The 72089-nt window shown below is 45.2% G+C and overlaps 1 protein-coding gene across 1 annotated transcript; it reads left to right on the top strand.

Moving 5' to 3' along the window:
- The first annotated feature begins 42658 nt into the window (after positions 1 to 42658).
- On the top strand, positions 42659 to 43503 carry LOC125547220 (protein MAIN-LIKE 1-like). The gene is made up of 3 exons (XM_048711184.1): positions 42659 to 42676; positions 42767 to 43387; positions 43474 to 43503. Exons 1-3 carry the CDS (start codon positions 42659 to 42661, stop codon positions 43501 to 43503), a joined length of 669 nt encoding a protein of 222 aa, XP_048567141.1.
- The last annotated feature ends 28586 nt before the right edge of the window (positions 43504 to 72089 follow it).

The following is a 72089-nucleotide window of genomic DNA, read 5'->3' as shown; positions in this document are numbered from 1 at the left end:
CCTTGCGGCCCAGCAAGTGAAAACCAATCTTGACGAAGGTACTCACGCGCAAAACAATTTTCACGAAGAGAAATCGCAACACAGAGGTTCTCTAAAGATCCCTCTAAAACTTGATACGGGTTTCTACCCTGAAAAACACATCGTGTCTATTTCATAAAAAATAACCTGACCTCTTTACAACGACGCACACCTAGGCTTTATAGAAGAGCCAACTTGAAACACACACACACCTAACAGGTTTCCAAACGACACACGTACACATATTTCCTAATCTGCAGACTCTTTCTTAGTTTAAACTAACTCTAGGATCGGCAAGCTTGGTGGGCCTCATCCAATCTCCTTTAAACATGTAAAAATCCACGTGAGTAACTTGCTGATGCTCGTGATCTTTTCTGGTGGTCGACCCCAACAGAAGTAGTAGCAATTTCGATCTCTATTTTTACCAACCGATGCAATCATTGATTTCCTTCTGATTAATATATATGTGTTTGCTTCCCAAATTTCTTGATGCAACATCTGTGCTGGTGCTCTCGGGATCTCAGAAAAAGAATTAGCTTTATCACTTAATGATTCATACTTGTAGGAGTCCCGTGTATATTGCCTCCCTAGTAATTTGTTTCCCTGACAAACTGGCATGCATGCATGAAGCCGCCCTTTCTTTGTTTGATCCGTACCATGCAACCAATTAGAATGCATGCACATGCAGTGGCGGAGCTTGGAAGAAAAACCTGAGCGGGCCAACTCAAAAGAAAGCACAACTATATATCTAGTCTGCAATTATCCATGAGTTTATCATTGTTGCTTTTCTGTAAGGTCTTTTGCCTGCGCGCGTGATCATCGTCTTTGCTTCTACTTGAACCCTAGCAAGTGACACAGTAGATGACTCTGGCACTTTGATTATTTTCTACTGAACAAGAAGGCGGCTCGCCGCTGCAATTTATAGAATGTAAAGTATAGTTGAGCGAAAAAATCATGCTATGATCGGAGTTAGTGAACTCAGAATTTGCGGGAAGAAATTAGATTAATTATGTTGTATAGACTCGCAATTGCAAGGGAATTTAAGATGGAGTGCTCGATTGCTGGTTGCCTTGGCCGCCGGCTGGACGCTGCTTGCTGTGAGGCTGCTCCTGCATGGTTATTGAAACTATGGCGGCTGCTCCCTATTGTGTGCCGGTACTAAACCAATAAGAGCAGAAGTAGACGCATCTCGTTGCAGGTAGAGGACGCTGGCCACCGGCCACACTGCTGGCTTTTGCATCGACAAGCAGTAGCCTCAATAGATGTTGCATAGTTACTGGGCTGAGCTACAAAAGTATAGGTATTAATATTTTTTGTCAAAATCTTGGGCGGGCCATGGCCCAGGTCTGCCCCAACTGAGCTCCGCCCCTGTGCACATGGCTTCAACTAGGGCTGCAACCTTCTCCTAGTAGTTCTCATCAAAACTATTGTATTTTGGTACGTATAAATTTCTGCGCTCTAGTTCATTGACCTGTGGAAAATTTTTATAAACATCGAGAACACTAACATTAGTCGTGACCGCATCACAACGCCTAACACTCAGGCGCCACACCTGTGCAGCGCCCGATAGCTAGACGTTGCACTACACAGTGCAGCGCCTAACTCTAAAGACTTGCACAGTAGAGTGCGGCGCCTAGCTGCCGGGCTCTGCACAAAAGGTTCAGCAGTTTGAATTTTTTTCAAAAACAATTTAGTTTATGAAATACTTTCACTATGAGGTTAAATTTGTCAATTTTGCCCTAGACGTGCTACGATACATATGTTTCCGTACAATAACGTGGGGGCACACGAAACGCTCCTCGTACTCTCATATACGCATGCATCTCGCTTTACCATACGCAGTAATGGGCCCATATACTACTGGAACTGTACCATTCCATACGTACGGCAAATATTTTAGTAGAGTAGATTGAGTGCGGTGCGCAGCTAGCAGTTTGATACTATATTTTGGAACATATGGAGTAGTGTATACATAATCGAGCTAGCTAGCTCATTAACCGCGCACTGTTGGTACCGGACGAAATGATCGCGGCAGTAATTCGGCCGTGCATGCTCGATCGGTCGATCGCCATCAGATCGAATCCAGGACGCGCGATCCGATAACCAGTCGATCGTTTCATGCGTATACAGTACGTACCTAAGATACTACAACAGCCTTCTATGGCTCAACCTACGGTAGATTAAATTTTACGCGTACGGCTCTATATTTGGCTATCCGGAGGGGTGTGTCCTGTGTCCACCGTTGTGTGGATCAAGCACGCACCAGGCTTCGGTCGTACGTATCCGGCTTGGTTAGACCTCTTCCAATGCAAAGGTGCTTACATGTAGTGTTAAGTGCATTAAATAGCTTAGCAACTCAACTTCCCAATGCATAGATGCTTAACTTGTTGTTGCTAAGCCCACTTTATTAAATGATTTAGCACCTAAACTCTTTCATGCATTGGTTAACTTCTTTCATTTAAGTGGTTTGCCTAAGTTAACGCGCTTGGCATTGGTTCTTTCTGGGATCACCAAAGAGCTCTCTCTCCTCTTTAATTGATGTGCCATGTCATTTTTTAGCTTATGTGACATGCTTAGCACCTGTCTAACATGGAGCACTGGGAAGGACCTTATTGCATGGGAATTGAAGTTGCTGCTCAAAAAATGAAATCTACGGCTCAATTCATCTCTGATTGGACAGTTCGTGCGTGCTGTTACTGCGCCATGCACGCACGTAGAGAAACACGTGTCTATGGTGCAATTAACCGCCGGTCGTTTCGTGCTAGTTAGATCCACACGTCATTGTCAGCCGGGCGTCGGTGGGCGATGTGTACGTGCCTACGCAAAGACGATCTCTGGCTGCCCATGCAGTGATGCAGGCCGTATGCACTTGCGTACGGTACTAGGTAGACGCAATGAAAGAAGTCGTCGATGTAGGTCGATCCATCTTCCAGCTGCCACGCCCGCCTTATATGCGCGCCGGCCGGCCGGCCGTACGTAAGTACGACATACGTGTATGGATGGATGCATAGGCACCGACCCATACGTGTATACTCACACTCGACGGCGATGCCAGATCGATCGGTCGATCTACTAGTTTGCACGTGTATGTACGGCTACCGACGGTAGTTAATTAGTGTACTATTCGGGTAGAGTACTGTTCATAATGGTCCGTGCTAGCTTTAGCATAGAGGTGAGAGCTAGCTACGTACTACTGAAGTTACATATAGCTACTAGTACGTGCAGACGTAGGTGGTAATTACATTCCATTACCCCGTGAGCATACGCTGGCTTAATTAATGTCACGTTACTACACCCTCCGTTTCTAAATATTTGTCTTTCTAGAAATTTCAAATGGTCACCACATACGGATGTATATGGATATATTTTAGAGTGTAGATTCATTCATTTTGTTTCGTATGTAGTCATCATTTAAAATCTTTAAAAAGATAAATATTTAGAAACGGAGGGAGTAGTGTACATGGTGTACATGGCTCGATCGAGAGGAGAGGACGACGGCAAAGATCCGTTGTATGAGTTTTGTGCGTGTCCCCGGACCCCAAGCTAAAAGAGGCCGTCTACACACATAGACATAGGCCGGTGTCGACCCTCTCCATCACGCTACAGCCTGCATGGATGCATGCATGTAGGCGCCACTGTAGCACACCAGCCTTTTTTCTCATGCATTGTATGGGTGGTGGGCCACTAGTGTAACCAAGCCCCTGGTTCTAGGAAGAATTTAACAAGTTAATTGAATTTTCACAATCTTTCCCGAAATACAGTTTTTTTTTGAAAACCCACCCATATACTAACCAGGCAAACCAAGATTCTTACAATCATTCATTACAAAGGTAGTCACGCAGGGTGGAACACTATTACATAAGACACCCTCAGACCTGATATTAAAACAAAGTTTAGCAATCTCATGCACGACCCTATTAGCCCGCCTATCAATCTTCGCAACCTTGAAATCCTTTATGAGCTTTGAGACGTTCATCGCCTCCCTTTTCAGATCAACAATAGGAGACCTGTCAATGGATTCTTTCTCTAGAGAGGCTGCAACATACGCACAATCAGTTTCTAAAATAACCGGTGTGTGAAGAGTAATACCCATGTATAACCCGGCGAGAGCCGCCCGAAGTTCCGCTTCGTCCTCGCAGGTGCAGGACTGAATAAAATCCCATGAAGAAATCAAGACTTCTCCGAGATGATTCCTAACAATAATCCCGACACTAGCTGCTCTCATGCTCTCCACAAAACTAGCATCAACCTTTATCTTAATATACCCTTCGTCAGGGGGTTCCCAATCATGACGAAGATTCACATTTGGGGTAACATACCTTCAATTATGTGTCACCCCCTTGCCTTTGATGCTGAAATCAACTTGCGCATAGTTTTTTCCTTTAGAGAAAGATTTCCAGTAATTTTCCACAAATGTAACAGAGGCAGATAATGATTCATTCCCTTCTCCAAAGATCAAGTCATTCCTCATATGGCACGCTCTCAAAAGCATGAATAATACTTGATCGCGTTCCAACGACCCCAATTGATCAAGTAGAATCAATATCCAGTCGGCCCCCGTAAGTCTGAATAGTTCCTCGCTAGGAATATTCCACACTTCTCACTGCGAAATGGAAGGCGCGCGCCTTTGGACAAGACACAAGGGCATGGAAAGTACTCTCATCCTCCACCCAACATATAGTGCACCTACCTGACACCGTTTGGTGGTGAGTAACTCTGTTTACCTGGGTAGCCAAACTGTTGGATGCAGATCGCCAAACAAAAATTCTTACTTTTTGAGGAACATTGGCCTTCCAAATAACATCCCATGCACTCCTTTCCTTGCCAGCGGCGGTGCTGGACATTCCAGTCTCACCCTTGCCATCCTGCAGATTTAATGCTAGTCTATACGCACTTTTAACAGAGAACATGCCATTTTTTTCATAGTGCCAAGCAATTATATCACCCTCACCTCCAGTCTGAATACGTAAATTTAGGATCTCATCAGCATCATGCCTATAGAACAAGTGCCTTATTAAGTTTTCATCCCATCTTCTTGTTCCACTCATAAATAATTCAGAGACCCATTTCAGTCTAGTGCGGTTCTTTTTGACCAAAATTCTGAGGCCGAAATTTCTAGGTAGCCAGTCATCTCTCCAAACATTAACATTTTTTCCATCTACCACTCTCCAGATCACCCCTTTTTTTAGCAGATCCAGTCCATGCATAATGCCCTGCCAATTCACGAAAGTAGCTTGCGGAATGCAGTATCCAAGATGTGACCATTGGGATAGTATTTGGCCCGCAAAACCTTAGCACATAATGAATCTGGACTCACCAGTAACCTCCACGCCTGCTTAGCCAAAAGAGCTTGATTAAACAACCTAAGATCTCGGAAGCCCATGCCTCCCTCTCTTTTTGGTTTAGTGAGTTTATCCTACGCTAGCCAATGTGTTTTCCTTCTGTCTTCTTCATCTCCCCACCAATAATTTCTTATAATCTGAGCCAAATCATCACATAAGGAAGCTGGGAATTTAAAGATACCCATGGCATACACTGGTAGCGCTTGCAACACTGCCTTGATTTGATTTTCTTTTATACCACTTGAGACATATTTTTCAATCCGATCTGAAGCTCTTTTTAATGCCTTATCTTTTGTTGATTGGAACTTGCCCACCTTCATTCTACCCTCAGGTACCGATAAGCCAAGGTACTTATCTTCAAAACCTTCTGCAGTAATATTAAGAATAATCATAGTGGCCACCTGATCCTGCATACTACATTTTTTGCCAAAGTTGATGGAACATTTATCGGGGCTCAGAAGCTGACCCGTTCCCACCTCATAGCCCGACCAAGGCTACATATATTAAATAGAGTGCAAAAGTACTTCCTCCATTTTATATTAGTTGTTGCTTAAAGGGCTATAGCTCCATGTATTTCAGTGGTAGATACATTTATTTGAGCGACAACTAATATAAAACGGGGAAAGTACATGAAAATTACACCCCTCTCCCTCCAAAAGTACATGGAAAATTTTCAAAGGAAAATGTTACACTAGTAGAAAAAGGGTCAAATTTGAAGCACATTAGTGCCGATTTGAATTTGAGTCGGCACTAATGTGACCATTAGTGCCGATTCGAACGGCTAGGCGGGCGGGCATCATTAGTACCGGTTCGTGGGTAACCTTTAGTACCGGTTCATGCCACAAACCGGTACTAATGAGGCTGTGTCAGGCTATGGTCAGTCTGGGGCCCCACGAAGACCTTTAGTACCGGTTCATGCCATGAACCGGTACTAGAGTTTCTTTGTAAGCTGATTTTTAGTCCCACCTCGCCAAGAGAGAGGCAGTATGAGCAGTTTATAAGCCGTGAGTGCACAGACAATGACGAAGAGTTGCAATGCTTACCTACATGTTGATTAGCTTCAAGCCTTGCGGAATAGCATAGATTGCACTGAGCTATGTGCAGTGCAGTCTACACTATTCCGAATGGTTGAAGCAAATTAAACAGTATTGCACCTCTTTTTTATTTTTAATAACTTATTTGAACTCCGGACTTATTTTGTGTTTAGTATGTAGCATTCAAAGCGACGTCATCAATTTCCAACATGTTCTGACATCATTTGTTGTTTTTCGGTCATTTACCTAATTGTTTAGAGAGCTAAATGACCGTGAAATTGAAAATCACTACAAAATGAATCCTGAAAATGTTGAAACTTGGCATGGTATCATCATATCACCTGCATAGTATGCGCGAAAGAGTAGAGAGGGTCACGGCAAAAACTAGACGCACTTCGTGTACAAACTTGACATACTCTTTCAGAGTATCAGGGTTTCGGATGAGAACTCATCTGTTACATGGCCACTTCAATGTTTTTTAAACTTATTTGAACTCCGGACTTCTTGTGTTCAGTATGCAGCATTCAAAGCGACGTCATCAATTTCCAACATGTTCTGATATCATTTGTTGTTTTTCGGTCATTTACCTAATTGTTTAGAGAGCTAAATGACCGTGAAATTGAAAATCACTACAAAATGAATCCTGAAAATGTTAAAACTTGGCATGGTATCATCATATCTCCCGCATAGCATGCGCGAAAGAGTAGAGAGGGTCACGGCAAAAACTGGACGCACTTCGTGTACAAACTGGACATACTCTTTCGGAGTATCAGGGTTTCGGACGAGAACCCATCTGTTACACGGCCACTTCAATGTTTTTTAAACTTATTTGAACTCCGGACTTCTTTTGTGTTCAGTATGCAGCATTCAAAGCGACGTCATCAATTTCCAACATGTTCTGACATCATTTGTTGTTTTTCGGTCATTTACCTAATTGTTCAGTATGCAGCATTCAATTTCCAGAAGAAAATAAATAGAAGAAAAGAAATAATGCAGCAAAGAAAAAAAACTATACCAAAAAATTACTCAAAAATAAATAGAAGAAAATAAATAATGCAGAAAAGAAAAAACTATATAAAAAACTACTCAAAAATAAATAAAAGAAAATAAATAATGCAGAAAAGAAAAAACTATATAAAAAATTTGTTGGCGCGCTGCCCAGTGGGCCTGCCAGACCTAGGGTGTGCAAATGCAGGCCCAGAAAGGCCAGCAGGCTCACAGGGCAGCGCGCCCTAATTAATTAGGCCCAGAAGCCTGCTATATAGAGGAGTTCGAAGAGGTAGCCGCGGCTGGGTTTATAAACCAGTACGGCTGCACTTCGCCCGGCGAAGTGGGACTAAACTTTGTGGTGGCAGCGCGAGGCCTTTAGTACCAGTTGGTGGCTCCAACCGGTACCAAAGACCACCCTTTAGTACCGGTTGGAACCACCAACCGGTACTAAAGGCCTGCTCTTCCCGCCTCTTGGCCTGGCCAAAGTTGGCCTTTAGTACCGGTTGGTGGCTCCAACCGGTACTAAAGGCCTCTCCTATATATACAACACTTACGAAAATTCTGTTAGATCTCCCACTTCTTTCGTCTGCAACCTCTCGCGCGCCGCTCGAACCCGTCCTTGCCGCCCGTCGCCCGTCGTCCGTCGTCGTCGTCGCTGTCCCCGCCGCCGCCCGTCGTCGTCGCCGTCTCGCGCCGCCGCCCTGAACGCCGCGCGCCGCCGTCCGTCGTCGTCCCGCCGCGGTCCCGTACGTCTCTCGCTCCCGCGTTTACCCGCCGCGCCGCCGTCCGTCGTCGTCGCACTCGGCCCGTATGGCGGCGCCCCCGCCCGTACGTACGCCGCCGCCCCCGCCCCGTACGCCGGCGCCCCCGCTCGTACGTACGGGGCGGCGGTGTACGGGGCCGCACACATACACACATACACACACATGCATATATACGTACACACTACACACACACACATACACACACACACATTTTTTTTACTTATTTTCTGTTTTTTAGAAAAGTTAATTAGATGATCGAATGTTTGATTAATGTCGAATGTTAGATGAATTAGCTAGATAGAAAATTGTCGAACTAGAGATTTGAACTAGTTGAATAATTAATATAACTAGTTTATTTTTAGTAAGAAAATTATCGAACTAGTTTATTTAGGTATATGAAATTTGAACTAGTTGAATAATTAATATAACTAGTTTATTTTTCGTAAGAAAATTGTCGAACTAGTTTATTTAGGTATATGAGATTTGAACTAGTTCAATAATTAATATAACTAGTTTATTTAGGTGTATGAGATTTGAACTAGTTCAATAATTAATATAACTAGTTTTTTAGTAAGAAAATTTAGGTATCTGAGATTTGATGATCTAATTAAAATATTATTTGTTAATGAGTTTTTCTGTTTATTTAATTTTTTATATATTTTGAGTTTATATAAATGTTAGATTAGTGTCGAATGTTAGATGAATTAGATAGAAAAGTTAAATATATAGTAATGTCAATTGTTAGAGATGAATATAGTTAGATATATTAATGTCAAATGTTAGATGAATATATATTTGGCTAGATATTAATTAATGTTAGATAGTAATAGGTGTTTAATATTTCACCTATATGAACATAGGAAATGTCATCTGACGACGAAAAAGATTTCATTATGTGCGAACACTGTGAAGACCAGCGCGGCCTGTGCGACAGAAATTTCCTTGTTGATGGTAGGCGCTTCAGCATCAAGCTGGATGAGACATTCGAAGTTGATACAGTAAGTCACTTTGTCAATTATTATTTGAATGCAAAACTTATGCTTCATTTGCTTCAACTTATAATTTTAAATTTTCACTATTCTACTAGCGCATCCCCTGCCATGCAAGAATTTTTGTCTTGGATAAGATAGGTTTTAGTGCTATAGATGATATGGAGGTAAAGAGAGTTTACTTGAAGACGGAGCATGGGTATACTTTTAACGTCAAATTATATAATGGAGACGCATACATCCATTTTGAATGCAAAACTTGGCAAGCGCTATGCAAGGCTTATGCATTTGAGCCTGGTATGGTTGTCACCTTTGATATTCGTCCGGAAGATGATATTGAAGGTAATATAGACATCTGGGTCGATGTGCAAACGCCTCCAGTTCTACCATTATGTGAGTTTTTCTCAACCATGCATGCATATGTTTATGTCTTTGATAAAGTTTATTCAAAAATAGTTGACAACTAATTTGTATTGTCAGCTTATTTCGGTTCAAGCAAACATGTCCGGCGCTTGGTAGACAGGACCTACTACTGCCCCAGGGCTCAACTAAACTGCGAGGCGATAAGTCATTATGTTTCATGGCTTGAGGATCTTAATACTGTCAAGACAATTTTTTTTCCTGAACTTAGAAATGTTAGTACTCAAAACGTGCGACCAATGGTGATCGTATTGAACTACAGTCACATCTATAATCGAAAGATGGTAAGATTTTAACTATTTGTCCTTAATTAGTGCATCTTTTGCATACATTATTTTTGAAGCTAAACTTTCATTGCTTAGTATATTAATTACTATACGATGTTCTTCAACAGGGACTTCCGATGACAGTTGTGCCTCAATGGATCGAGACTAAAGGTGACATGTCAATGGTTAACTTACGGCCAAGATATCCTACATTGCACATGAGTGCATTCAGGATTTCTGAAAGCGAAGAATGCTTAATAGTGAAAGATTGGAGCAAAATTGTTAGTGATCGTAGAGAAGTACTAGGGGGCAGCAAGGAGAAGCGCAACCCAAGATTAGGAGACAGATTCATCTGCATGCTCTAGTATGATGAATCAGGAGAGCTATACATGTTCTATGCTATTCTACCTGAGAGGGAGCAGCACTAGTTCATGCTCTTAATTAGTGTCTCATGTCCGTGTCCTGAACTTCGATGTTGGTGATGATTATGTTGAACTCGATGATATCTTTGCTTCTGTTACAAAGTGAATGTTTCCTCTTTAAGCTAGCCAATGTTGGTGATGATTAGATAGCTAGCGGTAATGACTATGATGATTAAATAGTGGTAATTAGACGAACGATGATTTTTAGCTAGCTAGAGTTTATTTATTTATTAATATGCGATGATGATGATGGTGATGATGACGACTACAACTTATTATAACGTAAAACAATCCTAAATTAAATTGATAACACAAATTTAATTGAAAAATACAAAATAAAACAAACACCCACAAACATTTAGTACCGGTTGGTGTTACCAACCGGTACTAAAGTGCTCCCGGCCCCCGGAGCTAGCTCGTGCCATGTGATTTCCCTTTAGCAACGGTTCATGCTGAACCGGTACTAAATGGGAGGGGGGGCCTTTAGTGACCACACTTTAGTGCCGATTATGGAACCGGCACTAAAGGGCCTTACGAACCGGTGCTATTGCCCGGTTCTGCACTAGTGTTATAAAGCGAACGCACTCTCGGAATGCTTTATGATGCGTCAGATTCTACACGTGAATCTCAATGCGGTGACACTTACCAAACCCGATGGGCGTGCCGTTCACTCGTTTGAGCCTCCTAGAGAGAATGGCGCAAATGTTCGTTGCATCCACCCCATAGAGCGAACGAGACTTGCATCCCTGAACTCAGAGCATGGCAATTATGAAAAAAATATGGCAACTTCGTATAGCATATCATTTTTTTTCTGCTGTAGCCTGTCAAGTCCTAGACATGGATGACAACTTTTTTCTGCTTTACCATGACAAACCTCTTTGTGATAACATGACAATATATTTTCTATACACATGGCAATTATTGAACATGTGGGCAATTTCTCTCTTAAATGACAAGGCAATTCTCTCCGCTATAACATGACAATTCCAACAGGGCAATCCATGATCATGTGGCAAAATTCTACGATGTAGCATGGTCAATCCTAAATACGGGGCAACTCTCCTTTGTATATCATCACAATTTTCTACACCACCATGTGGCAAACTCATAACACATGGCAAGTTTCTCTGCTGCAGCATGCCAATTCTCTCTTTATAACATGGTGCAACATGTCAATTCTCCCTCACGGCATGGCAATCCTCTAGCGGCGTGTGAGCTAGGGGCACATGATGTTGTTTGCTGGCTAGAGCCTCCCAGAGCTAGCGGCTTCGTTCACTTGTTTGAGCCTCCTGGAGCGAACGATCATTCGTGATATGAGCATCAGAGAGAGGATGTTCTCTGCCTATCTATAAAAAAGTTGAGTATTAAATACAGAAAATGGTTCAAATTTACCATGATTTCTGGGAATAAAGCATTGAATTGTGCGAAGGATGAAATTGACTACTGCATAAAACATACTTCCTCTGGTCGGGTTTCTTGGCCCCCCTCACATTTTGCGCTAAAGTTTGATCATACATTTGTGTAACAAAATATAATTTATATGTAGTAAATGTAGCACAAATGAAAGAATTTTCCGGGTACGAATCAGTAATATAATTTTTTATGTTACGAAATATGTATATGGCAACCGTGTGGCAGATTGCGAAACTGCCACAGGCATCCAACGTCATCAATTCTTTCCCGATTTCCTTCCTTTTCCGCACGACCTCTCGATTTCTTTCCTTTTCCTCAAGTCCTCCTCCGATTTCTTTCCTTTCCCGCACGTCATCCCCGATTTTATCGGGCACACCCGCTTGTGCCTTCCTAATTTTCGTAATCGTCATCTATGGCCCCACATGCCTTCTCGATTTTCAGCAAAAATAATGCTTAGACTAGGATTTGATCTCTGGTCTGCAGGTAATTAACAGAGGGAGCTAACCACCTCACCTATGATACTCATTGTTGAACATTCTAAGGGTAATACTGTTTTTGACATGTTTTTGCCTTTAATATGTTAGCACTGAAAAACTTTTTGTTTCAAGCATCATGGTAACTTTAATCATTGGAAATAAATTTGTTGAACCCGCCCCCTGGTAATTTCTGTAAATAGTACGATAACATTCACGCCATAGACCTGATAATTTAGATACAAACATCGTGGTAACTTTAACCATTGGGGAAAACAAATGTGAAAAGATACCTGATAATTTATGTGTAAATAGATGGTAATATACGCATCGCACATCTGATAACTGAGGTAGAAGCACCATGGTAACTTTGACCGTAGGGAATTTTTTTTAAAGATACTCCGGTAACTTCTGTGTAAAGAGCACGGTAGTATACCTCCCTCCCCTGGCATTTTTATGTGTAAATAGTATGAAAACATATGCACTGTGATAACTAAACACCATGATAAATTTTTGACCCGTGTGGGGGGGGGGGAGATTTGTTGCTGAAACATATCCCTGATAAATTTTATGTAAATTGCATGATATTTTAAGCACTACGGGTTTGATAGGTTACCTAGAATCACCATGATAACTTTTTACCCCGGGAAAAAGTTGTTCAAAACATCCCCAATAATTTTTGTGTAAATAACATGATAATATAAGCACCGCATAACCGATAACTTGCAATATAAACATGATGTTAACTTTTTTACCAAAGGAAAATATATAAGTTGTTAAAAACATACACTCGCCTCGCGCGTGAGCCTCTTGGATGAACATAACACATGGCGTGCCACGGGAAAGTCACATAATGTTTAGTGTCATGAGGGGCACACGTGCTATAGGCGTGATAAGTTACGCAAAAACATCATGGTAATTTTTGACCTATGAGAAAAGCTATCGAAACACACCCAGATTTTTAGGTGCAAGTACCATGATAATATACGAACCGTAGACCCGGTAACTCATGTACAATCCCCCATGGTAACTTTGACCGGGGGGAGGTTGATGTACATATACCCTGATAACTTATGTGTAAGTACCACGGTATTTTACACATCGAAGACCTTATAACTTGTGTACAAAACACAGTGGTAACTTTGAAAGGGTGTAGTTGTTGAAGCATAGTACCTGATACGTTCTATGTAAATAGTACGGTAAGTTATGCAACACAAGCCTGATAACTTGCATATGAATATCATGGTAACTTTGTCCTGAGGAGAAATCATGTGGTAGACATGAAGAAGTGGCAGTTTTTTCGGAGGTGAGCACCCGAGATGTGCGGGAGAAGCAGGTTTCTCAGGCGAGCCTGCGGGGTCATTTGGGAAGAGGCGAGGTCAAAGAACGAGGGATCGTATGGTACTTTAAAATAAAAAAAAGGTGTGGCAGTTTTGCTTAAATGTCACACGTGTACCAAATATCATAGTCCTAAACCCGGACCGAAGAAGTAGAACATATTATTCTGATGAATAATTTGCAGTACAAGTGGACACACAGAACGATTTAGTAGTTGCGTGTTATCGCCAAAAAAACTACTCCCTCCATTTCCTAATATAATTCTGATTGGTGTGTTCCCTTTTAGCTTTTTTTTTAATTCGTATAAAAGGGACGGCTCCATCGATCGGCCGGGTACGTAGTACGTACTTGTACAATATGTGGTGTGATTTGTCGCTGCAGCACTACACCTGTACTCCTACGTACGTAGATATGCCAAACAAACAACACCAATGTCATGTACATACGCATATATTGATATATGTGTACACCCCAAGATCAGAAGAGAGTTTGGGCGTTGCGCGTGGTGTGGGATACACAATACACGGTGGCATCCATCCATCCATCCATGCATACGCATGTGTGTGCTCCTGGTTTTCGGGACGAAAGGAGCGGCTGCTCATCTCATCATGCCCGCGTATCCATGTATGTGTGTCTGTGTATTCGCGTTGTCGTCGTGCATGCGTCGCGTACAGGAAGGAGCAGAGCAGACATGGATCCGTGGAAGGATCCAGCTAGCTCATGCACCGGCGGTGTGTACGTACGTACAGAGATGGGCTCTCTGACATGGGGTGCGCTGTTCCTCTGCGCGTCGTGCCACTGTGGGCTTTCTTTGCATGTGTACCCAGTTTGTTCCTTTGCGTCACACGCACGACCGATCGGTCGAACCGGGTAGCCGGAGTTCACGCGCACCGCACCGACCGGGACCAGATCGATTTGGTCGTACGTTCACGTCCAGAGAGAGAAAAAAAGATATCGTGGTGCTGCTGGTCCAGGTGGATCTCAAAAGTTAAAATTAAATAAGCCGGATATGAAATATGGCAAACTCAAAATGATATTTTTTTTCGAGATAAAAGGAAGTTTTATTCCATATTGATAGGGTTACAATCCAGAGGCAGTAATTGCTCTATACAAGGAGGTCCTTGACCAAGCCACACAGCTGTGGCTCGCTCATCACGACTATATAATGCCAAACGATCTGCTACCTATTTTGCTCTCTTGTAAGCTTCCGGGGAACAAACTTCCGGATAAGCATGTGTGTTTTTATCTCTGCAACTAAGTACCCATACGCTGACCTGCTTAGTCTATAATCGGAAAGACATGACAATGCTTCAGAAGAGTCGGACTGAACAACAATAGAACCCTCTGAGTGCTGGATTGTCAAAGCCATGCCCTGCATCAGTGCATGAATCTCCGCCTCCAAAGCATCATTGCAATTAAAAATATACCGGTAAGTGGCGAACACCACACTGCCATCATTACGACGTAGAATCATACCTGCCGACGCAGCTCCGTCCGTCGGTGAATAAGAACCGTCCACCGAAAGAGCAAGTCTATAATTTACCGGAGTAGGCCAAGCAGTAGCAGGCTGCTCCCTCCCAGGTCGACACAGTGTAGGACCCCCCACTGGAATTTTTCCTTTAATGATTTCATCAACACTGTAATACTTAGTCTGAATAATTGATTACATGTAACTCTCCAAAAACGACGCTGATGCCTCAATAGTCGCAATTTCCTTTCCGTGCACAGCGTCCGACCGCAATTGCTACACACGCCAAGTCAACATTAGGACGTTGTTGCGTTCCACTTCAGAACATGCAGCCAGTACGTTCAATAGCCAATCATCACCAGAATTAACAAGGATTGAATTACCAGGTAATACCCAACACTCACGCATGTGATTCCATAAACGCGCAGCATGATCACAAGTCACCAACGCATGGAAAGAATCCTCCACCATAGAGCCACACAAGGGGCATAGGTCTGTACGTGAGATGTGCCTATGTAGTTTGCATTTATTTGTAGCTAGAGCACCTGCAATTGATTTCCACGTAGAGATCTTCATCTTTTGTGGAACAGAAGAATTCCAAACTGAACGCCATATTGGTCTAGCACCATCAGGGTGGGTACTAGAAGCCCCACCGCCAAACACCTCATCATGCACACTTGTTGCCAACATATAGGAACTTTTCACCGAGAAAATTCCGCTCTTCTCTGGGAACCAAGCAAAGAAATCTTCCCTATTCCTTGGGGAAGTCCGGATTTTGACAATCTCATGAATATCCATATTCCAAAAATGATCATCAAGATGTTGCATATTCCAAGCTCCGTGTTCATCCAAGAAGTCTGACACCTTGTTAAACCGACAATTCCGCTTCGGCGTAATGGGGCGGAAGCCAGGACCGCGCGGGATCCATGGGTCACGCCACACTCTGATACTCGATCCATCACCCACTCTCCAAATAATACCTTGTTTAACAAGGTCCAAACCTGAAGGAAATATGCCCTAGAGGCAATAATAAAGTTATTATTTATTTCCTTATATCATGATAAATGTTTATTATTCATGCTAGAATTGTATTAACCGGAAACATAATACATGTGTGAATACATAGACAAACAGAGTGTCACTAGTATGCCTCTACTTGACTAGCTCGTTAATCGAAGATGGTTATGTTTTCTAGCCATAGACACGAGTTGTCATTTGATTAACGAGATCACATCATTAGGAGAATGATGTGATTGACTTGATCCATTCCATTAGCTTAGCACTTGATCGTTTAGTTTGTTGCTATTGCTTTCTTCATAACTTATACATGTTCCTATGACTATGAGATTATGCAACTCCCGTTTACCGGAGGAACACTTTGTGTGCTACCAAACGTCACAACGTAACTGGGTGATTATAAAGGTGCTCTATAGGTGTCTCCGAAGGTACTTGTTGGGTTGGCGTATTTCGAGATTAGGATTTGTCACTCCGATTGTCGGACAGGTATCTCTGGGCCGTCTCGGTAATGCACATCACTTAAGCCTTGCAAGCATTGCAACTAATAAGTTAGTTGCGGGATGATGTATTACGGAACGAATAAAGAGACTTGCCGGTAACGAGATTGAACTAGCACTAGCAGAAAAAGGGTCAAACGTGAAGCACATTAGTGCCGGTTTGAATTTGAGCCGGCACTAATGTGTGCATTAGTGCCGGTTCCAACGGCTAGCCGGCCGCTCTCATTAGTACCGGTTCGTGGCAAACCTTTAGCACTGGTTCATTCCACGAACCGGTACTAAAGTGAGTGGTGGCAGGATGTTGTCAGTCCGGGGCCCCTCCAGCACCTTTAGTACTGGGTCGTTTCACGAACTGGTACTAAAGGTCGTCCTACATTGACCCTTCGTCCACCCGAGCTCGCTCTGTTCTTCCCCTTTCCCCTCTCTTCTCTGTTCTTTTCTCTCTTCCTCTCAAGCTCATCACACATTTTGCCCAAAATTTTTCAAGATTTGAAGGCCCCCATCCATTTAAATGATCACAAAGGTTAGCAACTTTGTCATTTCATCTCTCATTGCTAGATTAGCTCGTGCAATGCTTTATATAGTGATTGATTTTTGAGTTATTAATTTGGGAGGAATTATATATATGTGCTAGTATTTGACTTATATGCAATTTGAGGTCAAAAATAACACTTAGTTTGCATATGTAGGTGTGGTTTACTTAGTACCTTCTAAATCTCCGTCGCAACCACCATCGATCGCTCGCAACGTCCCGTCGCCGGTACCACCTTGTGGTGAGCCTCTTGTTCATGAAGTTTTATATAAAAAATTGATGTTTGTGTGATTTGGATATATAGTTACTTGTATAATTATCTTACCCATACGTTGTTTGTTATACATAGTGCCATGGTTTTGATATCCGTCCCCGTCGGCCCTCATCCGGGTTATGATTCGGATGTGGTATATTCTCTTTTAAAACTATTCATTGCATTTCGTGTTTATGACAAATTATGCCCATCAAGTTGACATAGATATTTGTATGTAGGAGGTAGTTGAACCGGAAATTCCAATCGACCCTATTGTAGAGAGGTTAAATTTAGTTGAAAGAGAAAACGAGGATTTGAAGGAAAAATTGAAAAGAATTGAGGGGGAGAAGATGGAATTGGAGTTGCATGTTGCCGATGTCGTCAATGATCACAAGATTAAGATGGATAAAATGCGCTTGAAGATTAGAAAGATTAGAAAATATGCCATTCATAGTGAGGCTTGGTATCATTATGCTGTTGGATCAATTGTTACCTTAGTTGCGATCTTGATCGTATTTGTTGCTGCATTTAAATTCTTTAGCTAGAGAGTTATTTGTTTGTTGCATTTAAGTGTTGTATGATCTTTATGTATGAACTTTATGTATTGTATTAATTTGGTGTTTTCGGTGCCGTGTATTGAAGATGAGCCGGCAATGGATGTACGATGAGCGATGCTCTCCCGAGTTCATTAATGGCGTGCATACTTTTCTGCTTGCGGCTGAGGCAAACAAGCGGGCGGATGGTTTTATGCCTTGTCCATGTGCTCGCTGTAAGAATGGTCACAATTACTCTACGTCAAGAACCACTCACACCACCTGTTTGAGTCCGCTTTCATGCCCCACTATAATGTTTGGACCAAGCATGGAGAAAGAGGGGTTATGATGGAAGACAATGAAGAAGAAGAGGACGACGACAGCTATCCTCGCCATGGTTCCTTGAATACGATGATACAACAATGAGGGAAGAAGCTGAGCCGGTAATGCGGGAAGAAGTTGAGCCGGCAATGCGGGAAGAAGCTGAAGAAGAGGCATCAGATGAGCCCGTTGATGATCTAGGTCGGGCCATTGCCGATGCAAAGAGAAACTGCGCAAGTGATTTGGAGAAGAAGAAGTTGCAGCGCATGTTAGAGGATCACAAAAAATTGTTGTACCAGAATTGCGTAGGTGACAAAAAGCTGGGCACCACACTGGAATTGTTACAATGGAAGGCAGAGAATGGTGTATCTGACATGGGATTTGGAAAGTTGCTGGTAATGATAAAGAATATGCTTCCAAAGGACAACGAATTGCCCGACAGTATGTACGAATCAAAGAAGGATGTCTGCCCTCTAGGGTTAGAGGTGCAGAAGATACATGCATGCCATAATGATTGCATCCTCTACCGCGGTGAGTACGAGGATTTGAACGCTTGCCCTGTATGCGGTGCATTGCGCTATAAGATCAGCCGCGATGACCCTGGTGATGTCGAGGGCGAGCGCCCCAGGAAGAAGATTCCTACCAAGGTGATGTGGTATGCTCCTATAATACCACGGTTGTTCCAAAACAAAGAGCATGCCAAGGCGATGCGATGGCAGAGAGAAGACCGTAAGAAAGACGGAAAGTTGAGAGTACCCGCTGACGGGTCGCCGTGGAGAAAAATAGAAAGAAAGTACGGGAAGGAGTTTGCAGATGATGCAAGAAACGTATGGTTTGGTCTAAGCGCAGATGGCATTAATCCTTTTGGGGAGCAGAGCAGGATCCATAGCACCTGGCCTGTGACTCTATGTTTGTATAACCTTCCTCCTTGGTTGTGCATGAAGCGGAAGTTCATTATGATGCCAGTGCTCATCCAAGGCCCTAAGCAACCCGGCAACGACATTGATGTGTACCTAAGGCCATTAGTTGAAGAACTCTTACAACTATGGAATGGAACATGTGTACGTGCATGGGATGAGCACATGGGGGAAGAATTTGACCTAAAGGCGTTGTTGTTCGTGACCATCAATGATTGGCCTGCTCTCAGTAACCTTTCAGGACAGACAAAGAAGGGATACCACGCATGCACGCACTGTTTGGACGATACCGACAGTATATATTTGGCTAATTGTAAGAAGAATGTGTACCTGGGACATCGTCGATTTATTCCGAGCAGGCATCCCGTAAGAAAGAAAGGCAAGCATTTCAAAGGTGAGGCGGATCACCGGACGAAGCCTCGCCACCGTACTGGTGCTGATGTACATGATATGGTCAAGGATTTGAAGGTGGTCTTTGGAAAGGGTCTTGGTGGACAACCTGTTCCGAATGACGCTGACGGACGCGCACCCATGTGGAAGAAGAAATCTATATTTTGGGACCTGCTCTATTGGAAAGACCTAGAGGTCCGCTCCGCAATCGATGTGATGCACGTGACGAAGAATCTTTGTGTGACCCTGCTTGGCTTCTTGGGCGTGTATGGGAAGACAAAAGATACACCTGAGACACGGGAGGACCAACAATGTATGCACGGAAAAGACGACATACATCAGGGTCATGCAAGCTACGCTCTTACCAAAGAAGAGAAGGAAATCTTCTTTGAATGCCTGCTTAGTATTAAGGTACCGTTTGGCTTCTCGTCGAATATAAAGGGAATAATAAACATGGCAAAGAAAAAGTTCGAGAACCTAAAGTCTCATGACTGCCACGTGATTATGACGCAACTGCTTTCGGTTGTATTGAGGGGGCCTCTATCGGAAAACTTTCGATTAGCCATTGTGAAGCTATGTGCATTCCTCAATGCAATCTCTCAGAAGAAATCGATCCAGAAATCATACCAAGGTTAGAGAATGATTTGGTGCAATGTCTTGTCAGTTTTGAGTTGGTGTTCCCACCATCCTTCTTCAACATCATGACGCACATCCTAGTTCACCTATGTGAAGAGATTAACGTTTTGGGTCCTGTATTTCTACACAATATGTTCCCCTTTGAGAGGTTCATGGGAGTCTTAAAGAAATATGTTCATAACCGTGCTAGGCCAGAAGGAAGCATCTCCAAGGGCCATGAAAATGAGGAGGTCATTGAGTTTTGTATTGACTTTAGTCCTGACCTTAAGCCGATCGGTGTTCCAGAATCGCGGCATAAGGGCAGACTGGATGGAAAAGGCATGCTAGGAGGGGAACAAATAGTATGTATGGACGGACATTGTCTCACTGAAGCACACTACACAGTTCTACAGAATTCCGCCTTGGTGGCTCCGTATATGGAAGGACACAAGAATTTGCTACGCTCCAAACACCCGGAGCGGTCTGATGACTGGATTACACGTGAACAAACCAGGAGTTTCGCCAGCTGGTTGCAGACACGTACCATGCATGACGCCTCTATTGAATATGACCTGTACTTGTTGTCCCAGTTACCATCTTCGAATATAATGACTTTCAAAGGGTACGAGATAAATGGTAATACATTTTATACTATCGCCCAAGATAAGAAGAGCACCAACCAAAAAAGTGGTGTCCGCTTTGATGCAAAAACCAAGACGGGAAAGGAAACATATTATGGTTATATACAGGACATATGGGAACTTGACTATCGACGTGGTTTGAAGGTCCCTTTGTTTCAGTGCAAATGGGTCAATATGACACGAGGCGGGGTAATGGTAGACCCGCAGTACGGAATGAAAACAGTGGATCTCAACAATCTTGCGTATGCAGACGAACCATTCGTCCTAGCCAATGATGTGGCACATGTTTTCTATGTGAAGGACATGTCTACCAAGCCGAGAAAAAGAAAAGATAAGGAAGCAAATGCATCCTACGATGAGCCAAAGCGGCACATAGTTCTTTCTGGGAAGAGAAACATCGTGGGAGTGGATGACAAGACGGACATGTCAGGAGATTATGAAAAATTTGATGAAATTGCTCCATTCACAGTGAATATTGACCCGAGCATCCAGTTAAATGATGAAGATTTTCCATGGCTACGGCGCAAAGGGACACACGCAAAGAAAAAGTTTCACACCCAAAGATCTGGAATGTGATCGGCTTCACTATCATCACTTTCTTCTGTGTTTCACACCCAGAAGGGAATCTCTGTAATAGTTACGGTAGCTAGTTATGTGTTTTGGCATTTGAAACATGAAGAAATTTTATGTGCAAACAAACTCTTTCATGCATTTACTGATTTTTTCAGCTAAATGACCCTGAAATTGAAAAATATTTCAAATGAACTCAGAAAAGGTTGAAAGTTGGCATGGTATCATAATTTCACCCACATAGCATGTGTAAAAAAGTAGAGAGGGTTACCGCAAAAACTGGATGCACTTCGTGTACAAAATGGACAATCTCTTTCGAAGTATCAGGGTTTCGGACGAAAACTCATCCGCTACGAAGGCATTTCATTTTTTAAATAACCTAAGCATTACCAAATTGAATATAATGATAAAACACACTAATATTAAACATAAGAAAAAAGAATCACTGAAAAATCTATTTTCAAAGTTAAGTTATTCACAACTAGTGATTCACACAAATTTCAAATAATTCAAAATTTAAACTATTCAAATTTGTAAACTACCGGTACTAACAGAAACTTTGTAATTTTTTGTACCTAAAGCAAAAATATTCACAAAGAAACTCTAAATACAGCAAAAAAACAACTAAAAAGTAAATAAAACAAAAATAAATAAAGCAAAAAAATAAGAAAAAAAGCCCACCTACTCGGCCACAGTGGCCTGGATGTGATTAGAAACCCAAATTCTAGTTGGGCCAGGATGCAGACCCGCTAGCCCAGTAGGCCCAACAGGGTATCGCAGAAGAGGTAGGTCCAGAAGGCCTGCTTAAGAGAGGAGCTTGAGACAACATCGACGGCGGGGCTTATAAGCAGGTGCGAGTGCCCCTCGGCTAGCGAGGTGGAACTAAACTTTTGCGCCCCTCGCCTGGCAGCGCACACCCTTTAGTACCGGGTCGTGGCTCCAACCGGTACTAAAGGGGGTCCTTTAGTACCGGTTGGCGCCACGACCCGGTACTAAAGGGGGTGCGGTTCCCGCCGCTTCGCCTTGCCAAAACAGACCTTTAGTACCAGTTGGTGGCTCCAACCGGTACTAAAGGTTGGTTCTATATAAGAAAACATTTCAAAAAAATTGTGAGTTTCTCATCTCTCCCTGCTTCTTTCTCCTCTGCCCCGTCGCTGCCGCCCCTCGTCGCCGCCCCCGTCGTCGTCCGTCGCCGTCCCCGTCGCCGTCCGTCGCCGTCGCTGTCCCCGTCCCCGTCCCCGTCCCCGTCGCCGAGCCCCGCCCCGTACTCCCATCGTTCCCGCCCGGCCCGTCCTCCCGTCGTCCCCGCCCGGCCCGTCCCCGTCCCCATCGTCGCCGCCCTGTCCCCGTCGTCGCCGCCCACCGTCGTCGTGCCTCACTAGTGAGCTCCTGCCCCGGCCACCAACCACACCCACCCACACACACACATTGTTATAGAATTGTTAGCAATCTTTCTATTTTTCAGTTATAGAATTATTAGAAATGTTAGTTTTAGTTATAGAAATGTTAGTTATATAGAAATATTAGAAATGTTAGTTATATAGAAATGTTTTTTAGTTATAGAAATGTTAGAAATGTTAGTTTTAGTTATAGAAATATTAGAAATGTTAGTTTTAGTTATAAAATTTAGAATTTTCATATATGAAATCACAATCCATCATTTAAAAAAATGTTACTTTACTTTTGCGGCATATAGTATTTGTTGTCGACGATGCCCGGCCCGCATCCTCGCCATCAACCCGTTCGCGATGACGTCCTGCTTAAGAGGACCCATGTCCGAGAATGGGCTCCGCCGGGCTGGCACTGGGAGGTGCTACCTTCAGGGGCGCGACGTTTGGTGAGGAACCCGGCCCCAAGTCCCGTCGTCGACCCTCATCTCCTTTGGTGGCGTTCACATGGGCCACTTCCGGTGCGGAGGGAGCCGGCCCCGCCGGAGGTGGTACGTCACCGTGTCAGGGAGGAGGACGAGCACATCCATCGCTACATGGCTGCTATGGACGTCAGGTTCTCCAACACCTGGCAGTTTCTTTTGGGAGATCACCCGAGCTATGATCCAGTGATGGTTCCTTCTCTTTGGGTGTCCACCGCCCGCACCTCAGGAACCGCGAGTTGCCTAGATTGCTCTGTAGTATTCGATCTTTATTAGCTAGCTAGTGATGTATTCGATATTATATCTATTATTCGAGACGATGTATTCGAGATTATATCTATTATTCGAGACGATGTATTCAAGATTATATCTATTATTCGAGACGACGTATTCGAGATTATATTCGATGATGCTTATTATGTACTATGATTGATTCAGTTTTTCCTGATTAATTGATTGCATCCATGCATTGTAATTTGAATATATTTCTTTTGGATTAGTTAAACAAAACCTATGGCGGACAATATCGGCAGAGAAGGAAAAGAGGCCCTGTTCAATATCATACGCAATCCTCGTGGGCCAGATGATGATCAGAATGAAGAACATTATGACGGCTCCTAATATCTAAACAACACCGGGGAGGGTGATATGATATTCAATCGCGACGACCGAATTGATGAAGTCATGAACTATGAACATGACGAAGAAAATGTTGATCTTGAAACAACAAAGACCGGCGAGGTATATATATTTATATAAGCAGGCATCTGGTGATCATCACATGTTTTAAATGACTTGAAGATATATTAACGAATCGATCTTTCTTCTTTCAGCCATCCGGATCGAGCAAATCTTCAGGCAACAGGAAACGAGGCCCGAACAAAAAGTTGAAGGAGGGCGTAAAGTACAATATCGAGGCCATCAAACCTAATGGTGAACCATTAGCGCCTAAGAAGATTGCGGACAAGTTCATTCGTCAGTGCAGAGTTCTTGTGAAGGACCAACTCCCGATCTCCCTTCAAGAATGGAGAGAGCCAGCAAAGCCATGTCCAGGAGTTACTTTTGTCGACGACAGACAAAAACTTCTGCTTTGGGAAACGCTCATGGAACATTTCACCCTACCAGATCATTTCACAGATGCAGATGTGGAGAAAGTCAAGGACGCTGCTCTTAGGAAGATGGCGGTTGCATTCAAGAACCAGAAGATTCGTGAATGGGCCAAGTACGTCAAGGGAGGAAGGAAGACTCCAGTATTCGAGGGAACACTAGACAAGCAAAGTGCTCATTGGGACGATTTCGTGAAATTCAAGGATTCAGAATTATCTAAGGAACGGTCGAGAATAAACAAGGCCAATGCCGCAAAAAAGGATAAGTTCCATAAGCTGGGGCCAGGTGGCTATGCGGTGGGAATGCCTAAGTGGGATAAGTCTGAGAAAGAGATGCTGGATGCAGGTGTCACTCCAGAAACATTGAGCTGGCCCCCCAGGTGCAGGACTTGGTTCTATGCGCATGGGGGGGAGTTGGACCCGAAGACAGGCAAAGTTTCGAAGAAGGCATGTCTGGACGGAGCCGAAGATAAGCTACTTGTTGCAATAGAAGAGGCTCGATCGGGTGTGTTCGAGCCCAACAGAGAGAACGACGAGCTTACGCGTGCCCTGGAAAATCCTGAACACCCGGGAAGAACACGAGGCATGGGCCCTTTTCCATGGTATGAGGGGTTTTCGGACTGGAACGCCGACTACAGAACCCGTGCGAGAAAGAAGATTGCGGAGGAGAAGAAGAGGAAGATGGAGGAGGAGCAGAGGAAGCTAGACTATGAACGCCTTCAAGGCCTAGACTCAGCGCACGTGGACTTGGCAGTCAAATTCCAGCGGCAGCAAGAGCAGATCGACTCACTTAGCCAGCAAAGGGGGTCTCAGCAGCTAGCGGATGATCCACCATTGGATAGCACCGTCCCATCCATGCCGAGAAGCAGCGTGGGTTCCCCATCCGGGCGATGCATTGCTGGATAGCTACCCAGTGGATGACATCATGGAGAACACTAACTGCGAGCTACACTTCAAAATGAAGAACATATCCATGAAGGTGGCGGACGCCCTTGCTTTTAAAAATCCCCCCGAGGCAACCTTCCATTGCAACCCGATTCGAGCAGGCTATGCTCGTGTCTTGGTTGATGAGGTGGTGGACCAATATTCGGGGCTAGAGCTTGACATTCCTGGAGGTGACGATGAGCACACACTGGGAGAGGCCAACCATCGTATCATCCTATGGAGAAAGGATTGCATCATCTTTCGAAGGCCACCGACACCGCGTCATCCGACTCCTCGTCGAAGTCCGCCACCGAGTCAGCGGACTCCTGCTCCTCCAAGTCCACCAACGCGTCAGGCCACTCCTCCTCCAAGTCCGGCACAGCTTTAGGCCACTCCTCCTCCTCCAAGTCCGGCAAAGCGTCAGGCCACTCCTCCTCCAAGTCCGGCACAGCTTCAGGCCACTGCTCCTCCAAGTCCGGCACAGCTTCAGGCCACTCCTCCTCCTCCAACTCAGCCACGTCAGCCGTCTTCGCCGCCTCAGCAATCATGGAAGAGAGCCGCCTTAACTATGGTGCGTAGCGGTACAAGTCAAGGTAGTACTGGAGGTACAGGCGGAGGCAAGCGATTTCAATATGGTCCAAGCCTCGCGCCTCTTCCGCAGAGGCCTTACGACAAGTCCGAGGAGGAAAACGTAGCCATATCAAAGGCCGAGGTGGAAGCCCATTTTGCACCGAAACTGCCACCGCCGCCAAGGGAGAAAGTGCCTGTGGAAAAGATTGACCACTTCATTCGTATGGCTAGAGCACCAGCTCCCAAGCCTGTTGACACAGACTATGAGCGCCACATCAAGAAGTTAAATCGAGCACGTCTACAGAAAGAGGCGAGCTCAAGCTCGAGCAAATCAGCTGGCAAAAGAAGCGGTAAAACCGCTCCCCAGCTGGGAGAACAGGCGGCACAATCAATCCCCCTGCTTGTTGTGCAAACAACACATGAGAGTAGGCGCGCCCAATATTATTGTGGGCAAACCGTTAACGTTCCCGGGGTGGGCGATGTGGTAATAGCCGAGGAGCATATTGCACAGGCTGAAACGATCGGGATCACTGTTGGACAACTCCTTGATATCGAGCCCATGTCTCCGACTAGAGAGGAGGAAATAAAACGGAAATATGTCCGGGGCCAACCTTTGGTCGAGCCAGATGAGGTCAATAAGCTCCCAACGAGAATGTATGAATTGCATCAATGGTACATGGACATTACCAAGATTTCCAATTGAGAGTCCCTCATGGTGAATGTCAAGAAGGATCATTACTACCATGAGAAAGCTGTGACCACTAGTGCAGAACCGGGCAATAGCACCGGTTCGTAAGGCCCTTTAGTGCTAGTTCCATAACCAGCACTAAAGTGTGGGCACTAAAGCCCCCCCCTTTAGTATCGGTTCAGCACGAACCGGTGCTAAAGGGCAACCACGTGGCACGAGCCAGCTCCGGGGGCCGGGAGCCCTTTAGTACCGGTTGGTAACGCCAACCGGTACTAAAATGTTTGGGGGGGTTTTGGTTTTATGATTTCTTTTTCATTTAATTTTGTGTTTTCCATTTTAATTCTTTTTCGTTTGCTGGTATTTTACGATACTACACATTGTACACGTTATGCATATATATATATATATAAATAGAATTTCTAGTAGAACCAATCATATATATATATATATATATATCATCAATGTCTCACAAGCCACCATATTAATTCACACATACACACATGTATAGCTATATACAATTTCTCCTACATATGCATGTTGCCTTCGGAGCCAGTGGCATTAGCCTAATTGGTGCCTTCGGAGCACGATGACAATTGGAAGTGGTTCATGACCTGGTCGATGGGGGCGGTAGCGGGTAATAGTATTCTCCCTTCGGATTTATGACCTGGTCGAGCAAAAATCCCGCTATTTCCTCTTGAAGTGCTTCTACGTGCTCCATTTCTAGGAGCTTGTCCCACACCTCTGTGAACTGTTAAGAAGGAGATAAATATGCATGTGTATTAGTTGTGTGACTAGATATCGATAATGGTGTAAAAATTGTGAATAGTGTTCTGACAAGCGTACCCATTTCTGTCTTTGAGATCTGCTCCTTTCGGACGCCATCATGCGAATGTTCTCGCAAACGCAGAATGCACACAGATCAGTCCCCTACGCCTGCTTCAAGGTCTTTATTACGAGAATGGAATTTAATTTGATTAGATAATAATTAATCAAGCATGACAATTAAAGAGATGGCAGCTAGCTAGCTAGCTACTACTACTTAATTACTTACCTTGGGTCGAAACCATTTCAGCTGTCGTTTCCATTCGCCTTCTGTGACGCTGATGAACCTTGCCCAAGCCCTGCCCGCCGACAAAGAAAATGAATAAAGGGGTTATTAAATAGTTCATATCATGAAATGACGAACTAAATAGGCCGAGATATATAGTTAATAATGATTAAAATTACCTTTTGACTATCCCAAACAAGATGTTATAGTCACTATTTGCTTTGAGTAGTGAGTCCAGTATTTTAACTATTCCGGCGTCAACTTTAATGATACACAAGATGCAGTGAAATCTGCATGCACACACGTTTGCATGTCTTAATTAAGCGGGCATATGTAAGCAAAAACATGTAGCTAGCTAGTAGGCAAAAACAGAGAATTTGTAGTACAAGAAAGTGTGACTCACTGGAAGTTGTAAGGGAGTAGTATATCTTCATTGTATTTGAGGCGCTTCAAGAACTCTAGCATGCTGTCCTCTACCTGCTTTTCATGATGCTTGTTTATTTTCCATGTGTATTCATTAACGGTGTTTGGGTCAATGAACCCAATGCCATAGCGTCCACCTTTTCTCATTTCATACATCTTCATCCTGCATAATACCAGAGAAAAGAATATAGTGAGGATAATTATATGTAATGATTGATTAAATGGATCACTACAGCTAGCTTGAGACTTAAATTACAGAAAGAAATCACTTACACACAATAGCAACTGACGATAGATTTGTCGAGTGCGTCTTGATTGTATAACTGAAACAGTTCAGAATACTCAACGGTCACAGGTTTCTGATGGTAGTAATGATCCTTCTTGACTTGCACCATGAGGGACTCTCGATCGGATCTCTTGGTAATGTCCATGTACCATTGATGCAATTCATACATTCTCGTTGGTAGCTTCTTGACCTCTTCTGGCTTGACCAAAGGTTGGCCCCGGGCATATTTCCGTTTTATTTCCTCCTCTGTAAGCACAGGCATGTCCTCGATCTCGAGGAGTTTTCCAACAGTGATGTTGAGAGTTTCAGCCTGCATTATATGCTCTTGGGTTATTACCACATCACCCACCTCGGGAACATAAACTGTTTGCCCACAATAATATTGGGCGCGCGTACTGTCACGTGTTGTTGGCGGCATAACAAGCGGGGGGGGGGGGGGGGGGGGGGGGGGCGATTGCGCCGCCTGTTCTCCCAGCTGGGCAATGGTGGTTTTCCCGTATTTTTTGACAGCTGCTTGTTGTTTGCTCGAGCTCGAGCTCGCCTCCTTCTGTAGACGTTGTCAATGTAACTTCCTGATGTGGCGCTCATAGTCTATGTCAACAGGCTTAGGAGCTAGTGGTTGAGCCATACGAATGAAGTGGTCAACTACTTCCACAGGCACTTTCTCCCTTGGCGGCGGTGGCGGTTTCGGTCCAAAATGAGCATCGACTTCTGCCCGCACTATGGCATTGGTTTGCTCCTCGGTCTTGTCGTAAGCCCTCTCAGGAAGAGGAGTAGTGAGGTTTGGACCATATTTATATCGCTTGCCTCCGCCTGTACTTCCTGTACTATGACCTCGACTCGTACCACTATGCACCATAGCTGCGGGGTGTCTCTTCTGCGATTGCTGAGGCGGCGGAGACGGCTGACGGGGCTGAGTTGGACGAGGAGGAGTGGCCTGAAGCTGTGCCGGACTTGGAGGAGGAGTGGCCTGAGGTTGTGCTGGACTTGGAGGAGGAGTGGACGTCTGACGCTGTGTCGGACTTGGAGGAGGAGTGGCCTGACACTTTGCCGGACTTGGAGGAGGAGGAGTGGCCTCACGCGTTGGTGGACTTGGAGGAGCGGGAGTCTGCTGACTCGGTGGCGGACTTCGACGAGGAGTCGGGTGACGCGGTGTCGGTGGCCTTCGAAAGATGATGCAATCCTTTCGCCATAGGATGATATGATGTTTGGCATCTCCGAGTGTGTGCTCCTCATCACCTCCAGGAATGTCAAGCTCTAGCCCCGAATATTGGTCCACCACCTCATCAACCACGACACGAGCATAGCCTGCTGGAATCGGGTTGCAATGGAAGGTTGCATCGGGGGAATTTGTATAAGCAACGCCGTCTGCCACCTTCAAGGATATGTTCTTAATTTTGAAGTGTAGCTCGCAGTTAGTGTTCTCCGCGATGTCATCCACGGGGTATCTATCCAGCATTGCGTCAAACGGGGCGGAACCCACACTGCTTCTCGGCATGGATGGGGCGGTGGTATCCAATGCTGGATCATCCGCTAGCTGCTGCAGCTGCTGAGACCCCCTTTGCTGGCTAAGTGAGTCGATCTGCTCCTGCCGCCGCTGAAATTTGACTACCAAGTCCGCGTGCACTGATTCTAGGCCTTGAAGGCGTTCATAGTCCAGCTTCCTCTTCTCCTCCTCCATCTTCCTCTGCTTCTCCTCCGCAATCTTCCTTCTCGCACGGGTTCTGTAGTCGGCGTTCCAGTCCGAAAACCCCTCATACCACGGAATAGCGCCCTTGCCTCGTGTTCTTCCCGGGTGTTCAGGATTTCCCAGGGCACGCGTAAGCTCGTCGTTCTCTCTGTTGGGCTGGAACACCCCCGTTCGAGCCTCTTCTATTGCAACAAGTATATTATCGTCGGCTCCGTTCAGACATGCCTTCGTCGAAACTTTGCCTGTCTTCGGGTCCAACTCCCCCCATGCGCATAGAACCAAGTCCTGCACCTGGGGGGCCAGCTCTTAGTAACTGGAGTGACACCTGCATCCTCCATCTCTTTCTCAGACTTATCCCACTTAGGCATTGCCACCGCGTAGCCACCTGGCCCCAGCTTATGAAACTTATCCTTTTTTTCGGCATTCTTCTTATTTATTCTCGACTGTTCCCTAGCTAATTCTGAATCCTTGAATTTCACGAAATCGTCCCAATGAGCACTTTGATTCTCTAGTGTTCCCTCGAATACTGGAGTCTTCCTTCCTCCCTTGACGTACTTGTCCCATTCACGATTCTTGTGGTTCTTGAATGCAACTGCCATCTTCCTAAGAGCAGCGTCCTTGACTTTCTGCACATCTGCTTCTGTGAAATGATCTGGTAGGGTGAAATGTTCCATGAGAGTATCCCAAAGCAGACTTTTTTGTCTGTCGTCGACAAAAGTGAGATCTGGACGTGGCTTTGCTGGCTCTCTCCATTCTTGAAGGGAGATTGGGAGTTGGTCCTTCACAAGAACTCCGCACTGACGAACAAACTTGTCCGCAATCTTCTTAGGCGCTAATGGTTTGCCATTAGGTCTGATTGCCTCAATATTATACTTTACGCCCTCCTTCAACTTTTTGTTCGGGCCTCGTTTCGTCCTGTTGCCTGAAGATTTGCTCGATCCGAATGGCTGAAAGAAGAAAGATCGATTCGTTAATATATCTTCAACTCATTTAAAACATGTGATGATCACCAGATGCCTGCTTATATAAATATATATACCTCGCCGGTCTTTGTTGTTTCAGGATCAACATGTTCTTCGTCATTGTCATAATCGTAGTTCATGACTTCATCAATTCGGTCGTCGCGATCGAATATCATATCACCCTCTCCGGTGTTGTTTAGAAATTCGGAGCCGTCATAATATTCTTCATTCTGATCATCATCTGGCCCGCGTATAATATCGAACATGGTCTGTTCTCCCTCTCTGTCAGTATTGTCCGCCATAGCTTTTATTTAACTATGCCAAAAGAAATATAAAACAATATAGTATTCAAATTACATCGTCTCGAATAATAGATATAATCTCGAATACATCGTCTCGAATAATAGATATAATCTCGAATACATCATCTCGAATAATAGATATAATCTCGAATACATCGTCTCGAATAATATATAATATTGAATAGTACATCACTGGCTAGGTAGCTAATTAAAGATCGAATACTACAGAAGAATCTAGGACACTCGCGGTTCCTGCGGCGCGGGCGGTGGACACCCAAAGAGAAGAAACCCTCACAGGATCATAGCTGAAGTGAGATCCCTGAAGAAACTGCCAGGTATTGGAGAACCTGCCGCCCTCTAACGCAACCATGTAGCGATGGACGTGCTCGTCCTCCTCCCTAACATGGCGACGTACCACCTCCGGCGGGGCCGGCTCCCTCCGCACCGAAACTGGCCCACGCGAACGCCACCAAACGAGATCAGGGTCGACGACGGGACCCGGGGCCGGGTTCCTGATCAAGCGGCGCGCCCCTCCAGGCAGCACCTCCCAGTGCCAGCCCGGTGGAGCCCAGTCCCGGACATGGGTCAGTCGGACGTCATCGCGGACGGGTCGACAGGGAGGATGCGGGCCGGACATCGTCGAGAACAAATACTAGCTATATGCCCGCAAAAAGTAACATTTTTTAATGATAGGATTTTGATAACTAAAATTTCTAACATTTCTATAAAACACTAATTATGCTATCATTGCATATGTCAAAATTCTATATGCTATTTCATACTAATTAAGCATCTAACACTAAAAACAGAAAACACAACTTTTATACATCCATTAAAAAACTGAAAAACAACATTATATAAAAAATTTCCATACTAATTAAACAGTAATGATATCCATCTAACATGCATTCATACATATATACTAGTGAAAAAATAATAATCTAAAAAATCTAAACTAATTAAACATACAAAATACGTATATACTAGTATATACATGCATTAATTCATACATATGTACGTGTGTGTGTGTGTTCATCATGCTTGTGTGTGTGTGTGTATGGGCTCGGGGAGGGGCGGCGCCCATGGTGGCCGCCGGGGGCGAGAGAGAGGGGTTAGAGGGAGAGAGCTCACAGCGGGGCGACGGCGACGGCGAGGCGACGGCCGGGGGAGCCACCAACCGGTTGTATATATAGAATGAAATTTTCGTAACTGTTGTATATATAGAAGGCACCTTTACGGTTGGAGCCACCAACCGGTACTAAAGGCCTGTTTTGGCCAGGCCAAGCGGCGGGAACCGCTCCCCCATTAGTACCGGTTGCTGGCTCCAACCGGTACTAAAGGCCTCCCTTTAGTACCGGTTGGTGCCACGAACCGGTACTAAAGGGGGTGCGCTGGCGCACGTGCGGTGCGCAAGTTTAGTCCCACCTCGCTAGCCGAGGGGCGACCGCACTGGTTTATAAACCCCCGTGCGGTAGCTCTCTCGAGCTCCTCTCCAAAGCAGGCCTACTGGGCCTACATGTTTTGTGCTGCCCTGTTGGCCTACTGGGCCTTTGCGGGCCTGCATCCTGGCCCAACAACAGGTTGGGTTTCTAGTTGTATGCAGGCCGCTCTGGCCTAGTAGGTGGGCTTTTTTATTTTTTTTTTGCTTTATTTATTTTTGAGTTGTTTTTTTTGTGTATTTAGAGTTTCTTTGTGAATATTTTTGCTTTAGGTACAAAAAATTACAAACTTTCTGTTAGTGCCCGTAGTTTAAAAATTTGAATACTTTAAATTTTAAATTATTTGAAATTAGTGTGAATCACTAGTTTGTGAATAACTTAACTTTAAAAATCAGTATAGGCATGAAAGAATTTGTTTGCACATAAAATTTCTTCGCGTTTCAAATGCCAAAACACATAATTAACTACTCTAACTATTATAGATTCCCTTCTAGGTGTGAAACACAGAAGAAAGTGATGATAGTGAAGCCGATCACATCCCAGATCTTTGGGTGTGAAACTTTTTCTTCGCGTGTGTCCCTTTGCGCCGTAACCATGGAAAATCTTCATCATTTAACGGGATGCTCGGGTCAATATTCACTGTGAATGGAGCAATTTCATCAAACTTTTCATAATCTTCTGACTTGTCTGTCTTGTCATCCACTCCCACGATGTTTCTCTTCCCAGAAAGAACTATGTGCTGCTTTGGCTCATCGTACGATGCATTCGCTTCCTTATCTTTTCTTTTTCTTGGCTTGGTAGACATGTCCTTCACATAGAAAACCTGTGCCACATCATTGGCTAGGACGAATGGTTCGTCTGCATACGCAAGATTGTTGAGATCCACTGTTGTCATTCCGTACTGCGGGTCTTCCGTTACCCCGCCTCGTGTCATATTGACCCATTTGCACCGAAACAAAGGGACCTTCAAACCACGTCGATAGTCAAGTTCCCATATGTCCTGTATATAACCATAATATGTTTCCTTTCCCATCTTGGTTTCTGCATCAAAGCGGACATCACTGTTTTGGTTGGTGCTCTTCTTATCTTGGGCGATCGTGTAAAATGTATTACCATTTATCTCGTACCCTTTGAAAGTCATTATATTCAAAGATGGTAACCGGGACAGCAAGTACAGGTCATCTTCAATAGAGGTGTCATGCATGGTACGTGTCTGCAACCAGCTGACGAAACTCCTGGTTTGTTCACGTGTAATCCAGTCATCAGACCGCTCCGGGTGTTTGGAGCGTAGCAAATTCTTGTGTTCATCCATATACGGAGCCACCAAGGCGGAATTCTGTAGAACTGTGTAGTGTGCTTCAGTGAGAGAATGTCCGTCCATACATATTATTTGTTCCCCTCCTAGCGTGCCTTTTCTATCCAGTCTGCCCTTATGCCGCGATTCAGGAACACCAATCGGCTTAAGGTCAGGAATAAACTCAATACAAAACTCAATGACCTCCTCATTTTGACGGCCCTTGGAGATGCTTCCTTCTGGCCTAGCACGGTTATGAACATATTTCTTTAAGACTCCCATGAACCTCTCAAAGGGGAACATATTGTGTAGAAATACAGGACCCAAAACGTTAATCTCTTCGCATAGGTAAACTAGGACGTGCGTCATGATGTTGAAGAAGGATGGTGGGAACACCAACTCGAAACTGACAAGACATTGCACCAACTCATTCTCTAACGTTGGTATGATTTCTGGATCGATTACCTTCTGAGAGATTGCATTGAGAAATGCACATAGCTTCACAATAGCTAATCAAACGTTTTCCGGTAGAAGCCCCCTCAATGCAACCGGAAGCAGTTGCGTCATAATCACGTGGCAGTCATGAGACTTTAGGTTCTGGAACTTTTCCTCTACCATGTTTATTATTCCCTTTATATTCGACGAGAAGCCAAACGGTACCTTAATACTAAGCAGGCATTCAAAGAAGATTTCCTTCTCTTCTTTGGTAAGAGCGTAGCTTGCATGACCCTGATGTATGCCGTCTTTTCCGTGCATACGTTGCTAGTCCTCTCATGCCTCAAGTGTATCTTTTGTCTTCCCATACACGCCCAAGAAGCCAAGCAGGGTCACACAAAGATTCTTCGTCACGTGCATCATGTCGATTGCGGAGCGGACCTCTAGGTCTTTCCAGTAGGGCAGGTCCCAAAATATAGATTTCTTCTTCCACATGGGTGCGTGTCCGTCAGCGTCATTCCGAAAAGGTTGTCCACCAGGACTCTTTCCAAATACCACCTTCAAATCCTTGACCATATCATGTACATTAGCACCAGTACGATGGCGAGGCTTCGTCCGGTGATCCGCCTCACCTTTGAAATGCTTGCCTTTCTTTCTTACAGGATGCCTGCTCGGAAGAAATCGACGATGTCCCAGGTACACATTCTTCTTACAATTAGCCAAATATATACTGTCGGTATCGTCCAAACAGTGCGTGCATGCGCGGTATCCCTTGTTTGTCTGTCCTGAAAGGTTACTGAGAGCAGGCCAATCATTGATGGTCACGAACAGCAACGCCTTTAGGTCAAATTCTTCCCCCATGTGCTCATCCCACGCACGTACACCTGTTCCATTCCACAGTTGTAAGAGTTCTTCAACTAATGGCCTTAGGTACACATCAATGTCGTTGCCGGGTTGCTTAGGGCCTTGGATGAGCACTGGCATCATAATGAACTTCCGCTTCATGCACAACCAAGGAGGAAGGTTATACAAACATAGAGTCACAGGCCAGGTGCTATGGTTGCTGCTCTGCTCCCCAAAAGGATTAATGCCATCTGCACTTAGACCAAACCATACGCTCCTTGCGTCATCCGCAAACTCCTTCCCGTACTTTTTTTCGATTTTTCTCCACTGCGACCCGTCAGCGGGTACTCTCAACTTTCCGTCTTTCTTACGGTCTTCTCTGTGCCATCGCATCGCCTTGGCATGCTCTTTGTTTTGGAACAAACGTTTCAACCGTGGTATTATAGGAGCATACCACATCACCTTGGCAGGAATCTTCTTCCTGGGGCGCTCGCCCTCGACATCACCAGGGTCATCGCGGCTGATCTTATAGCGCAATGCACCACATACCGGGCAAGCGTTCAAATCCTCGTACTCACCGCGGTAGAGGATGCAATCATTAGGGCATGCATGTATCTTCTGCACCTCTAACCCTAGAGGGCAGACAACCTTCTTTGCTTCGTACATACTCTCGAGTAATTCTTTGTCCTTTGGAAGCATATCCTTTATCATTACCAGCAACTTTCCAAATCCCTTGTCAAATACACCATTCTCTGCCTTCCATTGCAGCAATTCCAGTGTGGTGCCTAGCTTTTTCTTGTCACCTACGAAATTCAGGTACAACAATTTTTTGTGATCCTCTAACATGCGCTGCAACTTCTTCTTCTCCAAATCACTTGCGCAGTTTCTCTTTGCATCGGCAATGGCCCGACCTAGATCATCAACGGGCTCATCTGATGCCTCTTCTTCAGCTTCTTCCCGCATTGCCGGCTCAGCTTCTTCCCGCATTACCGGCTCAGCTTCTTCCCCCATTGTTGTATCATCGTATTCAGGGAACCCATGGCCAGGATAGCTGTCGTCGTCCTCTTATTCTTCATTGTCTTCCATCATAACCCCTCTTTCTCAGTGCTTGGTCCAAACATTATAGTGGGGCATGAAACCGGACTTAAACAGGTGGACGTGAATGGTTCTTGACGTAGAGTAATTGTGACCATTCTTACAGCCAGCACATGGACAAGGCATAAAACCATCCGCCCGCTTGTTTGCCTCAGCCGCAAGCAGAAAAGTATGCACGCCCTCAACGAACTTGGGAGAGCATCGGTCATCGTACATCCATTGTCGGCTCATCTTCATTACACAACACCGAATAGACCAAATTAATACAAATTCATACATAAAGTTCATACAACACTTAAATGCAACAAACAAATAACTCTCTAGCTAAAGCATTTAAATGCAACAACAAATGCGATCAAGATCACAGCTAAGGTAACAATGGATCCAACAGCATAATGATACCAAGCCTCACTATCGATGGCATATTTTCTAATCTTTCTAATCTTCAAGTGCATTTTCTCCATCTTGATCTTGTGATCATCGACGACATCGGCAACATGCAACTCCAATTCCATCTTCTCCCCCTCAATTCTTTTCAATTTTTCTTTCAAGTACTCGTTTTCTCTTTCAACTAAATTTAACCTCTCGACAATAGGGTCGGTTGGAATTTCCGGTTCACATACCTCCTAGAAAAAATTTCTATGTCAACTTGATGGGCATAATTTGTCATAAACACGAAATGCAACTAGTTTTAAAAGAGAATATATATACCACATCCGAATCATAACAAGGACGAGGGCCGACGGGGACGGATGTCAAAACCATGGCACTATATGTATAACAAACAACGTACGGATAAGATAATTATACGAGTAACTATATATCCAAATCACACAAACATCAATTTTTATATAAAATGTCATGAACAAGAGGCTCACCACAAGGTGGTGCCGGCAACGGGACGGTGCAGGCGATCGACGGTGGTTACGACGGAGATTTAGATGGCACTAAGTGAACCACACCTACATATGCAAACTGAGTGTTATTTTTGACCTCAAATTGCATATAAATCAAATACTAGCACATATATATATCCTCCCAAATTACTAAACTCACAAATTAATCACTATATAAAGCATTGCAAGAGCTAATCTAACAATGAGAGATGAAAGGACAAAGTTGCTAACCTTTGTGATCATTTGAATGGATGGGGCCTTCAAATCTTGACAAATTTTGGGCAAAATGTGTGATGAGCTCGAGAGGAAGAGGGGAAGAACAGAGAGGAGAGGGGAAAGGGGAAGAACAGAGCGAGCTCGGGTGGACGAAGGGTTTATGTAGGACGACCTTTAGTACCGGTTCGTGCCAAGAACCGGTACTAAAGGGGCTGGAGGGGCCCCAGTCTGACAACATCCTACCACCACTCTCATTAGTACCAGTTCGTGGCACGAACCGGTGCTAAAGGTTCGCCACGAACCGGTACTAATGAAAGCGGCCCGGCTAGCCGTTGGAACCGGCACTAATGTATACATTAGTGTTGGCTCAAATACAAACCGGCACTAATGTGCTTCACGTTTGACCCTTTTTCTACTAGTGGACCGTTGAGTATTCAGAACTATTTCAGCTATACAATCAAGACGCACTCGACAAATCTATCGTCAATTGCTATTGTCTATAAGTGATTTCTTTCTGTAATTTAAGTCTCAAGCTAGCTGTAGTGATCATTTTGACCAGTCATTACCTATAATTATCCTCACTATATTCTTTTCTGTTGTATTATGCAGGATGAAGATTTATGAAATGAAAAAAGATGGACGCTATGGCATTGGGTTCGTTGACCCAAATACCATTAATGAATACACATGGAAAATAGATTCATATTACGAAAAAAGTGTAGAGGAAAGCATGCTAGAGTTCTTCAAATACCTCAAATACAATGAAGATATACTACTTCCTTACAACTTCGAGTGAGTCACATTGTCTTGTACTACAAATTCTGTTTTTGCCTACTAGCTAGCTACATGTTTTTGCTTATGCCCGCTTAATTAAGACATGCAAACGTGTGTGCATGCAGATTTCACTGGATCTTGTTAATCATTAAAGTTGATGAAAGAACAGTTGAAGTACTAGACTCACTAGTTAAGAAAGCAAGTGACTACACTATCGTGAAGGGGATAGTCAACCGGTAATTTCAATCATTATTAACTATATCTCGGCCTATTTAATTAGTTCGTCATTTCCTGATAATAACTATTTAATAACCCATTTATTCATTTTCTTTGTCGGCGGGCAGGGCTTGGGCAAAGTTCATCAGGGTCACTCCAGGCCCATGGAAACAAAATCTGAAATGGTATCAACCCTAGGTAAGTAATTAAGTAGTACTAGCAAGCTACCATCTCTTTAATTATCATGCTTGATTAATTATTATCTGATCAAATTCCATTCTCGTAAAGGCCCTGAAGCAGGCGCCGGGGAATAATCTGTGTGCATACTACGTTTGCGAGAACATTCGCATGATGGCGTCCGAAAGGAGCAAATCTCAAAGACAGGAGTGGGTACGTTTGTCAGAACACTATTCACAATTTTTACACCATTATCGATATCTAGTCACACAACTAATACACATGCATATTGATATCATTCTTAACAGTTCAAAGAGGTGCGGGAGAAGCTCCTAACAGAGGAGCGCATAGAAGCAATTCAAAAGGAAATAGCGGGATTTTTGCTCGACCAGGTCATAGATCCCAAAGGAGAATACTATTACCCGCTACCGCCCCCATGAACCACTTCCAATTGTTATCGTGCTCCAAAGGCACCAATTAGGCTAATGCCACTGGCTCCGAAGGCACCAATTAGAAGAAATTGTATGTATATACATATATACATGTGTGTATATATGTGTGAATTAATTAATGGTGGTTGTGAGACATTCAATGATATATATATATATATTATGATCGGTTATAGTAGAAATTCTATTTATATATATGCATAATGTGTACAATATGTAGTATCGTAAAATACCAGCAAACGAAAAACAATTAAATGGAAAACACAAAATTAAATGAAAAAGAAATCATAAACCCAAAACCCCCCCCCCCCAATCGTTTAATACCGGTTGGTGACACCAACCGGTACTAAAGGGCTCCCTGCCCCCGAAGCTGGCTCGTGCCACGTGGTTGCCCTTTAGCACCGGTTCATGCTGAACCGGTACTAAAGGGGGGGCCTTAAGTGCCTACACTTTAGCGCCGGTTACCAAACTGGCACTAAATGGCCTTACGAACCGGTGCTATTGCCCGGTTCTGCACTAGTGTAGGTATTGAGATACCAATGATCGAATCTCGGGCAAGTAACATATCGATGACAAAGTGAACAACGTATGTTGTTATGCGGTCTGACCGATAAAGATCTTCGTAGAATATGTGGCAGCCAATATGAGCATCCAGTTTCCGCTATTGGTTATTGACCGGAGATATGTCTCGGTCATGTCTACATAGTTCTCGAACCCGTAGGGTCCGCACGCTTAAAGTTTCGGTGACGATTGTATTATGAGTTTATGTGATTTGATGTACCGAAGGTAGTTCGGAGTCCCGGATGAGATCGGGGACATGACGAGAAGTCTTGAAATGGTCGAGACGTAAAGATCGATATATTGGACGACTATATTCGGACATCGGAAATGTTCCGAGTGATTCGGGTATTTTCGGAGATACTGGGGAGTTACGGGAATGCGAGGAAGAAGTAATGGGCCTCATGGCCCAAGTGGTGGAAGAGAGGAGGCAGGGCGCGCGACCCCCCTAGCCAAAACCGAATTGGACTAGGGGCCGGCCCCCCTTTCCTCCTTTTCCTCCTTCTCCGTCCTTCTCCTTCTCCTCCTTCCTTTCCTCCTCCTAGTAGGAGTAGGAAAGGGGAGTCCTACTCCTACTAGGAGGAGGACTCCTCCTCCTGGCGTGCCCATAGAGGGTCGGCCGGCCTCCCCCCTTGCTCCTTTATGTACAGGGGCAGGGGGGCACCTCTAGACACACAAGTTGATCAGTTGATCTCTTCCAGCCGTGTGCGGTGCCCCCCTCCACCATATTCCACCTCGGTCATATCGTAGCGGTGCTTAGGCGAAGCCCTGCGTCGGTAGCAACATCATCACCGTCACCACGCCGTCGTGCTGACGGAACACTCCCGTGAAGCTCTGCTGGATCGGCGTTCGCGGGACGTCATCGAGCTGAACGTGTGCTGAACTCGGAGGTGCCGTGCGTTTGGTACTTGAATCGGTCGGATCGTGAAGACGTACGACTACATCAACCGCGTTGTGCTAACGCTTCCGCTTTCGGTCTACGAGGGTACGTGGACAACACTCTTCCCTCTCGTTGCTATGCATCACCATAATCTTGCGTGTGCGTAGGAATTTTTTTGAAATTACTACGTTTCCCAAACAGTGGCATCCGAGCCTAGGTTTTATGCGTTGATGTTGTGCACGAGTAGAACACAAGTGAGTTGTGGGCGATATAAGTCATACTGCTTACCAGCATGTCATACTTTGGTTCGGCGGTATTGTTGGATGAAGCGGTCCGGAACGACATTACGTGTATGCTTACGCGAGACTGGTTCTACCGGTGTGCTTTGCACACAGGTGGCTAGCGGGTGTCAGTTTCTCCAACTTTAGTTGAACCAAGTGTGGTTACGCCCGGTCCTTGCGAAGGTTAAAACAGCACCAACCTGACAAAATATCGTTGTGGTTTTGATGCGTAGATAAGAACGGTTCTTGCTAAGCCCGTAGCCGCCACGTAAAACTTGCAACAACAGAGTAGAGGACGTCTAACTTGTTTTTGTAGGGCATGTTGTGATGTGATATAGTCAAGACATGATGCTAAATTTTATTGTATGAGATGATCATGTTTTGTAAAAGAGTTATCGGCAACTGACAGGAGCCATATGGTTGTCGCTTTATTGTATGCAATGCAATGCGCTGTAATGCTTTACTTTATCACTAAGCGGTAGCGATAGTCGTGGAAGCATAAGATGGGCGAGACGACAACGATGCTACAATGGTGATCAAGGTATTGCCTGTACTGGTAATTTGAACACACTCATAACATATGTCGGTATTGCCTGTACCACAGACTTAATTAATATCTCCTTACTCCCAGAAGACATGTAACGCTCACTCCAGTCAATGAGGCGCTTACGTAAACTCAAAATGATACTTTATATAACAAAAAAAAAGGTTTGTATAATTCGATTGAGTATATGGCAGCAGCAAGGGATGAGCAGACCCGATAATAAACAGTTTGTGTAATTAATATCTAGATGCTATTTAAGGATGTCACATCTAACCTCCCATAAATATATAATACAACAACAAGAGATAAAACTAAGAAAAAATAAACGACAAACAAAATGAACGTCAGTTTAGATATGATATAATTATGTCACCTAGATGTGTCCTAAACAGATCCTATAATAAATCTGACCGATCGACGTGTGTACGTCACGGAACACGATCTCATGACACTACACCACGCATCATGCATGGCGTCTCGTGGAGATTGACGTGACGATCGACGGCGCCACGATGGTGGCAGAGATCACCAGCGGTCATCCTCGGTCTTTCCGAGCAGCAAGGGACGAGTAATCCACCGGGAATTTTGACTATTTTGACCTGTGGACGAAATCAATTCACAAAATGAACTGCCCGTGAAACTATTTCACAGCACTGACCCTTTTGTGTAGCGCCCGCCACGCAGGCGCCATACCCTACGGTGCAGCGCCTAGCTCGGGGGCGTTGCACGCCAGTCCATCGTGGCAGCCCTTGGGCCCGCACCCAGCAGTGCAGCATCTCAGAGCTAGGCGCTGCACCGTAATGTGCAGCGCCCGGCCCGTAGGCGCTCCACTGTGACTTAGATGCCAGCCGCCCGCTGCCCCCCCCACCCCACCCATTCGTTCCAGAGGAGTTACAGAACAGGCGGCCGGCGGCTTCCTCCTCTCCCCCTCTCAATCCCCTCTTAAAAAATCATCAAATCTGACGATTTGGCCCGTGGATTCCTTCACCAATCCATCCTAGAAGGTACTTTTCTCCGATCCCCTTCTTTCTATCCATAGAATGTATGCTATTTCGGAGATTTGAGGAACCCTTGTTTGAATCTTGTGTGTATTAGATTTAGGGAATTTTTGTTTGAATCTTGCATGTATTCGATTTGGGGAACCCTTGTTAGACTAGAATGTGGTTTGGATACATAGGTTGACATGTTATTTATATAGTTTGGATACATAGGTTGACATTTTATTTATATGGAAAAGATATTTGTATTGAATCTTGCATGAGGTAGGCTTAGTTTAGTTTATTGAAATTACATTTGTATTGGCAAGAATGGTTTGGATACATATGCTTTGTATTTTGCATCTAGTAGGCGTACTTTAGTTTATTTGTATTGAAAAGATATTCGTGTTGACAAGAAAGCTTTCTTTCAAAATTGTTAGGATGGTTTGGCTTCTCGATGATCACTGGGACAAACAACACCGGTCGTACGCTATGGCGGTGGAGCAGCGGGTAATAATGAAAGTGGCCTGTTTTATGAATTTCGTATTTATTTCAAACACAAATGCCCCATATGTAATGTTATGAATTGTTTGTTTGTAGGCGCTTGCACCTTTGAAGCTTCGTTCTCACGGGGTCACCCTTGGGTGGATGCGCCATGATGAGCGATACACATCGTATGTAAGGGAGACAGGACTTCTCCCTTTCATTCATATGGTCAGACGGTTGACGCCACCCAACAATGCTCCAGCACTCACCGCGCTTATTGATCATTGGCGGCCGGAGACACATAGTTTCCATCTACGGACCGGGGAGATGACAGTGACGCTCCAGGATATTGCTATGATCACCGGTCTTCCTATCGATGGGAATCCTCTATGTATGAGCACCGACTCCGATGGGTGGCGCGCGCAGATGCATGCCCTTATCGGTATGGTTCCTCCGGAGCCTCCGGAACCAGCAGCAGAAAACAAGAAGAAGGAAAGAGTCGCAGCCGGTGCTACTTTCACGTGGATTACTGAGCACTTTGGTACTTGCCCACCGGAAGCTGATGAGGACACGGTCAAGATATATGCTCGTGTCTACATGTGGTATGTGATATCCAGGACTATGTTTGCTGATGGCACAGGCAAGAATGCTCCATGGATGTGGCTGAAGGCGTTGACCGTCTTCGATAGCAAATGGAGTTGGGGTTCGGCGACACTGGCTTACTTGTATAGACAGGTATGAAGTTGTTTCTTTTTCACTTCATTGCTACATTATGAATGCGATCTTGCTCTTAATTGAACCATGTTCTCTTTTATGTGCAGTTGGACGAAGCCTGTTGTAGGTCATCTTGAGGTATTGGTGGTTGTTTGCTCGCACTTTCCATATGGAGCTGGGAGCGTTTGCCGGTTGGACGTCCGAAGAAGGTGAAGTACGATGATTGGGACGACAAAGGCGACCTACTACGGCTACCCACTTGGGCTTACAAGTGGGATGTGATAAATGAGACGACAGATGATCCCTCGGTCATGTACAAGTTGTACCAGAGTGAGCTTGACGCGATCACGCCTGAGCAGGTGAATTGACATGGCATAAGTGATTATGATGCTTCTATTGCAACTCGATATCAATTTTGCATTCTATCCCATTTTGCAGGTGATATGGGAGCCGTATGGAACAGGAGATAGTTTTGGTGACCCTTTAGAGTTCAGGCTGAATCCGATGTGCACTAGGGATAGGGATCTCTGGCGTATGCGGTGCCCACTCATATGCAACTGGGCGGTTGAGCTTCACCTCCCACATCGAGTGCGCCGTCAGTTTGGTTTGTTCCAGGCACATCCGCCGGAGTGGGAGGACACGGACAAGTTGCTACACGCGTAAGATATAATTAACCTTGAGTACTTAGCAGCTTCTCGGCGGTTTCGATGCTACTAATATTATGTTTCTAACTTGCAGGTTGGATAGGAAAAGGCAGCGGAAGATTAAGGATTGGGCCAAGCATCACAGAAAGTATGTCGTACAGTTTGTGCTTAGTGTGGAGCAAGCTAGGGCTGGAAAAGGAGTCCAGCTTCGTGAGCACTGCCCTGTAGCATTCAACAACTATCTCACATGGTTTCTTGCAAGTACCCGTGTGGAGGTATGCAAGCCGGCGTATGCTGAGGAGATTTTGGAAGAACCCACTGTTTTTGATGAGGTAGCCCAACACCAGTACAACGCATTAGTCAGGAAAGGCAACTCAGTGATCCCTTCAGCTCCAATGATGAACTTTGTGGTATTTGCCCTCTTTGCTTTTCATTCACACTATTCACATCTTCGCTTGCCTAACACGTTAATACCATTTCTGTTCATAGCGTGCCCAGATCAAGAAAGCAGCTGATGAGACCGAGACTATTCTTGAAACAACCCTGGCTGGCAAAAGCGATGGAGAAGGTGCACTTCGAGCATTCATCAAGGTTCACATCTCCTTCAAACTATCACTTAACATGTGTTGCTACGTTCGATGTCTCATTCACTTGTACATGTTGCAGCGCCAGGGCCAAAAGTTAAGGCGGCTATCAAACCTTTTTGGTTGTCGTGACCCCGAGTATGTATCACCAGAACGGTCTAGGTCGGCGACACCATCAGATCCCGCTTCGGTCCAGAGCCATGATGATCATTTGGAGGATGAGGATGTGGGTGTGGTCACCCAAGAGGTATGGCATGAGCATATATATCCAATTGTTGATGCATTGCTAACTATATCCTCACACACGGTTTTTCCATATCTTTTGTTGATGCATAGGTTGCTGATGATGATATGACCTTGGGGGCGTACCAGGTTAGGTCTGCATACATACTAAAGCCTAGAAAGGGAATCAACAAGTACACACCTGAAGACTTCACCGAAAGAGGCAAAAGGACGGTCGGCACCTCGCGGACGGCGGCTTTGGATGACTATTTAGGAAGGTCAAGAAGTTAGCCAGCAAGAGGGGGGGAGCAGCCAAAAAGCGCTCAAGGAACTAGCTCTTCTTAGGAACCAGCCATAGTCCTTTATTTGTGGTAGCTCTATGTTGAACTTGATCCTCTTTGTATGTCTTAGTTATGTTGAACTTGGAGTTGATGTCTTAGCAATGTTGAACTTGGTCCTCTATGTTGCACTTGTTGTCTTAATAATCTTGAACTTGATCTTCATTAGCTTCACCATTAAAGCCCTCATCTTGATCATTCACATTGGCAGTCTCGACATGTTTGAACTGGTCTGGATCCTCGAGGGTGACCTCAACTCCCTGCTCAACCACATTGAACTCTGAACCATGACAATCACCCTCTGGGTGCACCAAGTCCCCCTCTCCCTTCCTCATCTCTACCTGATAATGATTGTATAGTGCAGCGCCTAGAGCTGAGGCGTTGGACACATGGACTGAGCTAAACAGAGAGCAAACTTTCTGTTTGTAAGCTACAGTGTGACGCCTAGAGCCGAGGCGTTGCACACATGGACTGAGCTAACCAGAGAGCTCTGGTTGCAAGCTACAGCCACTGCAGCGCCTAGCACCGAGGCGCCACACTCTACAGTGCAACGCCTAGCTGCTGGGCGTTGCACTGTACAGTGTGGCACCTCGGTGCTAGGCGCTGCAGTGGCTGTAGCTTGCAACCAGAGTGTTTGCTCTCTGGTCAGCTCAGTCCATGTGTCCAACGCCTCAGCTCTAGGCGCTGCACTATACAGTGTGACGCCTAGCGCTGAGGCGCCACACTGTGCAGTGCAATGCCCAGCAGCTAGGCGTTGCACCTGTACTTAGCAAATTTTTGGCACACGCACACATATTCCGATGAGGAGAGATAGTAGCTCACGACACATAGCAAGCAAAGAACTGTGACACATAGTAGTTCACGACACATAGTACTTCACGACACATACTAATTCATAATACATAGTACTTCATGACACATAGTAGATCACCTGTGCAGTGCAATGCCCAGCAGCTAGGCGTTGCACCTGTACTTAGCAAATTTTTGGCACACGCACACATATTCCGATGAGGAGAGATAGTAGCTCACGACACATAGCAAGCAAAGAACTGTGACACATAGTACTTCACGACACATAGTACTTCACGACACATACTAATTCATAATACATAGTACTTCATGACACATAGTAGATCAGAACCAAATCGAAGAGGAGAGATAGTAGTTCATGACATAGCTCTATTGCGTAGAGCAAGGCCCCTTTCCCTTTTTCTTCTTCTTCTCTTCTTCCTCTTCCTCCTCCCTTTTCCTTATGAGGTGGGCCTCCTTAACCACCCTCTCCATGAATATCTTTTCCTCCCTCTCTTTTTTTTCAGCTGCAATTGCCCAAAGCTTCATGGTTCCTTCTTCAAAATCCTTTTGACGCTTCTAGTGTGCCTCCTCACATTTCCTCACCAATGCTTGCTCCCTAGCGCGCATCGCATTTGACGCTCTCTCTTCTTCCTTCCTCTTCTCCTCAAGCTCCTCTTCCTTTTTCTTCTTTAGCTTGGCTGCATCCTCCTCTCTAAACTTCTTCCACTCTTCGTTGTCATATAATATAGCTTCTTCTGAGTCCGCCTTTCGTGATTGAAATTCTAACCATTCATCAACCTTGGGTGGGAACTTGTACTTGTACTTGCGCGGGTTCTCACCCGCTATCTGTGCATCAGTTTCCATTGAGTACTTTAGAAAGTACGCATTCATCTTGTCAAATGTGTATTGAACTATTGCCGTCACAGGTAATCCACGTGCACCTTTGAGCACCCTATTGAAGCATTCGGCCATATTGCTTGTCATTTGACCGTATCTTCGGCCATCTTCATCAAAAGCACGTGCCCACTTGTTCCGGTGGGGAATGTGCCTATTCATAAAGTCTTGACCCCCGTGATCAAGTTTTTTGTGTGCGAGCAATTTGTTCAACAAAGTGGCGAACCGCTTCTCGGAGAAAGCAAGACAACAATCTTGAAGATCATCGGCCAACTCCTTAAGGCCACATGCCCTATAGAAGTTCGAACAAAAGTGCCTCATGCACCATCGATGGTGCAATGGAGCATGCCCGGGAATGTCAATCTCCACTGCGTTAAGAATTCCTGCATGCCGATCCGATATGACACAAATTTTCCTTTGAGCGGGTAACACCTTCGTCCTCAAAAGACGCATAAACCACTCCCAGTTGTCATTGTTCTCCGCCTCAACCAAAGCAAATGCCAATGGCAACACCCGGTTATTGGCATCACTTGCTATCGCAACCAACAAGGTGCCCTTGTATTGTCCGGTCAAGAACGTGCCATCAATGGAGATGACCGGCCTACAGTGTTCGAAAGCCCTCACGCATTGCTCGAACGCCCAAAATGCACGGCCAAATACTCGGACTTTCTTTCCTTCATAAACCGTTGTTTGGTGCCCATGAGGCTCGACAACATGAACCATGCCCGGGTTTGTGGCGGCCATGGCTAACAACAACCTAGGGATTCGGTTGTATGCTTCCTCCCAAGTACCATACAACATCTTAAATGCGGCTTGCTTCGCCTTCCATGCCTTGCCGTACTTCACCTTGTAATGAAATATGGCTTTCACAAGGTCAATGACATGTTGGACGCTCATTGTTGGAAGTGTGGATATTGAGTTGGAGAGCCTGTAAGCGATGAACTCAGACGTGAGTTGTCTGTGGTCTTGGGACACAATCTTGCCATCCACCCTTTTGCCTCAGCACATGTGAGTTGGAACACAACTCACTACGTGCCAAGCGGGACCTCCTTTCCATGGTCTTGCACGCACAATCCACGGACATATTTCATCTTCACATGCACATGCAACCGTGTAGCGCACATTGACGTCCGAATGCACCACCTTGTGTGGACGATAATGCGTAACCGAGTAGTTGTCTAGCCACATCTTCAATTCCAAGAAGGTTTCGAACTTACACCCTTTACCAATCCGGTTCTTGTCGTCTCCCAAATCACGGTGAGAGCTTGGCCTAACCCCAAGAGATATAGATTTGCCACCATCCACAACGGCTTCATCCGCGAGACTAACATCCTTGAACAATGGTGTCTTGTGATCCCGACCGAATACCTTCTCGAAAGCTTCGGCCTCCTTCACCGTGAACCCCTCCTCATCAACTTGTTCATCGGGACCTTCGTCATCCGAATCCGATGCATATGCACGGGAAAAAGGGATGGAATGGTCCATTGTCTCTTGCAAATGATATTTGTCAAGATCACCCACATTGTTGTCATGGATATCAACTTCATTGTCATCGTCTGCATACTCATCATTGTCCTCTTGCAAAGCTTCATCTTGGTTGTTTGTAAACGGGCTCAATGTTGGCCTCACTTCTTGGGTCAAAAGAGGTTCAACAATTTCATCTCGCTTCAAGGGTGGGGGGCTACTAGCAACCAAAGGGGAGGGTTTCCGGTTCAAGTCCAAATGCAAATTTGAATCAACCTTCTTCGTTGCAAATAACTCAAGAGCCTTGTCAAGTGAATCGGCCACCGTTTCCTTGTATGCAACCCAACGTTGCTCCGAGTTGATACGCATTGTCTTCCAACGGATGTGCATTCCAAAACCTACATTATGCCTTCCCTCCAACTCAACGATATCAATAGGGTCCATCCAATTCAAATCTTTCCTCACTTGTTGCAAGAACTCCGCATAGCTAGGACTACTATCAAACAACATATCTACCTCATCCGGATCCGGTTCAATATTGCCTTTCAAGAAGGCGTCTTTGTCCCCATGATGAACAAACACACATGTTCTTCCCATCCCTATAAGCATTCAAACAACACATCGTAACATTGCTTCCATGAGTACTAATTTAAGGATTAACACGGAATACAAACCCTAATACATATATATCAAACAACAACCCTAACCCTAATCATAACCCTAACCATAACCCTAACCCTAACCATAACCCTAACAATAACCCTAACCATAACCCTGGCACCAACATAAGAACACCCATAAGAATAACCCTAACGCACTAACAAAGGCTAATCATAGGAAATTGGCAAACAAAGATCTCACATCTCCATGCAAATCTCTAGATCCAAACAAAACTAGGGTTTCCCAAACTAGCATTACTTGGATCAAAACAAGGGATCGGAGAAGATTACCTTGAGGGAGGGTATGACTTCGAAATCCACGGACAAATTCTTCAAATTTGCAAGTTTTGGGAGAGGATTTGAGAGGGGGAGAGAGTGGGAGAGGGGGCAAAACTCGGGTTGGGGTGTGTGGGGTGGGGGGAGTGGGGGAGGGGGGCCCAGCCGCTGGATAAGTCACAGTGCAGCGCCCGAACGCTAGGCGCTACACATTTACATGTGTGGCGCCTAGCTAGGAGGCGCTGCACTGCTGGGTGCGGGCCCAAGGACCGCCACGGTGGACTGGCGTGCAACGCCCGCAAGCTAGGCGCTGCACCGTAGGGTGTGGCGCCTGCGTGACGGGTGCTACACAAAAGGGTCAGTGCTGTGAAATAGTTTCACGGGCAGTTCATTTTGTGAATTGATTTCGTCCACAGGTCAAAATAGTCAAAATTGCCTAATACACCTGCTTGCCAATATTTCTTCTGCGCCGATGCACGTACGTACGAAAGCGACCGACGGGAGCGAGAGGAATTCATTGCAAGACAACGCCGGTCAGTCTCGAATGTCACACCGACCGATCATGGCGAGGTCAGGAGGTCGACATGGACGTGATACGATCCAGCCACGTCGCCGTCGACGGGGAAAAGGAAAATAAGAGGACAGCGACGCATGCTGGCTAATCGCGTGGCCGAGGCGGCCATCGACAATGGACGTAAGACACACGCGTTGTGTAGCTGGACGGCTGCAACGGCACTGCCGGGTGATCGGTCGGTCGGTCGGTCTGATGGATCGGGACGCCAGAGGGAAAGATACACCTTTTGCTTTGCTTTTCATTCATGCAGCCGCCATGCAACTTGCCCCGTCAGATCGCCAGCCAGCCAGCTGATGGGTCTGTCTGGGAAGGTGGACGAGTGGCAGTGCCGGTACGTGTGTCTGAGAAGGCGCGAAGCGGCAGGTCGTGCCGGAAACGTTGTACACGTGTGTCACACCACACAAGAAATGCTACACCTAGTACATCATAATAAAGCTTACGAAACCTTCCATCTCTAGTTAATCTTCACCCCTCTGAATTTCACTGGATGGGTCCCCTGCTCTTTCTTTTCCAAACAAAAGTTTCCACGTTGGCAGACCCGTAAAACAAATTTCGCTGATATCTGACCAGCGTCCTCGTCTCATCTCTTCCATTTTTTTGTTGCTAATGTCGATGGAGAGTACAGAACAGTTCTTTTTTCTGAATAATGGTGGAAGCGGCTGGAATATTTGGATTGCTTGCTCCATGAACTTTATGGAAGTGGGAGATGATTTTGGATGAATCAGGGCACACATTATAGCGTAGAGGACTGGATCAGTCTCTTTTGTTCACTGCCCAAGAGAGGCAACAAGATGGAACACTCTTTAGCAACAAGGTCCTTTGATTCTTAGTTAGAAATGGTTCTCATATTCGATTATGGAAAGATACCTGGCTAGGCGTCACCCCACTTCTGGTGTAGTCCCCTGGCTCATACATGATTCTCACACATTAATTTGTCACGATTAAACAAGTTTCGGGACAAAAAAACAGATATTTTTTTCCTGGGGACCTCTTTGTTGGCCCTGACCTGGCAGCATGGAATGAATTACTCTCTCGTCTGGAGGACATTCAACGGAAGCTGCATGAGAACGGCAGTTCCTTAGTTAAGTCCTTGTATGATGCTATGGCTCATAGTGATGTTCCCATTGATAACAAAAAGTTGTGGAAGCTAAAAAATACCTTTAACTGTGAAGATATTCGTCTGGTTTTTAAGCAGAGGAGTCATTTTAACTTGAGACCACCTGGCACGACGTAACTGGCAAGGTAGTAAGACATGTGTCTTTTGCCAACATGACGAGTCTATTAAACATTTATTTCTTGAGTGTAAGTTCGCTCGTGCAGTATGGGCCATAGTTCAAGTAGTTTCAACTCTATACCCTCCATGTAGTGCACGTAATATGTTCGGCAATTTGTTGCGGGGTATCGATAAACAATTTTCTGGCCATATTTTTGTGGGGGTGTGTCGTGGTTTTGTCATAGCAGATGTCCTCGGGAAAGGACAAAGTCTGGAGGCCATCGCAACTAGGAGGTCGCTTGAGAGGGGTTGATCGGGAAACAAAGGACACATGTTACTCAGGTTCGGCCCGTCACGGTGTAAATAAAGACCTACTTACTGCTTGATTGATATTGCTGGAAATCTCGATTACAAGGATGCGGGTTCGCTAACCTAGCTCTCGATGATTGTAACCTAGTCTTTTCGTCTCAGGGGCTCCCCTTTATATATAGGTCGAGACCCTAGATTTACAACAATGTCTGGGTCATACTACGGCATGTATCTTATTCTACTTATCTCCCAAGTAAGGAGAGTCTTCAAAATTGGGCCTTCGTCGAGCCGGCCCATCAAGTGACATTGTCGAGCCGGCCTTCTCTTTATTCTTCTGGGTCTCCGCCATATGGTGATCCGCCAGGTCGAAGTGACCCATGAGCCAATGCGCTCCGGGCCGGGTCATTCTTCCTGCCGGGTTATAATGCTTGGAAATATCCCCAACAAGGTGGCTGTTTTATGCTGGGAATTGTGACTTACAAGGAATGATGTGGTTTTTAATTAAAAAAATGTGTGTCTTCTCATGCGCAGGTTATTCATGCATGTACGCGATGACTCCGTACTTGGTCTATCTTGCTGAGGCTGGAGGACAGAGGCATTTTTATGATGGCGTCTACACGGCTGGAGCGTACGAACAAAAAGGTTTTCTCCCTCCATGGATGGCGTTGTATTCTCCGGATAGGATCTGCCACACCCTAGGCTGGATTAATTTAATTTTGCTGCAAAACAATATTTATTTTTGGTCGTTTGGACTCGTTGGCTGTGTGCACCTTGTTATGGAGAGGCAGGGCATTCTTCTGATATGGTTGTATCATCTTGATAAATCAATTCAATAAAATGTCCTTTATCGAAAATAAAAGTTTTTATTTGTTGGGGTGATGAATCTCCTGGTTTTCTGTTAGTCGAACTAGTTAAATATGTAACTATTATTTAAGTTTTAATAAAGTGTGTCACAAGTTCGAAAATAATAATCAGGGCACACGTTGATATTCCATTTGTAGAAAGAACGTGTGACACAACCCTGCTCAATCTATAGCTTGACGAACACAATACAAGGTTTGAGAGGGGATCAGAGGAATCAAGAGGGGGTAGGAGGAGCAGTTTGACACCGAGGAGGAGGAAGTGTGAGAAAGGGGAAAGAATCGTCCAATTACACCGAGCCTAAATAATTAACAGCTCCTATGTGTTCAAGAATGCAATGGGGAGCTGGAGATCTATGGTACTTATTCTGCGACTTTAGCTGACTGCTTTGCGAGAGCTAAGATGATTGATGGAGTTTCTTTCTCCCACTGCCCTAGGGAAGCCAATTGAGTTGCTCACCATCTGGCGAAGCACTCTTATGATACTCAGTCTGTTTTTGATTGGGATGGAGATCCATCCAATTTCATTCTTCCTTATGTAATAAATGATGTAACTCTTTTGACTGTGAAATAAAACACCGATAGACTTTCCCTTCCAAAAAAAAAACAGCTCATATGTGGATCGAACAGCCTGTTGAGCCTCTTCTTTTGCTTGGACCTGGATGGGCCAGCTTCGCTCTACGTTGGCCCGGTAGCAGTAGTAGGATTCCTTCAGTTTCGGCTTGTCCCCCAGCCAACTCCAGGGACGCCTCAGAAAAAAAGCCAACTCCAGGGAACTGACACCGAACCTCGTTTGTCTCAAAAAAAAACCGAAGCTCGTAGTGGTCTTCCCATGTCACCAACGACACCGGCTATGACGCCTACTTGATAAGCACTTGTGAAATCTTGGCAGCGCCGCCGTGAGTGATGACCCGACGTAGCACAGAACTTGTGTTTATGAATACCCCGCAAGTATTAAGCATTTTAGAAATATCTAGAAGTATTTGCAAGTACTCCCTCTGTAAACTACTCCCTCCGTTCCTTAATATAGGGTGTATAGTTTTCTTACACAAATATTAACGCATGAGCTGGGAGGGGAAATTTCATTGGTTTTGGACGTAAAAGCCCCTGGTGCAAACACGTGAGACTAGTGATCTAAACGCTTTTATATTAGTTTACGAAGGGAGTACAATATTTCATTAAGAAAATATATATCATATACTCCCTCCGGTCCACAATATAAAATGTTATTACGTCCAATATATGAGTATATCGGTTGTAATAACATCTTATATCATGTGACGGAGGGAGAAGTATATAAGCTAAAAAAGATGCATTTGTCCCTTTGTATGCACGCATGTGTAAAAACAAAGATTTAATGAAAAATTTAAAATTATATGGACACACATCATATCCACATGTGCATGTTAGTTTCTTCGGAAATTTTTTGCACCTCAAATAGTTCTTTTTCCTGAATTTAAATCCTCGATATCACTATGCTCTCTAATTTTTAAGGGCCTACATCAATTGAGATTTTCAATTTGGAATTGGGTCGTCCAGTTTTGATCACGTCAATAATTTCTCAAGGAGCTTTCTTATTCAATTCTTTTAATTCACTATGTTACTTAATTTTGAATCTTTTTCATTCCATTGAGGTACTCAATTTTGAATTTGGTTCAGAATTTTTAACAGGTCAACGATTTTTCAAATCAATTAGCAGCAACTGGCCTACAAAACATATCAATCCCGCACATTCTCACATCACCTAGAAAAAAAAAAGAAAGGACAACATGTAGTATTATAGCATTAATATAGTACATGCAGACAACAACGTAGAAAATTTGCCCATAAGTATGGATTGATTAGCAGATAACACATCATCACACAGCGAAAGGTCCACCAAAATACCACGCTATAAATAAAAAGAGAAACACATTCCATTTCCCCCACTCGCCAAACCAAATAATCCCTGAGTTTCAAAATATATGGTGTATTTATTTTTTGAGAAGTCGAATTTCTTTAACTTTCACATAGTTCAGAGGCAAAAATAACAACATCCACAATACTCTATGTGTTCCAATTTATAGTGCGCATAGATTCTAGCACCAATACCAATGCATGAGCCGATTGTTGCGCTATGGACCAAAATACCTTGCATGCAGGATTTTCTCACTCCCATGTGGCCGACCTCCCCTAACACCCATCATTTCAGCCAGGCGGTAATGCCGTGCACACACCACATCATGTAATATTGGTCAAAAGCTTATGTGCACTATAAAACAGAACTGAGGAAGTACTAATCAAATAAGATATGAGCATTTATTTTATGATGAATCTAATAATACCGATATGATTTTATGAATATTGTATTTTTCTACAAATTTGATCAAACATAAGGAGATTCGACTTTTCAAAAAACCTAATACACCTTATATTTGGAAATAGTGTGAGTAAATTTTTTATGAAAACCGCACAGCACCAACAACGCAGCAAAGAGGTGTCCAATTCTTCTATTAGAAAGCATGATACTAAATCCAAAAGTAAATTACGTTAGGTCATCTCGACCCCCCAAAAAACATGGCTATAGCAACTCGAATAAGTAGAACCGGATGCATCACTAGCAGCACGATTCGCTGGGTGGGTGATGATGCGAGTGTCAGCAAGCATTGACGCCGGGTCTATGTCCACAGTCAACCATCGGGTCGTCGCGCGGATTGGGCCGCTGCTCCACTCCGGCCAGTTGGGAATTTAGGCTGGTTGTAATAGGGAGTATCATATACTAGTATCATGCATATGATACTAGTTTATGATACTACGTCCTTAATGCATAGTATCATATGTTGGTATCATAAAGTACTACATTTATTGCCATGCATGACACAAAGTAGCACATCATTTAATATGATACGGTATCATGATATGATACTCAAGCCTCTTTTTCTTCATTTAATTCTATGTCACATCATTAAAATTACTTAGTTGGCATGCATGATACTACCTATGATACTCTCATTACGAGCAGCCTTAGTAAAAACCTGAAATTTGAAACCGGAAAGCCACGCTCCGCCCGCACCTACTGGTGCCATATGGGCGCCCACATGCGCGTGGGCGTGGCGACCGGGAGACTACTGGACTGGAGGCGCGGCAAACATGCAGCAACGCCCCCGCCAAAGCCACGACTCCACTAGGTGATGTTCCAGGACTGGAGGTCCCAATCTGAAAAGAAAGGACTGGAGGTCCCCCGGTCCAGTCCACTCTCCCCATCACCGGCGATCCGCATGGGGCCGGGCTCTCTGCCGAGCCAGCCAAGTGGTGAGGGGGGAAAGACGGGAGCGCGCGGCCGAACTGCGGATATGGGCGCTGGCGGGTGACGGTGCGGTGCGCGTCGGGTTTGGGGGCGTTTGACTTGTGTCGGGGTGGCGACGATGGCGACGGCCCGCCCATTTTTGGGTGGGATGCATGATCGGGTCGGGCAGCGCGCGGCCGCTGGAGGTTGGGCCCGTGTTTACGGCGCTGACACTGGCCTACACCTTTTCACAGGCCGCGCGCGCGGACGGGTGCCGATGGATCGCACAGCACACAAATGAATCGCCTTGTCTGCCTGTCTTCATGTCCGGGCCGCGCACCGGCCTCGGCACCACGCACCGCCGTTGCGTGGGCGGTCTATAAATGGCCGTGTACCCGTCGTTGATCCATCCTCCGACCTCTCGCCGGCCACCTAGTGCCCACTGTACCACGCTCCTTCTCCGCGTGCTAGCTTAGCTATGCGCGCACCGGCCTATGCCCGTACGCTGTACGTGCGGGCCTCTGGCTGCCGGACTAGGCACAGGCAAGTGGTAGATCGGCCTGCAGCGTACGCCATTTATTCGAAATCTCTACGTACGGCAACGGTTTTTGGCAGCGGGGTGGCTGGATTAGCTAGCTACGGTATTGATTGTGGGCAGGCAGCCGCGCGTGACGACGCAGTACGTGGTGGTACGTAGCAGGCACCGGCCGGGCCTGCATGCATGCGCGCGGTGAGGGCGAGGCTGAGCAACCACCAACGGCAATCAGTGTTAACACACCGACCCGCGCCACCAACAAACACGACTGCGCAACCGGCTGCCACCGCCCTCGCTGGGTCGATCTCTGCATCTTTTTATTGTCTCGGACAGAGGCTGTAACTCCGAGACTATTTTCGAATTTGGAATAGCTTCTCCTTGGACCACACATCACATAGATAGTATTAATCAACGGACGAAAAATATAATGGAATTGGGCTTTTGAATGTATTGGCGTCCAAAATGCATGACCGACATTGGACCTTTTTCCACGTGTGAGATGGGAAAACAAACAGGCACAAGTTGACGAGGCTCATATCATGTACTCCCTACGTTCAAAATTACTCGTCGTAATTTTAGTTTAAATAAGTAGTATAAGATGAAAAAAGTCATGTAGTATGAACCAAAAAAATAAGAATGATGCGTGGTATTTTCAAGCATGCTACTGTATGTCGTTGTCGTCGACCACGACCAGACCAGACCAGGTGTGTAGCTTTCCTACCGGTATTTTACTACTCCTATACACTACACGACCACGAGTACATCACACTCAATTGCCGACCGAGCTGCCTCTGCAGTTCAGCAAAACCGCCGTACGTGCTGCCATCACCACGCCAACGACACGACTGTTCATTACATCACGCCACAGCTATTTACCACTCTCCGCCCTGCGCCCCTGCCTGCAACTCTACGTAATGAGGTAATAGCACCCCAGATACCCTGACTTGCACCTAATGTGATGATCTAGTCCCAAATTTGTAAAACTAGACCAAGCCATACTCCAACTTTCATCCAATGTGATGATTTAGTCCCAGGCCAATAAGAACTCGCCAATTGGCTGCCAAGTGGCTGGGCCGGTCAGCGCGCGCATATTTGCACAAAACCCCCTGTCGTTTCTCTGATTCAACCCGCAGTATCCCTCCACCTGAATTAAATCTGTCGCATACGAGTTCACGTCCGTTCGAGAGGTTGGTCGCTGTCGAGGCGACAGAGCTCACGGGCTGGCGAGGCGATGGTGACGTCAGTGACTGAGGCGTCGTCGCCGCCGTTCGCCGGCGGCGTGGAGATGCCGTCATCTGCTCATCTCGTCCGGCGTTTGGGTGCATTCCCTCCTGATTACTGTGAGCTCGGCGCCCTGTCTCTGCTTTCTTTTTCCTCCCTCTCCTCTCCTCTGCTTTGCTCCTCCGAGCTCGTCGCCCCGCCGTTTGCAGCTCGAATCGCGTCCATTTGTGCTCGAATCGGGGTCGTCTAGTTGTGTTTATAGAGTAGGGTCATCTATGGCGAAGTGGAGCTAGGTTTTCGGCCGATGAAATTAGGTTTGGGTTTGACACGATAGCTAGGGTTTATGGGGGAGAAATTAGATGTTAATGCCTTTGTAGTTGCCTTTTTGTTCTGCTTTAGCCTGTACTCTACTCAAGCATTTGTTCGTGTTGTGAAATTTAAGTAGTTTTTGCTGTTGAACATGTTCAGTTATCTGTAGTTCAATGAATATGTTCAGTTACTGTATTTAACTGAATATGTTCAGTTACTGTATTTAACTGAATATTTGCAGTTACTGTAGTTATCAGAATTTTGTCAAGTACTGTAGTTATCAGAATTTTTTCCAGCTTACTGTAGGTAACTGAAAGGTTCAGTTAACTGAACCTTAAGCTATTATTCAAGTATGTTAAATCTTTGTTTATTCAGTTAACTGAATATTTGTTTTTGAACTGATGCATCTTTGTTTTGAATACAGTGTGTGATGCAGCAAATGGAGAAAATGTGGACAGTCCATTTTTTACACTGGAACTTGAGCATGGTGGAATTTTCTGTGGCCCAATCAGAAACCTGGAGTACTGGAATCCTTCTGTTGAGGTGCTAGACTTTGTTGACTCTGGCACTTTCTCTTATTCATTCCTTGAACAACACTTGGTTTGGTTGGGATATCCTTTGAGTGAGCACATCATTTACTTGAGCAAACCAAATAAACCAATCTCAGATGGTTTGATCAGAATTAGCAGTGATGAGGATGTGCAGCATATGATAAGAGTTAGTGCTGAGCATAAGATGCTTGTAGTCATGGTTGATCATACAGATTTCATCAGCAACTTCAGGTCTGACTTGGTGTGCACATTGCCCCTATCTTTCATAACATCAACAACAAGTTCTGCAACAGCAAATGCATCCCCTTCCCATAGCATAGTTTCGGTCTTTGTAGAAGATCCTTTGTCAGAGATTGCAGCAAATGGAACAGGCCCAGAGATTTTGCTTATTGATGGTGCTGAGCAGAACTTGCTAACTAAAGATCCCTTGTTAGAGATTGCACCAATTGGAACAGACCCACAGAGTTTGCTTATTGAGGGTGCTGAGCACAACATGCTAACTGAAGATGGAGAAACAGTTATTGAAGATGTAGTTGTTTCAGATTCTGATCTCAGTGACAGTGACTATGACATAGATGATGGTGATGATGATCTTTATGATGACAACATTGACTTTGATGTTGATGAAGAAGCTGATCAGGATGAGGATGATGTGGAGCCTGAATACTTGCTTGAGGATGAAGATCTCAACCTATCAACTGAGCAAGCAGATGAACTTAGGTACAAGTTTAAAGCTTTCAATGCAAAGGTGGACATGATTTCCCCTGTGTTTAAAGTAGGGATGGTATTTGCTGATGTTGTTGAGCTAAGACATGCACTGACTGCATATTCAGTTAGAAACAGAGTGCAGATCAAGAAGATAAAGAATGATAAGAGGAGACTTGAAGCAGTTTGTGAAGATGGTTGCCCATGGTATCTGTATGCTGGCAATGACAACAGGACAGGGGGTTTTGTCATCAAGACTTACTATGAAGAACATGTGTGTCAGAAGAAATGGAAGATAACGTCACTGACAGCAAAATTCCTGTGAAAGTATTTCATAAATGAGTTCAGAGATGACCAGAAGATGTCACTAGGTACATTTTCAAGAAAAATCACCAATGAATTTCATGTCACCCCTAATAGATGGAAGCTACCTAGGGCAAGAACTGCAGCACTTAAGGAGATCCATGGTGATGAAGTAGAGCAGTTCAGTAGGCTTAGGGACTATGGTCATGAATTGAGGAATACCAACCCTGGATCTATATTTCTTCTGTCAACTGAGGTTGTTAGAGACAAAGACTTCCACAGGGCAGGAAATGTTTGAAAACTCTATATTGGTCTTATGATGCATTCAAAAGGGGTTGGCTCAAGGGATGCAGGCCTATTATTTTCATTGATGGCTGTCACATGAAAAATAGGTTTAAAGGAGTGTTGCTTAGTGCAGTGGGTATTGATCCTAATGACTGCATTTTCCCTATTGCAATGGGTTGGGTAGAAGTAGAGTCCACTAGTTCTTGGGAGTGGTTTCTCATTACATTGAGAGATGACCTTAACATCACAAATACTGCTCCTTTCATTATTATGAGTGACAAGAAGAAAGGTTTGATCAATGATGTGCAAAAAATCTGGCCAGATGCTGAGCGTAGGTTTTGTGTTAGGCATATTTATCAGAATTTCAATGAGAAGCACAAAGGAGGGCAACTGAAGCAAGATCTGTGGACCATTGCAAGAGCACCAAATAGGGTTAAGTGGAGCCAAAACTGTGAGAAAATGGATGGACACAGTGCAACTGCTTTCCACTGGAGTGAAAGACTTGATCCAAAGACATGGTGTAAATCATTTTTTTAATGTCTTTCCCAAGTGTGATATTTTGCTGAACAATAACTCTGAAGTATTTAACAGCTACATTCTGAAGGGCAGAGAGATGCCAGTGTTGTCCATGCTGGAATACATCTTTTACAAGATCATGCAAAGGCTAGTGAGTAAACAAAGAGAGGCCATAGAGAAGTGGGCAGGGCAGAGAATATGCCCAAAGATCAAGAAGAAACTAGACAAGAACACTGAATTTGCTGCTAATTGCCATGTCTCTGAAGCTGGCCAACAATTGTTCAGAGTTCAGTCTGGTAACTCTAGTTATACAGTTGACTTGTGCGTGCACACTTGTGATTGCAGGAGATGGCAGCTCTCTGGAGTACCATGTGGCCATAGTATAGCATGCTGCAGGGAGGAGAGAATTGACCCAGAGACAATGGTTCATGACTGCTACAGTGTGGAGAATTATCTGAAAGCATATGGATACACTCTGGTTCCACTTAGAGATCCAAAACATTGGGAGAAACAGAATGGAGACAAAGTATATCCACCAGTTTTCACTAAACAGTTGGGAAGGCCAAAGAAAAAACAGGAAGAAAACACCAGAAGAGAAGAGAAGCAGGAATGGTGTTAGATATCTGAACAAAAAAGGTGTGACAAAGCACTGCTCAATTTGTGGCAGAGCTGACCACAACAGGAAAGGGCACTACAGGTGGCAGGAAGCACTAATTGCAGAAGGAGTAGAGCTTGTTGATGATAACTATGATGATCCAACATTTCTTCAGGAATGCTTCTGTTGCATCTCATTTTGCACAGTTGGCTCTAATGCATGAACTCCCTAAAATGAGCTTATCTGAACATCTTTCTTTGCAGAACATCTTTCCAAACAGGCCAGATCCTAGGTTGGATCCTACTGAGTCACCAAATAGTATGGTTTTTAACATGGCCAGCAGGGACAGAGCAAGAAGACCTCCTCAAAGGGTCCATGGCCCACTGCCTGAGCTCTCTTCATTTATTGCTGCTGCTGGGGCTGAAATACCATAACCCAGGATGACTACAGAAATGAATATTGCTAGGCAGACAAGGGCAAGAACTGTAGCTGACATTGCAAGAGGAAAGAAAAGGAGAGGAAGAGGAGAGGTACATCCAAATGCAAGAAGAGGAAGGGGAGCAAGTGTAGTCTCAGCTCTAGGAAGAGGTGCAAGGGCAGATGCAGGGTCAGGAGAGGGAGCAAGTGCAGGTGCTGGGAGAGGGAGAGGAGCAAATGCAGGTGCTGGGAGAGGGAGAGGAGCAAATGCAGGTGCTGGGAGAGGGAGAGGAGCAAATCCAGAAACTAGAGAGGAGGCCAAGCAGGTGAGAGGGCATGGTGGCTGATGTTTGGAGATGACATTGCCAGTCATATTCCTGACCTAAATGCTCCTCCTGATGATTTTCCTGCTGCCTGATCTAGTGGCAGTTGTCAGCCACCATTTTTTGACAAGGCCTATACTTATGTAACTCATAAACTGGCCTTTTTTTGTTATGTCAAACTGCAGCATAAGTTGCCTCATTTTTTGGTGGCAAAATGTGGCATATATTGCCTACTTATTTGGATGTCAAACCATGGCATACATTGCCCTTTTTATAATTAAATATTATAATTAGGAGTTAACTAAATGTTGGAAGATATCTGAATGTTGCAACATATCTGAATGCTGCTGTTCATTGAATTTTGCTTGTTCACTGAAAAAAAACTTGAAAAATTGTTTTGGAGTAGAGCTTGTTCACTGAAAAAAAAACTTTAAAAATTGTTTTGGAGTAAATATTGTTGCTGTTAATTAAAAAGATTTTTTGAAAAAAATTGTTTGTCTTGGGCATCAAACCCAGGACCTGTGGATAGCTAACCTAACTGCATTGCCAGTGTGATAGTAATAGTGATTTGTTTAGATGGTGCCACACACTGTTGATAAGCAGACCCATGAGTTCTGAATTTAGCTGAATTATGTTGTGTTAACAGAAGTGAATTTTGCTGCTTTTTACTGAAAATAAACTTTATAAAATGTTTTGGAGTGAATACTGCTTATGTTAACTTAATACTTATCTATTTTGGAGTGAATACTATTGTTGTTAATTAAAAAGAATTTTTATAAAAAAATGTTTATGCTGGGCATCGAACCCAGAACCTGTGGATAGCAAATCTAACTGCATTGCCAATGTGATAGTAGTAGTGATTTGTTTAGGTAATGCCACGCACTATAGTTAAGCAGACCCATCGTTCCACTAGCTCGGTCGCTCCGCCGATTCGGTTTCCTAGGCCTTTAAAGCCAACCACTAGCTCAACTCCACTCAACTCCACCGCGCTCCCAGTCCACCCACGTCGCACCTCGTTCCTCGGACTCCCCACTACCCCGCTCCACCAAGAAAACCCCCGCCGCTGAGCTCCACGCCGCCACCGCCATGGACAACACCCCCGCATGGCAAAGGGCCATCGAGGATCTGGCCGGCGACGACGACGCGCTCCGCGCGGACCTGAAGGAGATAGCAAGATGGTTCCCCTCCGGCGAGATGCTCCTCCACCACGCGCGCGGCCTCGTAAAGGTCATGACTGACGACGAGAAGCATCACGCCATGCCCGCACCTGGCGTCGCTCCGGTCCTGGTCTTGCGCTTCGCAATGACCGAGACGTGGTCGGACGATCCGAGGCAGCGCGCGCGGTGGTGGATGTACCACTCCGCCACCACCCAGTCGCCGCACCCGGATCCGTTCCGCGTTGCCTCTAGGATGCAGCGCGTCGACGACGTCGTCCTCGCCCTCCCCGCGCCGGTCAACACAGCCTACTGGAACCGCTTCAACCCCGACCTGCTCGTCCACGACGACATCTCTGACATCCAATCCTCCTCTGATGATGAATCCTACTCCGACGACTCTGACTCTGACTCTGGCTACATACTGGATAGCGAGTCTTCAGGCGAGGAGGACAGAGAGGTGGTCGTGCTATTTGACGACGAGCCGGACGACGTTGTGATGCTGGCTCCCGTCGTTGCCGGCAACGAGGGCGACAGGGAGCTCCCCATTGACGTGGACCTGCTGCGAGAGGTCCCTGACATTGTGAAGCAAGAGGTGGTGGGGGAGGTGCTAGCGGAGGTGGTGGACGGGCAAGCACGGGAAGGATCTAAGAAGAGGAAGAAGCCGACGAAGATTCCAGTTTCAGGGAAGGTGCGCCGCTCCCAGCGTTTGAAGCAGCTGAAGAACTGAAGACTGCTGAATGTAGTTAGGTATGCTCAGTAGCATATAAGTTAGCATATCAGTTAGTATTTAGGTGTGCATCACTTAGTTTTGAGCACATAAGTTATCTGTAGTTTCGAATGGGCAAATTTTGCTGCATGTGGAGGGTGAAGGAGATCTTAGTTTGAGCTACTTTTGGTCTGTGTTGAACTACTGCTGCAACTGCATGTGGGTTGAACTTATGCTGCAAGTACCTAAGTTATATGTATGTTGCTTTCATATGTTGTTGTTCCTGTTGTTAGTTGAATATGCTGCTTTTGGTATATGTTGGTTTCATATGTTGTTGATGCTGTTGTTAGTTGTATATGCTGCTACAAAATGTTGATGTTTAGTTAAAGTGAGTTTACTGAAAAAATCAAATTCAGTGATACTTACTGAATACAAATTAGCTGGCCATTAACTTGTATACAAATTCAGTTAAACTTACTGAATACAAATACAAATTCAGTTAAGCAACTACAGTTAAACTTAGTGAATACAAATACAAATTCAGTTAAAAGGAGTTTACTGAATACAAATTCAGTTAAACTTACTGAATACAAATTAGCTGGCCCACAATAATGGGTCGGGTTGGGTTTTTGACTAATATTAGCCTAGGACAATGGTATGGGATTTTGACTTTTGTGCCTAATATTAGCCTGTAAAAATTGGCTTGTTTTTAATTTACAGCCTAATATTAGCCCACAGTAATGACATACCAGCCACCCACCACCAAGATTTACCTACCACCCACCCCTCTTACTGCTATATAAAGCACACCCAAACCCAAATGGCACAACCAGCAGTCAAAGGCCAATTCCTCTCTTCTCCTCCCCCCCAGACGCCAGAGAGAACCCTAGGAGGACATGGATCCTAGAGAGGTAGTAGATGCAGAAGAGGTACCCAGTGTAGCTAGGCGTAGAGAGGCAAGAAGGATGCAGAGAAGGCAACTGGCTGAGAGAATCCTTGCAGCACACAACCGCAAGGATGTTCAGCAGTTCCTAGAGGCATTCCCACCTGGATCAAACCCTACTGATGATGAGATCATCTACTGGGCAAGGAGGAGGGCTAATCTCCATCCCTTTCAGGTCACTAGGATGAGGTGGGCCAGGATTCTTTACCCAGAAGATTAAGCTATGAAACACCCCAGATCTTCTATCTATGTATGAGTAACTCTTTTATTTATCTATATATGAGTGAGTGTTTTATTTACCTATGTATGAGTGCACTGCATGTCAGTTCTTTATCTATGTATGAGTCAGTGTTTTTTCTTCAGTTAACTCTTACTGCATTTTACTAAATCTATACTACTTATTCTCTGTTTAGTTCCAGTTCTGAACATTTTAACTCAGCTAACTAGTCTTCATGTTAACTGAAACAAAAACAGTTAGTTAACTGTATAGTTAACTGATACAGTTAAGTAGTCTTCAGGTAAACTCATAATCCATTTTACTACAAATTCAGTTAACTGGACATGCAAACAGAGAGAGACAAATTCGGTTAACTCAATTCAGTGAACTGGTAATTCAGTGAAACTGAATCTTCAGTAACACTGTCAAAATTTTAGTTATCTAATAACACCTTGCAACAACATAACTTGGGCAGTCATACAAATTAAGTTAACTAAAATCAGTCATACAAATTCAGTGCCTTAGATGATACTGGCATACAAATCAACAAAGTTCACTAAAGAAGTACAACTAATTAATAGCTCCAACTTAAGGCAGCATTACACCAACAAGGAATTACTCAAAATCATCTAAGATCTCCTTCACCCTCCTTATCTTTGTCTTTGTCTCCTCCTTGTGCCTGAATAAATCACCAATCATGTACTCCAGTTTCTTCTTCTCCTTCTTCAGGTCATCCCTCTGTGACACAACTTTGTCCAACTCTTCCTTCATGTTGTCCATCTGTTGCTTCATCTCATCCCTATCTTTCTCTGCCTTAGCCCTCACAACCTGATGAATGCTAGTGCTACATTTATCAGACAGCTTTTTCTTCTCAAGCTCTTGCTTTAGGTCAGAAACAGCAAGTCTTGCATTGCCCAACTCAGTAATTGCCTGCTCCTTGTCAGCCACCATCTTAGCAAAATCTAGTTTAAAAAACCTCAGATCTTTTTCCATCTTTTCTTTCTCTCTCACAACCCTAAGATTTTCTTCAGCAAGATGTAAATTCTCACTGATCCTTAACTTGTTCTCATCATCATACATGCCCCAAACCCTGGCTAAACTCATCTTCAGAGTGGCAGGCCATTCAGGGTCAATCCACTCCACAAAGTTGCATTTAGGTGATCCCTACCAAATAACAAAGAAAACAAATTTAGATAAATGACAATCTTGGAGCACTATTGATTCAGTTAAATTTATTTTAATGAAGTTAGGTTCACTTAACTCATTTAAATTCATTTAGGTTCACTTAACTTCATTTCAATTCAGTTAAGTTAATTTAAATTCAGTTAAGTTCAGAAAACAACAAGCTGTTAACTGAAGATGCACTCCTCCACACTCTTATACAGATCACGGTAAGATGACACATTGCAAGTTTGAAAAATTAACTGGAGATCTACTAACCTTTTGTGCACAAGCAAGATATCTCCTCCCACTGTCAACTGATTCAAAAGACACAAACTTCTCACAGACATCTTCATGTTCACATCTAGCTGCAAGATCTGTAGCAAGGTCTCTCCACTCAGAGCAGAAAATGGTGGCAGGAGCAGGAGCCTACAACATTGTTTACAACATATTCTAGTCAGCAAAGAGGCAGGCATCATCTATGCCGAAATTTTGCTACTCAAGAACATACACCCTTCCAATTTTTGCTCAATCCCTAACTGCCAGAGACATAGTCAAGAACTAACCTCACTTGTCACAGAGTAGCCGTCGGACGACGAGCTCGATCCTTTACTCCAAGATACCATGGGGGCGACCTGGACGGCGGCGGTGAGCTGGACGGCTGCGGCGAGCTTGTTGGCGGCGTGGAGAAGCTGATGCTGGAGCTGAGGGGGCAAGGGGGCAGATGGGGAACGAGTGGAGCTGGATCTGGACCGGACGTGAAGTTGATTCCTCTGACATATTTAATTCAGGTGGGGGGATACTGCGGGTTGAATCAGAGAAACGGCAGGGGGTTTTGTGCAAATATGCGCGCGCTGACCGGCCCAGCCACTTGGCAGCCAATTGGCAAGTTCTCATTGGCCTGGGACTAAATCATCACATTGGATGCAAGTTGGGGTATGGCTTGGTCTAGTTTTGCAAGTTTGAGACTAGATCATCACATTGGGTGCAAGTTAGGGTACCTGGGGTGCTATTACCTCCTACATAAGCGTGCACTTAATTGCTCATCACTGTCGCAATGGGAGCGTTCGTCAGTGCCACGAGCAGGAGTAAATTGCAGAAAACAATCACTTTGAAGGCAAGGTTTGCGAAAACCACTACAATACATTATTTTTGCAGAAAACACCGTGTCTTCGGTAATCTTTTTGAGAAAGCACTGATCGGCGGATTGGGCTCAGATAAGTGAGATTATGACAGATGGGGCCCGCCAGACAGACTGACGTGGCACCAACCTTTCACACCGTTACATCGAATCGTTTTGCTTGACACGGGTCCCGCTTGTCAGTAAAACACTCTCTTCTCTGTGTCAGACCACTTGGTCATTTTATCGAGCAAGTGCAGCTCACGGCGATCGTGCAGGTGTTGCAGGGCGCAGGAGGTTCGCCGAGGCAGTCTCCGGCGATGCAATAGAGGCGCACAACGTGGATCCGACGGGGATGACCCGATCCCGACGGGATCTGGACGAACCAGAGGGCGGCGAGGCGGTTCCCGACGTTGAGAAGGTGCGGCGGCCCGCGGTCGGCAAGCTCCAGTGTTAGTGGCTGGTCGGGGGGAGCACCGGCTCCGTCGCCGAGTTCGAGCACGCCGGTGCCCAAGGGGATGCAGAACTTGGTGCGCACCGGTGCTGAGGGGGATGCTGACCACGGCAGCGCTCCAGCCTAGTGTGATGCAGACCACGGCGGCGGCGGGCCTGAGCGAGGCAATGACCCGATCCCGACAGGATCTGGACGAACTGGAGGGCGGTGAGGCGGTTCCCGACGTTGAGAAGGTGCGGCGAGCCGCGGTCGGCAAGCTCCAGCGTCAGTGGCTGGTCGGGAGGGGGGTGGAGCATCGTCTCCGTCGCCGAGCTCGAGCACGCCGGTGCCCAAGGGGATGCAGACCTTGGGGCGCACCGGTGCCGAGGGGTATGCAGACCACGGCGGTGCTCCAGCCTAGTGGGATGCAGACCACGGCGGCGGCGGGCCTGGGCGAGGCAACGGCGTTGACGGGCCCTGGCGAGGCAACGGCAGCGGCGAGCCTGAGCGAGGCAACAACGATGGTGGACCTGGCGAGGCAATAATGAAGTCTGTGTGAAGATAAGATGAACCTGTTTTTTCTTTTTCTTCCAATAACAGGTGGACCCACATAGGGATGATAATGTTACCAGGCGTTGCCGTTACATGTGAGATGTTAAGCGGTGCCACATCAGCCTGACTGGCGGGTCCCTTCTGTCATAAACTCACTTATCTGAACCCAATCCGCCGATCAGTGTTTTATGCAAAAAGATTACTGAAGACACGGTGTTTTCTGCAAAAAAAATGTATTGTAGTGGTTTTCGCAAATCTTGCCTTCAAAGTGGTGGTTCTGTGCAATTTACTCCACGAGCGGGGACAGTGGCACGGTGCGGTCGACTTCGCGGACGCCGCGTCACCTCGCCTCCTCGTGCTCGAAGGCGAGCCATGGTGCCCAGTTGGGCGAGTCGGAGGCGAAGGCGGGGTCGCGGCGCTTCTCCGACGTTAGGAGTGCCCGCCGGCGCCGCATCTCCTCCGCGTGCGCCCTAGCCGACCGCGGCGCCGCCGGCACCGGGATCCTCTCCGGATCCAAGTGCCAGTCATGCGGCAGAGTGGTGTCGGGGTACGGGAGAGGCACGTGGTGTTGTCAGTGCCACTCCGCCTGATGCACCGGCACGTTGACGCGATGCCTCTGTCGGCGAGTTAGCGCCGGCGGAGGCGGGAGAAACTCTGAGGGAAAAGGAATGGCGGGCGACTTGTCCTTGGCCTTGCTGCTGCCGGTGCCGGAGAAGAGCCCCATCTGTGGTGGCTAGGGTGGCTAGGGTTTGCTGACGACGGGGGAGCGAGTGTAGCTAGATAAGGACGGGAGTTGGCTAGAAGTGGATGAGGATGGCCCCGCCGCACGGTCGGCTTAAAAAAGGACGACCGTCGTTGCTGATGCGTGGGGTCGCTATCATAAATTAGAGAGAATTCCTTATTTGGCCCTCTCTTAAAATTTATGTCCTTATTTGGCCTAAAACAAATTTTCTTCCCTATTTGTCACTAAATATAAAATTTGTTCCCTATGTGACACTTTCATCTATTTTTGGCAACAAAAGGTGTTAACTGCAATGTAAAAAGACAATCTGCCCCTCGTGTTATAGATGGCTTAAAAAAGAGCGTCCATTTCTTCAGCCTGGCGGGACAACCCAGCCAAGACGTTGCCGTGGAGCTATAACAGGTTTTTTAAATTCATATCTCGCTTTAAAATTCAACGCATGTTCCATTCAGATGCATGCAGAAACGGACTTTAGGAGCACCGTGCCATTTCTGTTGCATATACGTACGCACTGTCAGACTCATGAGTGCATGACGGGGTGCAAACTCTTCATGTGCCTGATGCACGCGAATGCAACATATGCACCACAACACCAACGGTGGTCTGTAGGAGTTAATCACAATTTACACAACTAAAAAAAGCTACTGCATTACAAATCTTGATTTTTTTGTGACTCCTAATGAATTAATTTGAGTTAGTCTGAATTGATGTCGGTCTGTATGTTCCACTAGCTTTGACTTTTGGCTCTCATCTGGCTGGAACCAATAAATCGGCTCAGTGAAACAAATGAACGTTTTTTTTCTCATCCTAGTACAATATCGGGGGTAGAATAGTCTTTTCATGTCCCATTAGGGGCCAAAGTAGTTAGAAATGTCACATAGGGAACAAATTTAACATTTGGTGTCAAATAGGGAAGAATGTGGGCATTGGTCCCGGTTCGTGAGCCCAGGGGGCCGGCCGGGCCACGTGGGCCATTGGTTCATTTGGACCTTTTGGTCCCGGTTGGTGGGATGAACCGGGACCAATGGGCCTCGCTCCTGGCCCACCACCATTGGTCCAGGTTGGTGGCTTGAACCGGGACCAAAGGTTCCCCTTTAGTCCCGGCTCATGCCACCAATCGGGACCAATGAGGTGCCTATATATACCCCTCGCTCGCGAGCAGAGCACCCCAGTGCTCTGTCTTTCTCTGGCCAAGGGGGAGAGGGCTTGGTGGTGCTCTAGCTCACCTCCTATGCACACAAGGTGTTCGATGGAATGCCCGAGCCACACTACTTAAGCTTTCTCCTCTCCAAGCTCCATTTTCCATAATATTTGTCTAGGTTTAGCGGTCCGTCACGCCCCGTCCCCGTCTTCACCGCCGTCGATCACCCGCGCCGAGCTCATCGCCGGCACCACCGTGGTGAGGCTCTTGTTCTTATCTTCTTTCTAAAAGGAAAAATATTCTTACTTGTATGTTTATATAGATACTTGTATTATTTTCTTACTTCTATTATTGCATCTTATATAGTGCGATGGTTTTGGTATCCGCCCCCGTCGGCCCTCGTCCTGTCTATGATTCGGATATGGTATATATATTATCTTTATAACTATTGGTTCATTTATTCTTTATGAAAATTATGCCGACCAACGTGACATAGATTTTATTATGTATGATGTATGTGAATCGGAAATGCCAACCGACCCTATTGTCGAGAGGTTAAATTTAGTTGAAGAAGAAAACAATTTGTTGAAGGAAGAAATAAAAAAAATTGAGGAGGAGAAGATGATATTGGAGTTGCATGTTGCGGATGTCGTCGATGATCACAAGATCAAGATGGATGCAATGCGCTTGAAGATTAGAAAGATTAGAAAATATGCCATTCATACCGAGGCTTGGTATCATTATGCCGTTGGATCAATTGTTACCTTGGTTGCGATTATGATCGCATTTGTTTTCGTATTGAAATGTTTTACATAGTTTCAATGTATGGTTTAATTAATTAGATGCTCTGGAGAGCTATATGTTGTTAGATGAGAACTATGTATGCACTTCGGTTTTAATGTGATGATGAACTTCTATTAATTTGGACACTTAATTATATATAATGCACGTAGATGAACCGGCAATGGATGTACGGTGACAGACACACCCGCGAGTACATTAAGGGCGTGCATGAGTTTCTCGATGCGGCTGAGGCAAACAAGCAAAATGGTTTTATGTGTTGTCCATGCACTGAATGTGGGAATACAAGGTCTTACTCTAACCGGAAAATCTTTCACTCCCACCTGCTTTACAAGGGTTTCATGCCACACCATAATGTTTGGACGAGGCACGGAGAAATAGGGGTTATGATGGAAGACGGCGAAGAAGAAGAGTATGATGACAACTATGTGCCCCTGAATACGGTGATGCTGCAACGGGGGGAGCTGGTGAAGATCAGAAGGAACCAGACGATGTGCCCAATGATGCTGCAACGGGTGAAGCTGCTGAAGATCAAGAGGAACCAGACGATGTGCCCGATGATGATGATCTCCGCCGGGTCATTGTCGATGCAAGGACGCAATGCGAAAGTCAAAAGGAGAAGCTGAAGTTCGATCGCATGTTAGAGGATCACAAAAAAGGGTTATACCCCAATTGCGAAGATGGCAACACAAAGCTCGGTATCGTACTGGAATTGCTGCAGTGGAAGGCAGAGAATGCTGTGGCTGACAAAGGATTTGAGAAGCTACTGAAAATATTGAAGAAGAAGCTTCCAAAGGATAACGAATTGCCCGACAGTACATACGCAGCAAAGAAGGTCGTATGCCCTCTAGGATTGGAGGTGGAGAAGATACATGCATGCCCTAATGGCTGCATCCTCTACCGCGGTGCATATAAGGATCTGAACGCATGCCCGGTATGCGGTGCATTGCGGTATAAGATCAGACGAGATGACCCTAGTGATGTTGACGGCGAGCCCCCCAGGAAGAGGGTTCCTGTGAACGTGATGTGGTATGCTCCTATAATACCACGGTTGAAACGTCTGTTCAGAAACGATGATCATGCCAAGTTGATGCGATGGCACAGTGAGAACCGAAAGAAAGATGGGAAGTTGAGAGCACCCGCTGACAGGTCGCAGTGGAGAAAAATCGAGAGAAAGTACTGGGATGAGTTTGCAAAGGACCCAAGGAATGTATGGTTTGCTTTAAGCGCGGATGGCATTAATCCTTTCGGGGAGCAGAGCAGCAATCACATCACCTGGCCCGTGACTCTATGTATGTATAACCTTCCTCCTTGGATGTGCATGAAGCGAAAGTTCATTATGATGCCAGTTCTCATCCAAGGCCCTAAGCAACCCGGCAACGAAATTGATGTGTACCTAAGGCCATTAGTTGAAGAACTTTTACAGCTGTGGAATGGAAATAGTGTACGTACGTGGGATGAGCACAGACAGGAGGAATTTAACCTTAAGGCGTTGCTGTTCGTGACCATCAACGATTGGCCCACTCTCAGTAACCTTTCAGGACAAACAAACAAAGGATACCACGCATGCACGCACTGTTTAGATGACACTGAAAGTATATACCTGTACAAATGCAGGAAGAATGTGTACCTGGGCCATCGTCGATTTCTTCCGACCAACCATCAATGTCGAAAGAAAGGCAAGCATTTGAAAAGCGAGGCAGATCATCGGAAGAAGCCCGCCATGCGCACCGGTGATCACGTGCTTGCTATGGTCAATGATTTACACTACGTAATCTTTGGAAAGGGTCCCGGTGGACTAGCTATTCTGAATGACGCTAAGGGACACGCACCCATGTGGAAGAAGAAATCTATATTTTGGGACCTACCCTACTGGAAAGACCTAGAGGTCCGCTC

Source organism: Triticum urartu, chromosome 3 (genome assembly GCF_003073215.2).
Source record: "Triticum urartu cultivar G1812 chromosome 3, Tu2.1, whole genome shotgun sequence".
NCBI classification, from domain to species: Eukaryota; Viridiplantae; Streptophyta; class Magnoliopsida; order Poales; family Poaceae; genus Triticum; species Triticum urartu.
Note: the sequence above shows the minus strand (reverse complement) of the source record. Positions and strands in the feature narration are given on the sequence as shown.

What these genes read in the sequence shown, in the direction of transcription:
- LOC125547220 (XM_048711184.1), top strand. An exon ending in TGGCTTACTTGTATAGACAG is followed by an intron (nt 43,388 to 43,473) that starts GTATGAAGTTGT and finishes TTTTATGTGCAG; the next exon opens with TTGGACGAAGCCTGTTGTAG.